Below are 72,089 nucleotides of genomic sequence, written 5' to 3' on the forward strand. Positions count from 1 at the left end.
AACCTTTTGAAAGTTATTAATACATGTCATTATTGCTTTCAAAATATACTCAAATTGTATTTTTATGCATTTATCACACATATTATTTTATATAATAATAATTAAATTCACTGTAAAATGTCATTTATATTTTATTAATAGCTAAATAATTTAAAATTTAGTTTGACATTCACGAAGTGTCAAACTCAAATGTAAATAATAACCTCTTTACTTTGCTTAACAAATTCAGATTAAACAAGCTGAAAATGCGAGCATTATCATAACGAAAAATTTGTTTATATACGTATTTAAATTCATAATATGGAAAATTGTTATTACGAAAAGTTGTTTAGAATTAAAAATTATGTTTTAATGTGCAAATATATTATTCTAATTTAAATGTTGTGAACTACACTGCGCGTCATAGAAAACGGGCACCCCAAAAAATGGGTCATTTTCATGTCTCATATCTCGTAAACCTGTGGTCTGCTTTAAGTAATTTTTTCAATATCTTATAGCTTTACTCTTTAACAATATCGCTGTAATAATGTTGTTGCTAAACAGGTAAATTTTCATTGTATACCGGGTGTACGAATCAAACTGTGTTTTTTCCTCAAAGTTTGAAACACCCTGTGGAATATTCTGGAATTATCAGTACAGGGTGTTTCTAAATGCGACAACCAGTGCGACAAACTTTAAGGGGTAAAATTCTGCATTAAAAAATAATGACAGTTTGCTCTACAATCGTATGCCCGCAAATGCTTCGTCGAGATACGGGATGTTGAATTTTTTTTTTAACAAACTGACGATTCATTTATTGCTTAAAAATTGGTTGAGATATGCAAATGAAATTTGGTGAGTTTCATGACGTAGTTATTGTACATTTTTTGACATACAATTAAAAATTTTATATTCACCATTGGCGTGCATACGGGTAATACGATCAGTCTTATAACCCGTATGCGCGCCAATGGTGAATATAAAATTCTTAATTGCATGTCAAAAATGCGCAATAACTATTTCTTAAAATTCACCAAATTTCATTTGCATATTTCAACCGGTTTCAATGCAAAAAAATAAATCGTCGGTTTGTAAGAGAAAATTCAACATCCTGTATCTTGGAAGCGAAGCATTTGCGGACATATATGTTTATAAAGCAAATGGTCATTATTTTTTCATGCAGAATTACCCCTTAAAGTTTGTGGCACTTATTTAGAAACACCCTGTACTGATGCAGAACATGGTTTGTTGTTAAAGTGCCTAACTTTTGTATTATCCAATATAAGCGAATGTATCAAAAAACAGAATGTTAAGAAACCCTAAGGCTATTCTAGCGTTTTAATTTCAGTATTTTATAAATGCTAGAATATGCCACAGGGTGTTGCAAACTTTGAGGAAAAAACAGTTTGATTCGTACACCCGGTATACAATCAAAATTTACGTGTTTAGCAACAATATTATTACAGCGACATTGATAAAGAATAAAGCTATAAGATGTTGAAAACTTACTTAAATCGGACGACAGGTTTAGGAGATACTGGACATCAAACATAACCCATTTTTGGGGTGCCCGTTTTCTATAACGCGCAGTATATAAAGATACTTTACTCGAAATTCATATTTTTTATATACCTCTTATAAAATTAATAAAATTTGATTCATGATGGTTGCATCATAAATCTTAGACCAAGAAGAGCTTTTTATGAAGAATAACTTTTCTGCGTCAAATTAAAAATACAAGAGTTATAATGAAAAAGATGTTGGTACCTATCCATAATTTGAGAAAATTCGTAAAATATATTTTTCCATTAGAAGGATGTAATTTTATATATCAGAACATAATTTTTTATTTCAAACAACATTTTATGTAAAAATTTTCAAATATTGTGAAATACATAATACATATATTGTAACATTTTTTTATATAATAGGATTAGTTAATAATTAATGTATCCGTTGGATTAAATTTTAAACCCACTAGTACTCATTACGGGTACGCCTATGGCCGTTTCAGTAAATAACTACCCTTGGCTAAATTTACTATCATAACGGTACTGGCAAATTCGTGTCGGTATGACAAACGCAAATAACTGAGTCTATTAATATAAACTGGACCATTTTTTTTATTGCAGCTCTGCCAAAGCACAATGTTTTGGAAATAAACCCAAAGTCCCTTATTTTATATGGTTCTCGCTATTGTTATCTGTTTCGTATAAAAACCTCCCAAGGAGTTCACTACTAAAATTTCGTTAGGTATTCCATCCTATTCAAAGCGGTATGGTATTACCAGGTTTTATGGTTACTTTCCGTTTCAGTGATGTTTCAAAGGAATCACTTTCCCTTCTGAAAACAACAGTTAGGTCTTTTGACTTCATTTTGTCGGTATCTGTATGATGTACCGTTAATTTACCTAAAAACGCAAGTAGGTCGGTTTCTTTTTGAGAAATGTAACTTTTTTTGAAAGGGGACAGACTCCCACCTTTTTTTAGAGAAAAAGCATCGCAAAGATTGCGAAGAGGACTTGGCGGCTGAATGGCTGGAAGTACAGACGTGTGTCTCTAGAGTACCGTATATCTTATCTACCATCTACCTTATCTACAATATATCATATCTGAGTGATATTCACTCTCTTATCGTATCTGTAATTGGATCTAACATCCGATTAGATTCAAATTACCAAATAACTTCAGTGCTTGCTTACTAGTTAAAGTAAATTCAGTGCAAATTAAGAGGCAGAGTAACTGTAAGTGTCTTAATTATACTACCTACAACTATTTCCAAAAATAGAGCAATTTATGGGCTATCTACCTCAAACATATCTTCATCTGTGGTTAAGGCTAACCTCCGATGAATCTCATCAGCGATTTCATCAATGGCATCTTTTATTCATTAATAAAACTTTTCATTATCAAAACTAAGTACAAACATTCACTAATTCATTAATAGCTGTGCGATTGGCTTTTTGTTTATAAAACCAAGTGCTTTTTGATTTTTGAACAGTAAACGTTTGTTAACTTTGTATGCTTTGCATTTAATTTTATTATATCTTTGTACTTTATATTTTCTATCAATCATTAAGTTTACCATATCAGTTATCTCGAGATAAGATCTAAACCAGTAAAGAGAGATTTCTCATTAGAGATGCTTGATTTGTTTTTTTAATTCATAACCAGGCTCTCTTTACTGTGTGTTTAAGAGGATCGGTACGTATTTTCGGCTGCAATGCTATTCAAATGGGGATTCATTTTTTTCGAATCCTGAGAAAACTAATAAGTATTTTTGAAAAATTTAAACGCAGAATGAAAGATTACGTTATTAGCGAGGGCCGAAAGTCCCTGAGAACTTCTATAATGTTTATTTTAATAAGTTACAGGGGTGAAAAAACTAAGAGAAAATTTAGGGTGATTTTTAATTTCAAATATCTCATTCAAAATAAACTTTTTATTTATTCTAAGGGACTTTCGGCCCTCGGTAATAATTTGGTCTTTCATTCTGCGTTTAAATTTTTCAAAAATATTTATTGGTTTTTTCAGGATTTGAAAAAAATGAACACAATGCCGTGGTAATATTTTCCAAATCTGTCTTTGTCTTACAACGCACTCAACCGAATATAATATTGTCAGCATATATTGTCAGTCAGACACTGACAATCAGTGACAATTTTAAATATTTGACATTGCATCGGGAATATTTTGAGAAATTGATTAAATATTATTGATATATAGTGTATTTGATAAATAATTGATTTAAGACGTGAACTTAATAAAAAGTTATTTATTGTGTATTATTTGTGGAAGATCCAAGCAGAGAATACATCAGATATATCCTGTGATCCAAGTATTTTGTTGTTAGAGATGTTCAAAATTGTAAGCGTTCCAAAATAACAACATATTATTAAAAAATCACTTTAACACTTTTCCTCTTTTCTCGATTGATTATTAGTTTTTGTTGTACAAATAAATTATTAAAATCACTGAAAACATAGTTAGTGAAAAAATTATCACATTTATTAACTGAATTAATAATTTGCAATTATAAAAATAACAGTTATCCAAGAACATTCAAAAGCCATCTCTTTAAATTAATTATGACATTTTCAAGTAGAATGACATTCTAGTAATGTTTACATATCCACACCCACGGTTCTTAGACTATACTATAGTATAGTCTAAGAACCGTGATCCACACCAGTGTGAATTTTACTACACGTAATTTGCCGTGTAAAGACAGCAAAAGTAGGGATACACGTAAAATATTTGCGAATTATGTACCCATAGCCTTAATTGTGCATGTTTTTGTTATAATACGATACTTTTATGTATTCTATAATAATTATTGTTTATTTCTAACTGTACACCACAACACATTAATTGTTGGTGCAGTTTTGATTGGTGTATATTGTTTTCTCTTTATTTCTTGTGTTTTTTTACTCACCCTTCTGGTGAGCCATGTGTTTAATATATTGTTTTTTTATTTATTTCACTAGTTTTATTTATCTACTTATAATAAATTCCCTGATAAGAAATTACCGCTAAATATTAACTAATTAACTGTCTATATATTTTCTTGTATTTGGTCTCAGAACCTCATTATCTTTCCTTACCTACCTGTTTTCGTTTCTAAGGTTTCCTAATTTTCCCCTTGCAACCCCAAAAAGTTAAGTGGCGCCCTGTATCTCTTCTCTTATCTTAGGTAATTTTACCCATCTATATTTTTATCTGTTTCTCTCTCTTCTCTAATCTACCTTCTCTTGTCTTATCTTTACCTATTTCTTCCATTGACTCCCTTCCACGTTTCAAAAGCTAGTTTCGAACCCACGACTCGCTTTCCACCTACCATCTGGCTGCCGTCGCAGTGTCTCCATTGGTGACCTTTCTAGCACCATCCAAAAAAGGTTTCCGAGGTTACAATATAATATAATACATAATATAAAGATACTTTTTAATGATGAACTGTAGTACTTATGGAATAGTCTTTTTATCTATTAAGGGGAGGCCGTACCTATACTTAGGTACTCCTACAAATCTTTTGAAAATTATTAATACATTAAATTATTGCTTTCAAAATATACTTAAATTGTATTTTTATACATTTATGACACATATTATTTTATATAATAATTAAATTCACTATAAAATGTCATTTACATTTCATTAATAGCTAAATAATTTGAAATTTAGTTTGACATTCACGAAGTGTCAAACTCAAATGTAAATAATAATCTATGCTTTGCTTAAGAGGATCGGTACGTATTTTCGGCTGCAATGCTATTCAAATGGCGATTCATTTTTTTCGAATCCTGAGAAAACTAATAAGTATTTTTGAAAAATTTAAACGCAGAATGAAAGATTACCTTATTAACGAGGGCCGAAAGTCCCTGAGAACTTCTATAATGTTTATTTTAATAAGTTTCAGGGGTGAAAAACTAAGAGAAAATTTAGTGTGATTTTTAATTTCAAATATATCATTCAAAATAAACTTTTTATTTATTCTAAGGGACTTTCGGCCCTCGGTAATAATTTAGTCTTTCATTCTGCGTTTAAATTTTTCAAAAATATTAATTGGTTTTTTCAGGATTCGAAAAAAATGAACACAATGCCGTGGTAATATTTTCCAAATCTATCTTTGTCTTACAACGCACTCAACCGAATATAATATTGTCAGCATATATTGTCAGTCAGACACTGACAATCAGTGACAATTTTAAATATTTGACATTGCATCGGGAATATGTTGAGTTATTGATTAAATATTATTGATATATAGTGTATTTGATAAATAATTGATTTAAGACGTAAACTTAATAAAAAGTTATTTATTGTGTATTATTTGTGGAAGATCCAAGCAGAAAATACATCAGGATTATATATTCTGTGATCCTAGTATTTTGTTGTTAAAGATGTTCAAAATTGTAAGCGTTCCATAACAATATATTATTAAAAAATCACTTGAACACTTTTCCTCTTTTCTTGATTGAGTATTAGTCTTTGTTGTACAAATAAATTATTACAATCACTGAATACATAGTTAGTGAAAAAATTATCACATTTATTAACTGAATTAATAATTTGCAATTATAAAAATAACAGTTATCCAAGAACATTCAAAACCCATCTCTTTAAATTAATGATGACATTTTCAAGTAGAATGACATTCTAGTAATGTTTACATATCCATACCAGTGTGAATTTTACTACACGTAATTTGACGTGTAAAGACAGAAAAAGTAGGGATACACGTAAAATATTTGCGAATTATGTACCCATAGCCTTAACAAATTCAGATTAAATAATTATTACTAGCCTACTCGTAACGTATTAGCTCGTTTAGCTTGTTGAAAAGTAGCCTACTTCCTATGATTTCAGCTGACTGACGTTTAGTGCATCGGTAGGAAATAAACGTATTGTGACGTCACATTTTAGACTTTGAGGTCGATTATCTCGATGACAGTTAGAGATATCGAAATGCCGTTTTCATATTTGGATTCAGAAGACAAAACTACATAGGAATCCATTGATACATCTGCTATAAGTATTGCAGGAGCGGCAACGTAATAACACACAGACTTTTGCGAATTTATAAACGAAAAGTTTTCGTTGATAAAAATCAGCAAGTAGGTACTTTCAGAATATTAACATGCCATCATTAGAGCTTCGTCTTATAGGTATAAACACCTCAATAAAAGAGTAATTGTTGGCCAACACATTATATTTAAAATTGATTCAGGGCTAAGCCTCTGGTCAAAGATTTTTTTCTTTATCATTTCAAAACTGTCAGTAACAGCTGTTCAATGTAATATAGTAGCCTTATTGTGAACTATTCACATTAATGTATATTATTCTAAGCGTTTTTTAACCCATGATCAGAGGCTAAGCCCTGAATCAATTTTAAATGGAATGTGTTGGTCCACAATTACTCTTGTATTGAGGTGTTTGTACGTATAATATAATATAAGACTACCATATTACATTGGTTTATGGATGGGCGAGTCTTTTCGTTAACTTTAAGATAGGGTTTGGCCCATTTTTCAATTTAGTCAGATTTAGAAAATCGAAATTTATTTATTTAGAGTATGGCTTCATAGAGGTTCATCACAGAATATATTTATACTTATGCATTATACAATGCATCACAAACATATGTCCAGTTTTTTCTTTATATTCAATTAACTCTTCGGTTACCATTACAAAGTCTATAGGGTCGTCTGTGTATGCTCTGCGTGGGCTGGGCAGTCCTGAACAATGACATGTGTCTGATCGTCTGTCTTGCAGCGCCGCAGTCACAAGAAGGCTAGGGAAGTTTACCCCATCTGTAGAGGGAATCTTCGACAGTTTTTTCGAATTCGATTAAGGACTGCCCAAATCTTACGGGGACGTTCAAATTCCCCAGGATTTTCTATGATGTCCGGTAGACTATGGTAATGCGAATCTCTCTTACTTTCCTAATCTTCTCTCCATCGGGTATTTAAGTCAAAGTTGGATTTCTGCAGCGCTTAAGCAGATTGTAGAGGGGGTAACCTGGATCGGAGACGGTTTCCAAGAATATCGGGGATGTCGTTGTGGACTAGAATCTAGTGATTGTTCATTATTTTGTTATATTCTTTAACCAATGCATGTTCGCGGCGTAGGTTGGGTGGTGCTGTATTCCTAAGGATAGGTAGCCATATTGTAAAGGTGGGCTTAATTGCGCCAAATCGAAAATCGAAACTCTCCTGTACATATTGTGTCGCATGGAGGGGGTTGTGCCCCACTGGCTTGATCTGCCGTTCTCTGGGATAACGAAAAAATCGTTTTTATCATTTAATCATTTATACAAAAATTCAAGTTCATAATAATTATTGATAGACTGGTTATGGTATACAAACCTGATAAACTGTTGAAATTAAATATAAATGTAATTATCATATACATAATGTATAACAATTTATAATTACTGATAGACTTTGGCGCATTTTCCTTCACCATTACATATTAATCCGTCTACACATTTTATTTTGAGTGGCTCGTGTGGTGCTAGATGACGTGGAGAACCATTATTCGTAGAATCCTCATTACTAATAGAATACGTTGCCCAACTGCAATTATCACCTTCATCTGTAACACAAAAAGATATTATCTTTTAAAAATGTTGCAAGTAAACATCCGAATTGTGACAAGTCCCTACTGGAATCAGACAGCCAGGGTGAAAGTTGGGCATTCGTCCACAGAGAGCATTAACATCAGAAAAGGTGTGCGACAGGGATATGTTCGCTTCGCTCTTCTTTTTAATATTCTTTTTTAATTAAAAAATTATATTTTATTTAATTTATATTAAATAAAAAAATAATTTTATTTAATAAAATATTTAATATTTTCAAAAATATTAAAATAGAATTATTTTTTCAATTTAGTTGTGGCTTATTTCTCATTTAAATAGTTAATCATAAAAATGTCACAAAATAGCTTCAGAAAAATATTATCTTTATATAAATGTGACTATTGATGCCGCCAATATTTAACATTGAAAAATATATGGTAAGTGACCATATACAACTAACCCGTAAAACGGAATATAGGATTTTTATATCATCGACCACATCCACGGCGCCTTTTATTACATCATAAAAGGATATTAATTTAGGTTTTAAGGGGAAAAATAAAATTAATTTTTATACACAGTTGGTGACGACGGTGGTCGCTTGATGAGAGAATCTCTCACATGAAGCGCAATGACTCAACAATATGGTGATACTAAGTAAACTGAGTCACTATTTGAGCGGACGAGTCTATTAGATTGTAGAGGGAGAATAGTTAGGAGACTAAAAGGAACTACAGCGCGTATAATTTCCCAGAAAAAATGTGTGCGCAATTTTCTGAAACCGTGAGAGAAAATCTCATATAGCGACCACTGCCGGGTTAAAATAACTCGTATAATATTAAAAAAATTTACAATTTAAGAAAGAAAACATTGAGGAGAATCCGAAAATATAAAAGTATATAGGGTGTTTCCAAAAAAAAAAACAAAAGTTTATGTCACCCTGTCAATACGGGTGGCCCTGTATATTTGACAATATTTTTATACTTCTTCTCGTATCTCTTACAACAACCGAGTAATTGAACTTTTTCACACTATTTCCCCATCCTGTATAAAAAATATTATAAGATACAAAATTATAAGTATGAGAAATATTAGGAAGAATAGTATATTAAGTATGGAGAACGGTAAGGGTTTTATACCGATCGAAGACAATTGTTGTCTGAGATCGGTTACCCTTAACGTTCGACATGCTTATAACGTTTTTTGCACGATTGATACCATTATAAATTATAAAATTAAACATTTTCGTCATATTGACTAGTTTCATTCATTTTATCAAGATAGATACTTTGGTTGTTAGGTAGTAACTAGGGTGCATAACAACAATGGAGAATTGAGTTTTTATTTAGTTGTCAATAATTTTAAGTACAATTTTGATTATTATAAATTAAAATATGAGCGAAAGTGAATTTGAAGAAATTGAACGGGCTTGGGAAGAAGGGTGTTCCGCAATTATTCCCGAAAAATCCAAAATCCGTTATTAAAATACCTACCAAAGTTTTAAAAAATGGTGCGAAGGCAAGAATTTAAGAATCGAAGAAAAGACTCTATTGGCATATTTCGTTCAAATACATATGCAGTTGAAAGCTCCTGGAAGCCTCTGGGCAGAATATTCAATGATTAAATCCACCGTTTTTCTTTATGATGGCATTGATATTTCCAAGTTTTCAACTTTGATCGCGTATTTGAAGAAAAAAATGTTGGCTATAGGCCTAAGAAAGCGAGCATTTTTACACGGGAGAAATTTGAAAAATTTCTGATGGAAGCACCGGATGAAGAATTTCTAGTTCACAGGGTAATATAAGCTAGTTTAGGTAAAAGAAATACTCTAATGAAGATTTTTTCATAATTTGTAGGTCGCAATGATATTGGGAATATCTGGTGCCTGTAGAAGGGAAGAATTATATAATATTACTATGAATGACATCCAACAAACCGATGGTTTAATGATTGTAAAAGTACCCAATACAAAAACGAACATCCAGCGTACTTTTACAGTCGTTAATAAACCAGACGATAAAATTCCATATTTAGAAATTCTGCAAAAGTATATAAAGCTTCGTCCATTACAAGTAAAATCAAATCATTTGTTCTTAAGATACGTCAAAGGAAAATGTTGTGCTCAAGTAATAGGGAAAGGGACAATCGGGGGCTGGCCTTCTCAAATTGCCAAATTCTTAAATTGGCCTAATCCCGAGAACTATACTGGCCATTCGTTCAGGAGGACATCAGCAACGCTTTTGGCTAATAAAGGTGTTGATGTCCTCGGATTAAAGCGTCATGGGGGTTGGCCTTCATCGACAGTGGCAGAAAGCTATGTAGAAGATTCTCTTCAAAATAAAATAGATTTTGCCGAAAAAATATTGTGCAATACTAGTAATACTACTAATGTATGCGATTCTGCAGGAGTTTCTGTTAGAAGTGAAACCACAGCCCAAACAAGTGGGATTTCATTAAAGAATTTAACAAATTATACCATAAGTTTCAATATTAATAAATAATTCGTTAGTTTTTTTTATTCTTTCAAAAAATAAATTAAAATAAGAGATTTTTTAACTCGACGGTAAGTGAATTACTTACCGTCGAGTTGGAGTACTTACCGTCGAGTTGGATTACTTACCGTCGAGTTGCTAGTAAATGTCACCTACTGACGTAAAATCTGTCACGGTAAACAGTCAGAAATGATCAATCGTGCAAAAAAATAATTTAATAAATACTTACATAATTTTTTATAGCAATCATCGCAACAGCGGCAGAAACTTCCTTTTTTAACCAGAATTTCAGAATCTTTACAAACGAGATTTTCTTCACACTTCCAATCGCAGCTACATATCCTACCATGTACTACCTGATAAACGACGAAAAAGACAATCGTGGCAAGTATTAAACGTTTCATGGTGACGATAGAATAAATTTAAAAGAAGATATATCTTATATAACTTCACAACGGTTTACTAATATATCCCGATTTTTTGTTTAAGTGCTGGTCTTTTTAAGTTTGATTTTTCCGAAACTAAAGACTTTCAGTCAAAATGCTCCGATATGCTGTGACTTCTAAGCACACAGTGATAATGAATAATTTTTATACTGCTTAATATAGGGAGATGATTAATAAATTTTTTATTATTTGGTAAAATTCAACAGAGCAATATAAAACCCTCGAACAAAATAATATGTTTAACGTAAGTTCTTTGTTAAAACAAAGAAAATTAATTTACGTGTAAAAATGAAGTTCTCCAAGACAATAGCAGAATGGGTAGTTAGTAGGTATTAATTTTATGACTTAATTAATTTCAATATATCTAATTATTTATTTATCCGAGAAGGGGGTGGACGAGATTCTAATGTTTTAAAATTTGTTTTGCGTAAAATACCGGGTGTCCACTTATATTTTCCCCCATTTTAACTGCCTATAACTTCTAAACGGCTCAAGATAGAAATATGCGGTTTTCACTAAAATGTTTTATTTTAGTAAAAGTTTTGTCTGAATGGATGGAATTTTTTATATCGCTTTTAAATACGAAATAAAAAATGGCGGATTTTTGAAAAAAAATTTTGTTGACTTTTTTTTTAATGGAACACCCAGTATATTCTTTTGTAAATTAAAAGAGAGGTCATTCATCTATCTAGCGATACAAAGTTTTTCAAAATCGGTTGTCAAATCACTGAGTAATTAATTTTTATAATGAGAGGTGCAACGTGGATATCACATATGTACCTAAATAACATAACTAAGCAAGTTATGTGATTTCCACATTGCATCTCTCATTTTAAAAATTAATTGCTCAGTCATTTGACAACCGATTTTAAAAAATTTTATATCGCTGGATAGATAAATGACCGTTTTTTCAAGTTTTTAGGCAAATGACCATTTTTTATCGCTTTTAAATAAAAAATGGCGTATTTTTGAAAAAAAATGTTGTTGAATTTTTTTATTAAAACACCCAGTATATTTTTTGTGTCTTGAAAAAAACGGTCATTTACCTATCCAGCGATATAAAAATTTTTATAATCGATTGCCAAATGACTGAGCAATTAATTTTTAAAATGAGAGATGCAATGTGGAAATCACATAACATAATATCATTTTGCTCAGTTATGTCATTTAGGTATGTGATATTCACGTTGCATCCCTCATTTTAAAAATTAATTACTCAGTGATTTGACAACCGATTTTGAAAAACTTTGTATCGCTGGATAGGTGAATGTTTATTTCAATTTACCAAAAAATATACTGGGTGTTCCATTAAAAAAAAGTCAACAAAGTTTTTTTTTTAAATCCGCCATTTTTTATTTTGTATTTGAAAGCGATATAAAAAATTCAATCCATTCAGACAAAACTTTTACTAAAATAAAACATTCCAGCGAAAACCGCATATTTCTATCTTGAACCGTTTAGAAGTTATAGGCAGTTAAATTGGGGGAAAATATAAGTGGACACCCGGTATTTTTATTACAAAGTATTTTGTGTTGCTCAGTTTCCTGGTACCCTGTCAAAATAGCCTCGTCGAAAAAGTTCCGACAAAATAGCCCCGACATAATATCCCGCACACAAAATATCTCCGCCAAATAAGCTCCGACACAATAGCCCCGACAAAATAGTCCCAACAAAAAAGCTCCCTTCAGAATTCATCATGAAATAATCCCTTAAAAATTCATTTTTTCGGAAATGGTAATTATCCTCTATTCAGATGTTTATCTTAACCACATTAAATAAAAATGGTCTTTTCAGTTCAGAGAACTCGAGTCTTCTGTTTCGATTATATGTACATATGTAATATGTATTCTGCTATTCGATTAAGTTCAATGTTCAAGCCAACTCCCGCCAGCCATCTGCCTCTTGGCAGTTTGAATATTTAATTTAGGTGAAAATCAATGTTTATTTGTGATATAAACATTTTTGTCTGATTTCTGACAGCAGTAAAATGTATTTTGAAAACTACCTTCTTCTTTTTTTAAATAATTTAAATTAAAAAAAAGTTTTTGGACAACAAATAATTATGTAAATGTTTATATTACTGAATAGAGAATTAAATAAACTTTCAAATGAGCTAGTACACGACCCCTATTCTCATTAAAAAAAATCATTGATTACGTCATCACGCCCAGATGGATGAAGTCACTAGTATGACATAATATGACATAAAATCAAAGGAATAAATTCGTTATTTCGTAAACCCGCGACGTTAAGGAAAAATCCTAAAACAGGTCGATTTTTATTTTTAAATTACGATATTTTGTTACATAATATGTACATAATAACATAATACATAATAATATGTATATATATTCTATTGTATATGTATTCTAATATGTATATATCTAATATGTATATATATTCTATGTATATATATTCTATTATGTAACAAAATATCGTAATTTAAAAATAAAAATCGACCTGTTTTAGGATTTTTCCTTAACGTCGTGGGTTTACGAAATAACGAATTTATTCTTTGATTTGCACCATACTGTACGTCTGAATTGCTGGTGCGTCTGAATTGCCGATATGAATAAATCAGATTAAATTAAATTATTAGAAGAATTTTTTTTACTAAACAACAACATTTTTGTTTACTTTTTTAATATTTTTTATTTTGACAACGACGTCCTAATTGGAAGTCGAAACGTTAATAAATTAATTTTTGGTTAAATTGTGGCTTATTTCCCAATCAGAATACTAATTTTAAATACATAGTACTCCGTTAAAAGGTAAAACTTTTTATTGGAGGTGTTTTCTCCAGGGGCTGTTTTAGCCAAGGCTGTTTTAGCCGGGGCTGTTTTGACCGGGGCTATTTTGTGTGCGATCTATTTTGTCGGGGCTATTTTGTTTGCGGGCTATTTTGTCGAGGTTATTTTGTGTCCGGGCTATTTTGACGGGGCTTTTTTGACGGGGCTGTTTTGACCGGGCCATTTTGACGGATCACGCAGTTTCCTGCATGTGTTATGGTCCACGCCCACTTAATCGAATCGGTCGGCAACGAAACGGATCGCTAGAGCCCGGAATTAAATGCCGGAGCTCACATTTATCGGCAAAATCACGCAAGCCCGTCACACAGTGGATCCAGATGCTAAAAACGTGGCCATAAATAAAAAGTCCCTATTTAGGGATTTTTATATTTACAGTTGTTTTCTCAGACTATCGCAGAGTCGTAATACGCAGGTAATAAGGATCAGACCGGATCTATTCGTACTACGGGACAAGTGACGACGTGACGACCATATGCGGCCATATTTTGGCCGGCAGTGAAAGTCAAATAGAACGCGTACCTATATTGAAAACGCTGTTAGACGTTTTGTGGTTTATTAATTTTATTGCTGTAAAGCAGATTCTTCTTTTTCAAGTATGTATTAATGTAAGGTAAAAGTTGACTAATGATTTAATAAAGGCATACGACTCTGTCAAAAGAGAAAAATTACGGAATTTATGGAAGAACTTGAAATACCTACGAATCTAAAGAAACTAGTGACAATGACATTGAAGCATACGACCTGCAACGTAAAAATAAAAGAGGAAACCTCAGAAGATTTTGCAGTCAGATCAGCACTTCGGCAAGGAGACCCGCTATTAACACTAATATTCAACATAATACTAGAGTAACTCATTAGGAATAACATCTTAAATAAAAAGGGGCACATATTGTACAAGATTCATCAATTAGTGAGATATGCAGATGATGTGGCAATTGTAGCGCCGAGTGAAAATATAGTGAAAGAGATAACAGAAAGATTAGTAAATGAAGCGTATAAGCTGGTTCTACAAATAAATCAAAAGAAAAGCAAGGTTATGAAAGTAGGAAGAGAAAGGCGAGATGGGACAAAGTTCAATGTAAGCACACAATTAGGGGAGTTCAAGTTTGGGGAAATAGACGAATTTGTGTATCTAGGAGCGTGGATAACAAACAAGTGTGAAGAAATGAAAGAAATTGATTCCAGATGCCTGATACAGGACTATAATATGACCAACAGCGACATATGGATGTGAGATATGGATACTCAACCAAACAACAAAAGAAACATTAAGAAGATGGGAAAGGAAAATACTCAGAAGAATATTAGAAGGAAAGAAAACAGAGGGTGGATATATAAGTTGGACAAATGAGGAAGTTTATTATATAAACAAAGAACCACAAATATATAGCGTAATAAAATCACGAAGGTTGCAGTGGCTGGGCCATACAGACAGAATTAACGATGACAGAGTGTTCAAGAAAATAACAAGGAGAGTAGGTATCAGATTCTAAAAGAAAGAGAGAGGAAGACCACAAAAGCGATGGAGAGAGGCGGTAGTAGAAGACCTAAAGGAAAAAGGAATAACAGACACCAACACCCTTCTACAAGCGACACTATATAGAGCGTGTCTGCTTAAGTTGGAGACATATGGGAAACTTTTTTGTTATTCATTTTACGAAAAAAAGTTATTCTTTATAAAAAGTTCTGCATGCTCTAAAACCTAAGATACAATCATCATATAACAATTTTTTTCAATATTATACGAGGTACGTCAAAAAATATGAACTTCGTTCAAGAGTAAAGTACCTTTAAATAAAATTAACATGAAGTAAAACTCCCTAGTGTAGTTGGTATATTTAATAAAAATTATAAAAAATTTTTAAAAATCCAAACGGATTACGTTCAAAACGTTTTCGGACTTATCAGTCCATCATCAGTGAACCTAAAAGTAAGTAATCTCACTTAGTAAAATTGAAAAAGGGTGAAATTATGAATGTTAAAAATTGAAAAGTGTGGTTACGATTACTTACTCTCTGTCCTTGCTAAATAGCCACAATGCCAAACACTGGTCAAGATGTATGTTCTAACTACATGGTGAAATTTGTTAAACAATTTGGCTTACATTGGATGCCAACGGATTAGTACTAGGTACATGATGCTCTACTCCATTAATTAAGAGATTTTTTATTATGAATAGGTCTACATTGAAGTACGTTTAGTCTGTCAATGATTTAGAAGGAAGTTGAAATACTTCAAATGTCAGTAACATTGACATCCAGGAAAGGGAATTTTTAAGGTATTAACCAAGGTCAAGATCCAATGTGGTTACGGAAATTTAAGTTTAAGGCTGTGTTGGAATTTTAATTTTTAATAATATTAGAATTTAAATTTACTATTTTTTAAAAAATTTTACAACCATTACTATAAACCTGACTATAAAATTAAATTTGATCGAAATTATTGTCATAATATGGTAATGAAAACAAAATGTAAGATTGAATTATCGGTTAATGAAAGTTAATATTTTTTTGGGTCTAAAATAGATTTGGGGGTGAAAGTTAAAACGTTGATGTGATACAAAAGTTGTTTAGTGTGTATAGAAATGTAAATTTATAAACTGTAATGTTGGTTGTATAAGTCTAGTATGATATTGATTCTGTATGAAATTAACTATTTAAAAAAACTTGGTGAGAATTGAGGTAACTGATATAAGATTGTTAGGTGAAAAATATAAATAATTGACGTAATGTGAAAATGTGTTAGTTATAGTCAAAAATATAGGAAATATTACAACATTATGCATAGAAAAGAAAATGGAATTATTTGATTGTTAAATTAAAACGAAGTTGATAAAATGTGTAAATGAACAAAAGATTCAAAAGAAGTGCGTCAACCGGATGCACAAGACACAAACTGTATTTGGAAAATAATTAAAGTAAAAAAGTAAAAAATAGTAAAATAATAATGAAGTTGTAAAGTTAGAGATTAGAGTGGCTAGAAAGTTAAATGCAACAGATTAAAATTTTGAATTTTTAAGAAAAAATTAAAACGAAAAATAAAAAGAAAAATAAAAATAAAAAGAAAAAAATAAAAAGGAAAGAGGACCTGTATGAAAAAGAAGAATTAAATGAATAGCGAAGTAAAACATTTTGGAAAAGACCAACGAACGAAGTAAAGACCCAAGCGGCGAATAGACAAATAGATAAGGTCAATGATTTGTGAAGGGAAAAGTAGGGTGAGAAAATGGCAAAGGGTGAATTAGTTGTGTTGATGTTACTGGGGGTTGTAGAGTAAATGATTAGTATGAAAGGAGATTTTGGAAATAGAAGGAAGTGAAGTATGAAAAAGAAGGTTAAGTTAAAGGTTTTATGGGTGAGGTCAGGAAAGTTGCTAAGTGTGAAGGATAAATTGAAAAAACAAAGAATTTAGGAAAAAAGTTGACGGTGAATGGGAGTAGAATTGCGATTAAGGGAGAGTTCATGGGGGATTAAGTTCATGTCTATTGACTTTAAGGTGATGTGAGAAGGAGGAAGTAGTATCTCTCTTACTATGTTCTAGGGATCTGGTGGCAAGAGATCTACAAGTTCTACCGATGTAGGTAGCATCACAATCTGAGCAAGAGAGTTTATATACACCACTACGGTTCATGTAGTTGATTGGATCCTAAGTATTGGTCAAACTCTTGTTAAGGGTGTTATTAACTTTAAAAGAAATTTTTATATTATCACAGAAGTTGGTAATAATGTATTTCACTCTTTCAGATAGATTAGGGTTATGGAAAGGCAATGAAGCATAAATCGGAGTTGTTGTAGATGAAGTAGAAGAAAAAGCTGACTGTTGGAGTAATCTGAGCTCTCTTTTATGTTGGAGTTTATTGATGATATCAGGGTCATAACCATTGTTTATAGCAATCTGTTTAATGATGTTTAATTCTTTGTTAAATTCTGTAGATGAAAGAGGAATAGAATTTAATCTGTGGATAAAACTACGGAATGAAGAAAGTTTGTGGGAAAGAGGATGATTAGATGATGAATGAATTACCTGATCTGTTTGAGTGGGTTTACGGTAGATCCCAAAGTTGAATTGGTCATCTAGTCTGGTGATGATGATCTAGTCTGTGTATACCCCATATATGAGAAAATTCGAATTTTTAAGTTATAGGCCTCATAATTACGATCAAATCTATTTCCTATGGGAAAAACGATTTTTCAAGCTCAATAAATCCTGTAATAGCTTCAGTTATCATACTTGACCTTAGATGCATCAGATGCTACTTGTCAATACGTTTCAAACTCATGTTTATTGATCAAAATCGGTTACGCCGTTTAGAAGTTATTAAGCTGCAAAAGTATGATCCAATTAACGATTATTCCCGAAATGGTTTATGCAGTTGTAGTGGTTACGACCGGCGGGTGTAATTTCCTCACCAAAATAATCTTTTACCTGCGTTTATAAGGGTATGTCATAATCCCACAGGTATTTTCCTCACCAAGACCAAAATGGTTATTTCAGTTATTTCAGGTAGATTTTACTAAAAGGCACTCAATTGAATTATTTATCTACTATTAAATTACAGTAGGTACCTCTAATTATTATAATAATTAATTAATTAATTATAGTATTTTATTTTTAGTCACAATTGGAATTTTGACAAAAATGGCATGTTTAATAGAAAGTGATCGCGGTAAACCTTACGGGGTATTGGTATTTGAAAATTTTATTTTTTATAAAGTGAAAGTTTTAAAAAGTGAAGAAGTGTTCTGGAGGATAAAACAAATTGTAGTGCGAAATTTTTTACTATTGGTGCAAATTTTACAATATCTAGAAGTAGCCGACAACATAATCATGAACCAGATTGTCAGAAGTTAGATCGAAAAATTGTTTCTAATTATTGTAAACGTAAAGCCGAAGAGAATTGAAAAACCAGCAAAAATTATACGCCAAGCACTCGTAGCTAATTTGTCTGAAACAATTACTACGATTGTTGTCAGTTACATAAGAAAAAATATATAATTATCGAAGAAAAATTATGCCTGGTCAACTTCCTTCCAATATTGATGAGGTTCAAGAATTTGTGACGGGGTGTGCTCAAAAAACAACCAAGAGGGAAAATTTTCTCTTTATAAACTGTGTCAAAATAGGATAATTTTATTTAGTTGTGAAACAAATATAAGACTTTTAGCCACATTGAATTTTATTATATGGATGGCACATTGCAATTATTCATTATTCATGGGCTAATTAATGGGCATTATATTTCTTTATTATACTGTTTACTGCCAAACAAAAAACAGAAATTTACAACAATATTTTTTATTCGTTAACCCGCGAGTAGTCGCGCGGTGAGATAGAATCTCAATTTTTATCCTTTTTCGCGATAACTTGATGAAAAATTTTGCAATTTTGAAAAAAATTCGTAAGTGCCTCGAGGAAGGGTGTAGTAATGCGTAGGAATTTTTTTCTTCTTCTTTCTGTGGAATTTATGGCTTTGGGGAGAGCCAATTAGCTTTAACCCGCGAGTAGTCGCGCCGTTAGATAGAATCTCACATTTCATCCTTTTTCGTAATACAGTAAAACCTGTCAGTAACGGCCACTAAAAATAAAAGAACTATTGGCCGATTTAGAAAGGTGGCCGCTATTGCCAGTTTTTGTAGTCTACATAATATAATTAGTTTGGGAAATTTTTAAACTGGCCATTAGGACAGGTGGCCGATGTTGGCAGGTAGCCGTTAACACAGGTTTTACTGTACAGTAAAATTTGTCAGTAACGGCCACTAAAAATGAAAGAAGGAAATTTTTAAACTGGCCGTTAGGACATGTGGCCGATGTTGGGATGTGGCCGTTAACACAGGTTTTTTTAATAAAATTGTTCGAAATATATATTTTCAATATAAAAAGTAGATAAAAATAGTACAAAATAAAAATTTGTTTTAAATTCGTATTTTGAGATAGAATCTCACACGCGACTATCGACGTTACAGAAGTGAGCGCGACTACTCCCGGGTTAAAATCAGAAATTTTTAAAGCTCTCAAATTTGATTTTAATGCTAGTAAAATTTTTGAAGATTTTGAAATGGAATGCAATCATTGAAATGTGTCCGAACACTGAAATACATGGTTGTAAATTTCACCTACACTAAGCTTGGTACCTATAGAAATGTCTTGGTCTCTTAATTTAATATCAGAATATAAAAATGAATCTGAAAGGGGCAAGTGGCTCAAACATACTTTTGGCCTTACATATAAAACCAGAAGACGTATCAGATTTTTTTTGTTTGATCTAATGTCATGCAAATCAGGAAATGAAATTTAAAATAGATATGTTGATTATTTAGTTGAAACTTATATAGACGAAAATGCCATATTCTCCCTATATTTGTGGACAGAGGCAAATTCTTCTGTTATTCGTATTACGAATGCTTGCGAATCTTTTCATTCACATTTTAATTTATCGTTTTGTAATACGCATCCATCCATATATATTTTCTTTGAAAAAAGTTAAAGAATTTCAGGTAGATACGTAGGTATGTTAAAATTTAAAGTTTGCATATTGCAAAACCTATCAAAGAATAAACAAGTTAAACTTGAATTGAAAAATGTAGTAAATTTATTAATAAGATATCAGTCTAATCAAATGACTAGAATGGATTTTGTAAAGTGTCTGTCTTATTATAATAAATATTAAATAATAATTTTTACGTCTTGCATATTATCTATATTATAAACTATTATTATAATGTAAGGAAATTAATGTCTTGTATTCGGATTTCGGATGCTTTCATAATTGAAATTCTTAAACTAAATCTATATTTTTATTTTATTACCTGAGTGAGTTGGTGAGGAAAATACCTACCGGATTAATAGGAACCTTTAAATTTGGTGAGGAAAATACCTGTCGGATTATATGTTTTTACTGGTTGGTGAGGAATTTACCTCCGCCCGTTACGACGCTAAATTTCATCTGGCAACGGGCAATCCAAATTCATTTACCAGCCATCCCAATATTTTTTTTCAATCTATTATCTATTTCTAATAGAAAAAAATAGAATGTACAATCGATGGACACTAGATCATTTCGGAGATAATGCGACAAAGCGACCATTTATAAAGCTTAACGTGTAATCGAGAAACATTGCATTCTTCAACTTCATACATGTAATTTATAAATAACTTTGAAAAACTCCTGATACAAGAATAAAAAACCGCTAAACGCCGTCAAAATGAGTGGCGCGTACAATATTTCAGCTACAAAAGATCTGATATCAATATTACGTGGCGCGAAAATGTATTTTAATTTTGATGCAAAACAAAATTTTAGTTTTATTTTAAAATATTTTTCCATAATATTTGCTAAATTTGAAGTAAACGCGCCACAAAAGAGTTTCAAATTTCAAAATGTATCAAAGTTACTCTTTTGTGGCGCGTTTACTTCAAATTTAGCAAATATTAAGGAAAAATCTTTTAAAATAAAACTAGAATTTTGTTTTGCATCAAAATGAAAATACATTTTTGCACCACGTCATATTCATATCAGATCTTTTGTAGCTGGAATATTGTATGCGCCACTCATTTTTACGGCGTTTAGCGGTTTTTTACTTTATCGTACTACATACGAAGTATGAGTATAATAGATAAAGTTATAGGATCGTGCAAAAAAAATTTTTTCAGATTTCACTTTTTTTCGACGTTTCGACGTGAATCCCCCTGAGTCTAAAAAGCAAATAAAAAAAACATGTCGGAAGTATGTACGTACGTACGTATATCGCCACCGCCCAGCAAAAACTACTGGACCGATTTCTATGAAATTCGGTATGAGTAAGTTTAAGAGAAATACGGAATTTGACATTTCCAAATCCAAAATGGCGGCCAGCATGGCTGACCGCCCACTCGACACATTTCCCTACCAATCTAAAAACATGTTTAAGATAAATTTAATTTGAAAAAATATTTATATAGCCCAAAGATGAGGATACAACAAGAATATTATCGTTTCTCAGAAAAAGTTATGGGTTGCCTATATTTAAGGGGTCAAAATTTGACATAACTTTGAACTAGATTTTCTCAAAATGGCTCCAAGGAATTTGTTTATTTTTTGATATATTTTTGATGTCCTATCGTTAAATTGAATAACATTAGTCAGATTTCTTAACTCCTCATAAGAGGGGAGTTATGAATTTTTTATAAAAAAATATTCGAGTGCCCGTAACTTCCTCTGTAATAGAAACTAAAATTTGAAATTTGGCAGACGTATATAGTACTTTATTATCTATTATCGCAATAAATTTTACCTACAATATGGCTTCCGGTTGAACCGGAAATGAAAAAAAAAAAATCTTGATCTTTTAGATACGCCCTGTATATTTTTACACATTTTGAAAGAATGCAAAATTAACTTTCCAATGACATAAAACTCGTTGCTGTAACTCAAAAACTCGAAAAGTTACAGAAAATAGAAATTTTGCTAGAATCTTAAGTGTGTCCTCTCTCACACGATCATAGCAGAGCATTATTATAGGGCAGTCAATGAGAGTATTTGGCTCCGAATTCCATCCTACTACATCGATGTACTTGTTATTTTCACAGTAAGTAGGGAATAGCTCAAGAAACAAAATCTACCCTATATACTATGGAGCTTTTATCTTGGGGCAATTCCCACCCCTTCAAGGGGGTAGAAAATTTGTTGGTCAAAATAAGCATGGAAGTGGCTAGAGAACCTATTTTTAAGTAAAAATTGATCTATACTTTTTTTTGAGAACTCAATACTTTTTGAGTTTGACGGTGACACCTTTTCGGACGGTTTTTTGTGAATACCTTAAAAACTATGCACCAAACTAAAAACACTATATAATTTTCTTTTTAGATTATAAATAACAAAGAGATTCGTTCCTTCGTAAATTTTCTATTTACATTTAATACAAAAAGAGATATGGTAGGTAAAAAGAGTTTGTTTTTTGGTGCATGCTCAAAGTGCTCATGCTTTTGTAGTGTTTGAAAAGGCCTTTAAAACGAGCACTGTTAAATGTCGGTTTCATTCAAACTAAGCGAGATATGGTGCAAAAAATTATATGACTAATGTACTTTAAGGAAAAATGAGAAGTACATACATTTAAACCCTCATCCACCAGAATTTAAATGCATTGTTTTTCTTTTGCAATACCTCTTAATATAGTGTTATTTCTACTTTCAAAAAGTTGGACGGGTTTAAAATGAAAGGTTTTTGAAAAAAATAAGAACAAATTATAGAGCGCATTTTTAAATTTTCTTAAAATTCTTCCTTTTGCTCCATGAAATTCGAAAATAAAATATCCACGAGAAGTGGTGGGAACCGCCCCCATGATAAAAGCGCCATAGTATATAGTATATAGGATAGACTTTAAATTGGGAGATTGGGCTACTCCCAAAATTTCATTAAAATCCATGCAGTAAAATGCAAATATTTTAAACTATTAATTTCTCAGAAATATGAACTAATTTGAAATGCAAGTATGACTAATATTCTATTGATTTATGCAATAATCTATAGTGTGTCCCCGAAATATGGCATCGAACATTTTCTCAAATGCAGGAATTAATGATGCGTAGAACCATAAAATATTTTCAGGTATACAAGGTGTTTCTAAAATATCAAAATATCGAGTAACTTTGTTATTTTTATAGAATGCCAGTATCTAGTACGATAACGATAATAGCAGTGGCGGCTCGTCTGAGGAGGCAAGGGATCGCGAAAACAACAAGCACTCTCACTATTATACAACGTGTAAATTCCATATAATCACTAATTATCCATACGTACGGAGCATTAGCATTAGAACGCATGATCACGTCTCAGTTTTATTACATATTATTGTAGGCAGGACCCTGGGTTATCCTGAGATACATGAACGGAGCACGGAGCCGAGAAGCCCAGCAGTCTCCGTTGCTAATGCTCCGTGCAGCGCAGCAGGCGTTTAAGAGACCCGGTCTCCTAACAGTGGCATCTACGAACGGTACCATCACACGCTGCCCGGAGATATACCAAGGGAGGCAGAGTAGCTTCTCGGCTCCGTTGCGTGGTTGCGTGCGTCTCGGGACAACGAATTTTAGGGTCCTGACTAAAAATAATGAAAAATGTGACTAAAAGTGCGAATTTTGTTATGAAATTTGGTATGTGGGGTTATAATAATATTTGGAACAACTTGCTCAAATAACTTTTTCCGATATCTCTAACTCAAAGCAAAATATCGGTAATTTATTGTGTTTTTGAATTCGCAGTAGGCCGCGTTTAGAATTAAAAAAATTCAGTTGAGTATCTTAAAAAATTTGAAGCCTCATTATGTATGGACTGCAAAACTTCAAATCTGTATTTATTTTGATATGCGAGGTATCTATTTACAAATAGATGGAATTGTTAACAAATAAACGACACAAACTTTGGTATTAAACTTTTACACTTTTACAAACTAGACTAACTATTTTTAAAATGATATGATATCATGAAATTATGAATTAGGATGATATTATGAAATGTAAATAAAAAATGGGGCCTTAAATTACATTTTTTGGCGCATTTTTTTTTTGCTAGTGCAAATTTGTCTAGATATTTTACAGTTAGGTATAGCCTCCCCTATTGTAAAAATCACGAGCCGCCACTGGATAATAGATCGGTACGATAAAGTTCTTGGGCGGCTCTTCCGTCCAGCGTTTTATTCTTGTAACAATAAGTACATAAAATTTGTTACTGAATAAACACTGTAAACATACTTGAAATAATCAAAATTAAAAAAAAAAGTACAGAATTCTACGCTTAATGTTTATTAGTCTGAAAATGCACAGTTGTTTAAATACAACAGTGTGAAATGACGTATATTATATAATTATGGCGATTGTTGCGTACGTATGGACGGTTGTACCTAAGTAACAGGTTCTAAATAAGGTATTTCAAAAAGGAAATGTATTGGTAATCAGCAATTTCAAAAGTCCCGTATAATATAAAATTTAAAAAAATATGCGGTTAAAAAAATTTTTCGAATTTCTTTTGACCATATTAGATTCGCCACTTTGTTTTTCAAAAAAATAATGTTAGGTTTGTAATCAGCGACAAAACTACCAAAGACAAAAAAAAATGCGCCATGTAGGATCTTTCGAATTTCTTTCCGCCATGTAGGATCCGCATTTTGTTTTTCAAAATAAAATAATGTCAGATTCGTAATCAGCAATGTCAAAAAACCTTATCATTACGTGCGAAAGTAATTTCGTAGTGTACGCTCTGAGCTTCGCTGGTGTCGCTCCTAGCGGATTACTAATGCAACTTTCACCGGTTATTTTTAAATTTATTATTTAATTGTTATCGCTTAACATTTACAACGCAAAAAATTAATTAAATTGTAATCGATTTTTTAAAGATTTTGCTAATCATTTTAACGTTCTATTAATAAAATATCAATTTCTTACTTCGGATACTTTCTCAATTATCGTGTAGATGGCGCTTAGATTAATTTATAATTACATATTACGAAGTATTAAAAAAACTTAAAGTCAGTATTTAAAACGTAAGTATATTTAAGGTAAAAATATACACGACAGCTTTGACCACCTAATATTATTTCCTATTAAGAGCAAACAGTAGCGATCAACAGGTAGCAACAAACCCGGTCCAAGATTGCGAAGGCTCTGCTAACTTTCAAAAGTGAGGCAACAGTGCGTCGGTAATTCGACACTGACAGTGACGTTTATACTATCAACAACAATAACTTTTATACACATAGCCGCGAAATGTTGCCAAGTCAGTGACGTTCGATTTCATGTTATAAAAAAATCATTTTTTAGTAGTTCCAATGTGACACAAAATCTAATCACGGGCTAAAAAAGTTTATTTGAAGAAAGTTTATTTTTTTGTCTTTCTTAATGGCGGTACAGGCTCCTTTTTGCAATATTTTATTTAGTTATAGAGTAATTTCCACATACTAACATATTTCTGAAATTGGGCTTTGTACCGCCATTCTTTATTATATTACGAATATGTGTGCCAAATATCTCGACATAATATTCAAAATTACAGCCGCAATCTTGAAACGCGTTTGTTTCTACCTGTTGATCGTTACTGTGTGCTCTTAATGTTTTTAATTTCAATGTTTTAAATTAATCACTTTGACATTTATGTCGAATTTCCAGTAAAAGTTTACAGACTTGTCACTACTGGCGCTCGCGAACTTTTAATTATCCCCTCTACCTACGAGATAAACAATATTATACGATTTTAATGGTTCATGACCACCGTTTCGGCATTTGGAACCACAGTGCGTCAGTGTATTTGTATATTTATATTATCTTTATATATTTTCCTTTGTCCATTTCCTTTATGTATATATTTTATGGAGGATGAATCTAAAAAGTATTATTAGTTTGTGGTTTCGAGAAATAGGGACAATAAAATAAAGGTCCAGCCGGTGACATAGTGACGATAGTGACAAATTCCCCCAGCGATATTCCAACAATAACAATACTTGGTTGTTTTATATCAAAAAGTATTCAAACAAAAAAAATTTTAGAACACTAGTCCCACCCATAAACCTCCAAAAAAATTAAAACGTGCTTTTTCGTTTTTGACAACATCTTGGGTTCACTGTCGAAACTTCTTTTTTCTTTTATTTTGTAGGTTCTTTTATTTCCTACAAAACAATTTATTTTTAATTTTTGGCGCGAAATTATTTTTCCTCAATTTTGAAAATTTTAAATTTCGTTTAAAAAAATAAGCCAAAATAAGTAGAAAACATAAATAAAACGCCGAAAAAAATATATTATTTGCTACATGCCAAACTATCTCAACGATTCTGTTTCAGACCTTTACAGGGTGGGATCATGGTCAAAGTAACATCATGTAATGGTCAAAATAACGAAAAATCCTTTCTCGATCCTTTAACTCTGTTTCAAATCAAGACCCAAATAAAATTGAAAAAAAATTATAGCCCTGAACATAACCTATCCAAAATTGAATGTATTTATGGTGATAATATATGGTTGAAACTACCCTGGTAATGGGGTTAATTAACTGGAAGACACCATGTACTCATAACTACTTTATTTCGGTGAAATAATAGCATAAAAATGAATTCAGTTGATATCTGATTAGAGTGATTAAATTATTCTGCCCCAACGGCAGCAAACCACCCCCAAACCTAACTAACTGACCCACCACTATTACCGCACTGGGTGCTGGGCGCACTTTAATAATATTTAAACAATCACACAGTCTTTAATGAGTGAACCTATGTGTCATAAAAAGAGTTCATGTATCCTGTTTTCTCAAAACTTAAAAAAAGTCTATTTGTTAGTTTTGTAAATACTCTCGCGTGTCACAAAAATATGCCTACCGGGCGCCTGTTGGAAACCTCTGGTCTACAGAGTTCTTAGGTCGACAAAATATTCCTCTAATAGGACATCGGGATAATCAAGAAGATCTGCTTCTGGACGAAGATGCTGAACCTAGCAATGAGGGAAATTGTTAAGGTTTAACAGCGCATCAGGAGATAAGACTCTTAAACACCTATCCACAGCATCTTCCTGAGCAACATACATTAGTAGTACCATTCAAAATAAATAAACACGTTGTGAATAAATAATTGAACAAATAATGAATCAGGTTTAACGTGCAAATTATTGTTCTGTCATATTTGACGAAACGACCGACGTATCCCACATGGAACAGCTTTCTCTAAAATTTGAGATACATACACAATAACGACATTCGTTGAAGACTTTGTTAAGTTCATTGAAAATCAAGAATAGGGGGAAAAAGAAGGCCTGACAGGAGAAGAATTTGAAAAAATATTATTAAACTTAATGAATGTCTTTATGGCCCTCAATAGTGTGTGAAAAGTACCTTGAAACTCACCATTGTAACCCTAATTTTTAAAAATTACCCCCAGATCCCCTGGTACTCCTTCCTAAAAAAAAGTTCATGGCCCCTCCCGAAAATCGGTCCTGGATCCGCCCTTGAGTGGGACCGACTATAGTAGCTCTGTGGAAATATATTGTTTGTAATATAAAATTGTGAAAACATTGAACTTCTGTTTCTAAGTGTTTATTATAAAATTTGTTGGGAACTAGAGAAATACCCGTAATTGTATATTGCTCATTGTATACAGATTATACTAAAAATGTAACAAAACCTTACTTTTCACAGATCGAAACAGTCGTCTTGGTTGATATATAAAAAATTCGTTCTTCGTGGTTGGAAGACGTAAGCAAACTGAATCGACTATAATGTGCGGAGAGCAATCGCATGTGCTGCAGGGTTCGTTACGAGCAAGACTCACGAACTTCGAGACGTGTCTTCGATCGACCCATGTGTGGACGGCATCTTAACCCTTAAACGCCCAACCTTTTTTAGGTTCCATGTATGTCCAAGGGTGGGTAAAAAATGTTCACCTCGAAAATAGCTAATATCTTTATTGAAAGTTGTTGCAAATGGATTAAACTTAAGAACCTTATGCTTAATAAACACACCATCTTCTAAAATATTAAAATAAACAATTTACAAACTTTACAACAAAATTACAATGTACCTACATCAAAATTAACATACCAGTAAAAACCAGTAATTCAGATTTGTCGATTTTCTCCACATTCTTCCTTTCAGCCACCTCATTGGCGGATAATTATGTCGATTATGTAATTATACGTAGATAATTATATGGATTATGTTCCTACCAACGAGAAATTATATGGAAACCTTTAGTAACAAGTTTTACCAAGGGTGTATTTTTGTGCCCACCCATATTTAACTCAAGATATTTTATTACTTTTGTTTTCAAAAATATCGGTAAAACCAAATTAACATTCGAAGGGCTGTCTTTTTAACAATAAAAATTTTTGAAAATTTTTTAAACACGTAATGTATATGTTACTAGGGAATACGCATTAGGTGGACATTTTTTACCCACCCTTGGGCGTTTAAGGGTTAATAATTAGATAAATCCCTCTGCACTCGACTTACCAAGGCAATAAACAAAAATTGCAAGATAAGCCTATTATAGTTATTGTATATAAACATTATAAAATGCTTATGGTAGGGGAGCCCAAGCGAGGATTTTTGCAGTTACTCGAGCGCGTCAGATTATCATATGGAGAGAAACCTGGTATCCTGTAGATGTACCTCTACCATATATTGGCTCTAAAAACAGGGGCGTTCGTTAAGGGGGGGCCGAAAAAAAAACTATCCTTAGAAAAGCTCGAAATCGCCAGATTAAGATAAGATAAGTTAAGTACATGCAAAACAGTGTATTTGTTAAAAATCTGACGATTTGGGCGGGCATAAGAAAATGGGTGAGTCACAAATTTTCACAAGGAAAAAAGCGAATATTTCACGAAATGAACAATAGATCTAAAAACTAAAAAACACATGCTTAATATTGGTCAAAAATCTATCGAATGATACCAAACAGGACTCTCCACGGAGAGGGTTGGGGGGTAAATTTTAAATTTTAAATACGAATCCCGCGATATTTTGCGAAATGAACATCAGATCGAAAAACTGAAAAACACACTTATTCAATATGTTTCAAAAATTTATCGAATGACAACAAACACAACCCCCTACGGAGGTGGGGTGGGAGGTTACTTTAAAATTTTAAATAGGAGCCCCCACTTTTTATTGCAGATTTGGATTCCTTACGTAAAAATAAGTAACTTTTATTTGAAACCTTTTTTTGAATTATGGATAAATGGCGCTATAATCGGAAAAAACGATTGTTGGAAATGGAAAATTAAATTAAAAATGGAAAGTCCCCACTAAAATGGAAAACTTTACTTACATTTTTTTGGTTTTAGAACCTACTCTTCACAACCCAATAGGTCCCCAAAGCGCTCGAATGACTGCAAATTTAGCATACTCTCCTCCCCTACTATTAAAGAAATATAAATGTAATCGTTGCATATACAAAAAATAAAATAATAAAAAATCATTTTTATCACTTTTATTCATCTACACAAAAATTTAAGTTCATAGTTAATGGATCGATGAAGAGACTTTGGTGGATTTTCCTTTGATACACTCTAATCCGTCTACACATTTTAGTGGTAATGGATAGCGTACACCCCAACAGTTCTCCGTGCAAGCGCAAATTTCGCCTTCATCTATAACAAAAAAAAAAAAAGAAGTTAGCTTTTAACCCGGAAGCAGTCGCGCTCATTTCTGTCACGTAAGCAGTTGCGCGTAGAGAAAAATCTCACAAGAAGAATTTAAAACACATTTCTATTTTACAACATTTTTATTTACTGTTTATGTTAAAAATATCTATTTCTAACAATTTTAAAGCTAATGACAAAAAAAATAAAAAAAAAACAAAAATTCCGACGCATTACTACAATCTTCCTCGAAGCACTTACAAGTGGAAAGTTATGTTGCAAAATTTTTCATCAAGCTATTACGGAAAAGGATAAAATGTTACATTTTTTCTAACGGCGCGACTGCTCCCGGCTTAAAACTTGCAACCAAACAAAAAAAAAATGGAAATAATGACACAGAAACAAGGACATATGGCCAAGTGGAAGAATCAATGACCGTCAATCTTCATCTTCAGCCTGTTTGCATCCACTCCCGGACAAAGGCCTTACCATGAGTTCTCTACACTTCTCTGTTTTGTGCAATTTGGTGTCAGTTTCTCACCACTTTTGTTTTGATGTTGTCTAGCCATCGTTTTTGTGGTCTTTCTCTACTACGACTGTGTTCGCAAGGTCTCCAATGTATAAATACAATGTTGTAATAAATAAAATTATACAATGTACCCCACCCTGTTTTGTATGAGCTTTATTTTTGCTAATCATGTTTTTTTCTATAAAATAATTACTTTTTGCATTATTTTCGAAAAACCTTGTAAAAACGTGTTTTTTTTGTTGAAAAATGAACATATTCACCCGCAAATAACTCGAAAATATTAACATAGTGGAAAAACGTAATGGAACAATAGTTGCTTAGAATTAGTAATTTTATCTATATCCGGACTTATTTTGAACGTATATTTTTTCACCCCTGAGAAGGGTGAAACTCACTCCCAACGTAAAGTCACACGTCGGCACAATATCACTTTTTTCTTTGGCATGTTAGCTTTGTGTATGCCAAATTTCATGTCAATCCAAGCGGTGCTTTAAAATTTAGAGCAGAAACCGTTAGAAAATGAATTATAAATGGATGGGAGAGCAAAAGGTAACAGATACAGATGAACGAGTTGTTCTTTCTTACCTCCAGAATATATCGGAACAGTACATGTATTTAATTATAATAATATACAGTAATTTTCACACTCATTTAAATGATTAAAATTTTAAAATATTTGAATAAAGCTTTTCAAATATTTGTTGGTTCGATACGAGTACCTGAAAGAGGAACATCGTTTTTGCTGTTCTCGTAAATTACCGTATTTATAAATAGTTTTTAAACTTGTTTTACGTTTATAAACTTGTTAGAGTGATAGAGTGTATCTACGTGTACTTTTGCAACTTTCACCACTATGGTGCATAATAAGTTGAATATTAAGATGCAACCTCCTGACTCTCAATAATTATGGCAAACCAAACTGAAAAAGCTGTCTTTGACTACGAGGACAGCTCAAAACCAACAATGTCAACAAACCAAACTGCAAACAACACCAACTCAACCACCAACAATAACTTATCGTACACTGATGCATTAAAAGCCGTCCCAAGGCAATCGTTTCCGAGAAAAAATCAGGCAGTAGTTCTTCATGCCGAGAACAGTTTAAAACTATATGACTACGTTCACGCAATTGGTAATATCATTGGAGCCAAGAATATTTGCTTCACATGTAGAATATCTAATAATGGGGTATGTATTTACTTATCTAACTCCGAACTAGTTAAAAATTGATAAATTCTCACCCATTAATTCAAATCAACACATTTTCTATCAACATTCGAAGGCTTATATCTCCAACCAAAAGAATTTTAATTTCGAATATTCCACCTGTTATTCCTCATGAAATTGCCGAAAACGCTATAAAAAGTCTTGGTTTACACCTAGCATCCCCCATATCGTTTCTCAAAGCAGATATCCCTGGAGATGAATACAGCCACGTATTAAGTTTCAGGCGCCAAATTTATATAAATTCCCCTTCTGAAAACTACGAACTACAGACATCATTACTTATTCCATACGATGGCACCGGACATAGAATATTCCTTTCTACAGATAGAATGGAATGTTTTCTCTGCAAGAAAACCGGACACGTTGCAAATAATTGCAATAATCCCCCATCTTCCAGTATTCCTACAGAGTCAGAGACCCTAGCCCCAACTTCTAACATTGAACCTAACACAAACACAAATGAAAGCGATCAGTCATCTCAATCATCTTCCATCATTACTACACAGACAGAGATCCAAGACCCACCCACTAACATTGAACCTAGCACGAGCATAAATAAAAGCGACCAGTCATCTCAAATTCCAGCAACAGGCCTAAAAAGACCTCTTCGGACTCACTTAATGACGAATCTAGTCTTCCTACATCTCCGATAGCTGACACCTCCGAAATGCAACCTCCTGATATCCCAAATGAATTAAAAAGTAATAAGAAATCCAAGAAGAAGAGGCGAAAAACGGATGATACTACTATCACCGATATTACTATACATGACATAACTGAACACTACAACAAAAATCCACAAAACATCCTCTCTCTAAACGAACTTTTTGCGTTTTTAGAAAATAGTAAAGGTAGCAATGACCTCTACCATGAAGCCCTAGAGTTTACAAACGACATCAACACACTTCTTACCAATTTACATTCTATGTATACACACCTTTCTGAAAGAACAATAAAAAATAGACTCACACGATTAATAAAAAAAATCATACAACAATGCAATGATAAATCTACAGAAAATAATAATACATCAACAATACCGTGCCTTTTACAAACAGATCATAGTGATGACGAGTCATTCTCCGATACTTCTCTTACCTCCCAACAGTCACAAAAATAAATAATATCTTTCACTTTACTTTATCCTTCACTCTAATCCAGTGGAACTGCGATGGATTTTATCCACGCTTAGAACACCTTCAACATCTCACCTCTGAATTCTCCCCAGAGTTTTTCTGTCTCCAAGAAAAAAACTTCACCCATTCTCATACACCTTTTCTAAAAAACTACATTGGCCACCATTTTATCAGAACTTCGCACCTACGAGCAAGTGGCGGGACATCAATCTTCGTCTCCTCTGATATATACCATCAACAATTCCATCTAGACACCGATCTCGAAGCTACAGCAATAACCGCTTCGTGTCCACAAAAAATCGTAATATGCAACTTATATATCCCTCCAAATTACAAACTATCTCCAACTGAAATCACAAATTTAATTAATCAGCTTCCAACTCCATTTATTCTAGTTGGTGACTTTAACTCCCATAGTCCTATGTGGGGCTTCCAAATATACATCTGCGCGTCACAAACTAATTGAAAAGGTAATAAATGATTTAAATATAAATGTTCTAAATACAGGTAGCAGCACATCATCTATTGATCTAAGTATTTGTGACCCTGGTTCTGCTCCTCTCCTCTCCTGGTACACACTGGACGACCTATACAATAGTAACCACTACCCAATCATCATCTCTAATAATATTTCTCAACCCATTCAAACTAAGATTAAATGGAAAATTTCAAAAGCGAACTGGAATATTTTTAGCGAAACTGTTAGGGAAAAAGCCGGTCAGATCTTGTTTGAATATGATCAATATGATCATACAATACAAATTTCACAAGAAAAAGAGCTGTTCCATGGTGCAATAATGCATGCCAAACTGCTGTAAGAGAATGTAAAAAAGCTTTAAATAAATATCGACGAACACGCAATGAAACAGATCTTATACATTTCAAAAAAATGAGAGCCTTATCGAAACGTACCCTCAAGGAAAGCAAGAAGGATTCTTGGAAAAAATACGTTAGCTCTATTAACTCTAACACAAACCCCTCTCAAGTGTGGAATAAAATCAGACAAATGAAAGGACACAACACATCATATAAAATTCCTGCAGTCATCCAAGAAAATAAAGTTATTACTGATGACCAGGAAATTTCAGAAATAATTGCGGAATATTTTAGCAACAAAACTAAAGGTAAAAATATATCCTTAGAACAACAAACATCCACAAAAACTTACGCAACAAATTCCAGTCATATAGAGTGTATAAATCTCCCATTTTCTTTGTCAGAACTCGAATTTGCCATTTCCACTTTAAAAAATTCGGCAGCAGGACCCGATATGATCCGCTCAATTTTCCTTAAAAATCTACATCCAAGTACACAATCGAAACTACTTGAGCTATATAACATTATATGGACAAGCCAAGAATTTCCTTCTCTTTGGCAACAATCGCTTGTTATTCCAATCAAAAAATCTGATTCACTGTATAACACAGTAAACTCTTTCAGCTTTCATACCAATCTCTTTGACATGCACACTGTGCAAACTCTTAGAAAAAATGCTTAATTTTCGACTTATCTGGTATCTTGAAAAGCAATGTTTTTTTGACAAAGCCCAATCAGGATTTAGGAAAAATCGCTGTACACTAGACAACCTAATTATCTTACAAAATGAAATTGCACATGCCTTCGCCAGCAACAGAGATTTAATTGCTGTATCTCTCGACATAGAGAGCGCATTTGATACAGTTCAGAAATCGGTAGTTCTGGAAACACTTCAAAAAATGAAATTAAATGGTAATGTATATTACTTTCTAGAGAACTTTTTGTCTAATAGAACCTTCAGAGTCTCTACCAACGGAAAATTCTCGGCAATACATCTTACTGAAAATGGTATACCACAAGGATCGGTTCTAAGTACTACTCTATTCTTGATGAGTATAAATAATATTGGCACACTGATTCGACCCCCAGTCAAATATACAATATACGCAGATGATCTAGTAATTTTCTCTCAAGGCAAAACCACATCATCCACTTGCGCTTTAATTCAAACTGCTTTAAATAATATCCACAGTTGGTCAAAAGGAACAGGATTTAAATTTTCATCAAAAAAATCTAAAATAGTTCATTTTAGTAAAAAACATAATTTCAACTTAATTAATTTAACCTTAAATGGCACCCCACTACAAGTAGTACATCAACAAAAAAATTTAGGTGTAATCTTTGATAAAAAGTTATCTTGGAGATATCATATTCAAGAATTAAAAGGTACCTGTTTTAAAAAAATAAATATCATAAAATCACTAACGCATCATCAGTGGGGAACAGATAAAGGTATGTTGCTGAGAATTTACCGATCTTTGATCCGTTCAGAAATGGACTATGGAAGTATATTATACATGTCAGCTCCCAATTCACAACTAAATTGCCTCAATATCATCCAAAACACCACTCTTCGAATATGTCTTGGTGCATTTAGATCTAGTCCCATTGAAAGAATTCAAATCGAAGCTAACGAACCACCTACTTATATTCGCCGTCAGAGACTTCTGTTCGAATAATTATTCGAACATAAAAAAATATTTTTATAATATTTTCAATTCTAGCTCCATTTTTTTGATTGCAACACTGTGAACAGTGCCAATATGTACAAAGGACAAGTTTAGTGTTAGTTTTTGATGTGTGCGTCTAAAAAGGCATGTGCCTTAAAATAACTTTCTATCCCGGTATCTCCCTCACCCTCCAAGTACCAAGAGGGTAACTCGCCCGTTAAAGAAAAGGGCAGTGTGGAATCAATCTAGCTCAGGGCAACATCTCGTCGCCCCACTCAAGTGTATCAGTACGAGATCTGGGCAACACACCGTTGCCAGACTCGACGCTAAAAAGTGAATCCGTCAAGGATAAAGTAAAGTGTGAATCGTGAAAACTTCTCTCTCGATCTGTTATACGTCCTCCAGGGACAACAGAGTTACGAGCAACGCAACAGTTCTCTATCTCTTGCACCTTTAAAGTGTCAGGTAGCATCACTCACCTGTTTCTCAAGCCCAAGTAAGACGCAACACTCTGTTGCCTTCAACCACACCATCGCCACATCGTCTCCAGACTGGATAGTGGAACTGGAACAAGTGACTTTGGACAGACAATATAGTGCGTACATGGACTGAAAGACTCATTGGTAGCTCGTAAGTACTTTTTGTAGTTTTGTAGTAGGTATTTTGTTTTCTCTGGATCAATGCTAGTGTTGCATCCACCCATTTATGTTTTATATATGTTTGTTCTCTTTCTCTCCTAGGTTTTCTTACTCTACTTTGTATATATTTCCTCTTAATAAAATGTTAGTACTCATGGTAAAAGCTCCTTTAAACCTTAGTGTTTAAAAATCCCTCTCTCACCCCCTTTATTACAGATACAGGTAGATAACCTCATACATTACATTTAGAACCAGCACCTCTTTAGTAGTACAGTCTCTCCCTCTTTGTTAGGACGATCTTTATGACGTCCTATTGTCATGTTGTGATAGGTATTTTCTCAACAACTTCTTTTGTCATACTTTGTCAAAGCATCAGCTAATCCAAATAAACCTGTCAACGGGTTAATCAACTCTATCAAACCAACAATAGTAAACAAACAAAGAACAGTAATACCAGCTACTCCAATCTCATATTCTAACATTCCACCATGGACAATAACATTGCCCACTATAAACACCAATATATCAACACATTATAACAAAAAAGAAACCCCTAGTTCCGCCCTAAAGTCATCCTTCCTCGAACTCATCCACACCAAACAGTATGACTCAATCATCTACATAGATGCTTCTAAACTCGAAGATCAAGTTGGTTCGTCTGTGACTACTACCAACTAAGTTATAGCTACCTACCGTCTTCTAAATTACTGTAGCATCTTCACAGCCGAACTATATGCTGTCATGAAAGCACTTAGTTGTCCAACCAACAAAAGCAAAAACCTTGCAACATGCACTGATTCGCTATCCTCCATACTATCCATCAAGGACTTTTACTCCCAAAACCCACTAATTCAAAATATCCACAATGCATGCCACCTATTGTTAGATAAGAACGTATCGGTTAGCATTATTTGGACCCCATCGCATGTGTGTATTAAAGGATACGAAAACGCCGATCAAGCGGCCAAAGAGGCATCCCGTTCTGACATTCCAATGGAGAGTATACAACTTGGTGTAGATTTACAACATACAGTAAACCAAATGTGCTTGAGAGTCTGGCAAAACCTCTGAAATAGAAAAAACTCAAAACTCCATAGTATTCAATCCAGAATACCTGCCTTAAAAATACCAGCACTTTGTAGAAGGGACAAAGCTGTCATGAGAAGTCTAAGAATTGGACATTGCCGTCTTACACATGGTTACCTGATGATCCAGGGAAATCCTCCTTGGTGCCATACCTGCAACACTTGTGTCACCGTCAAACACATACTAGTCGAGTGCCAGCTATACACGAACACCCGAAGACAACATAAACTGGATGAAGACCAAACCGCCACTATTAGTGATAATAGTAACTGTTACTTTAATAATGTGATAATGTTTCTCAAAGACTCTCGGTTATACTACGCCATATAAATGTTGTTTTTTATTATTTTGCTGATATTGTAATTTCTTAATTTTAAATTCTTTATTTTCTTAACTCTTGTAATTTAAACATACTCTAAACCTTACTTTTGTAACCGTGTCAATGGCCTGCGTTGCTGAGACACGTTAATTTAAATAAAAAAATATTTGTTAGTAATTATTTATTCACATTTTATTTATTTGAAGTGACAATGTATGTACTATTGTCAGGTCAGGTCAATATTTAAAACTGTTGATGTTGCTATGGTAACTTAAAATACGCGCGTTTTTGACACTTAAATTTAGACACAAAATAAATGGGGTATCAATAAGAAAGTATTATAAAGGTACAATATTACAAGTATGAGAGATACAAGGAACAAGATGATTTAATAATAGTCCAGCGAAATAAGGATTTTCTCAGGACACTCAAATATCCATTTTTGATTTTTTGCACCCCATTAAAAAGATAAACAGTTGAAATATTTTTTTTTTGAAAAAAAATTTGATTTTTAGAAATTTTTTAAAAAAGCCTCAAAATACCGAATTTTGAATGTTAAAAGTCAATTTGTTGCTTCGCGAATTTCAATAATGTGTTAATAACTTTTACTAGATTAAACTTAGAATTTTAGAGTTTCACCGAAAGTTGAATATTATGGTACCTCAAACCCTCAAAATTTGAGACCCATCCATTAATTAGTTTAAAAGTTATTCTATTTGTTTATCTCAGAGACCTTTGTTTTGCAATAATATAAGACAGCAAATGATGAATATGGGGCAATTCTGCGTATGCCAAATGAAAGTAGAAGAGTAATAGTCTCAAAATGTATTAAAAGAAGATAAAAGAAGAAATTAATATAGTTTAAAATCCTAATGCAAAATTTTTGAAATTTTGTAGTTTATAAACATTTAAAATAACTTCAAACATATTGTCCGCAGAAACAATCTTTTTATACTTTCGAAAAGCTAGTACTTTAACACGAATTTTCAAGTAAAAAAGTTAGCCATGTGTTTTTTTAATTCACAGTTAATTTGTTTATAATAACTTAGGAATCTCATTGATGCCATTTTAAGGAATGGGATTTGTGTTTTTGTTAAAAATTTTGCACAAACGTTGTACCTTCACAGCATCCTCTATGGATTTTCAAAAATATAGTTCAAACGGTTACTAGGGGGAACCTACAATTCCACCGAGTTAAAATACCAAAAAAGCAATTTCAAACTAATACAATTTTCTGTATCTCCGGATTAACTCAATAGATTTTGATCTGTATTCTTTTTAATTTGTATGTAATTTCTACGTATATTGCAAATATGCAATTTGTTATTAAATTTATTAATTAATAAACAGTCTAATTTGTTTAAACAATTTTTGAAAAATTTTTTTTTCAAAACTCTATTTTTTTAATCATACTATCATCAATGATCATAGAAAAAGTTAAAGTACTTACGCTTTAATAAATGAATTATTTTTATTAGATAATTATTTATTGAAGATAATTTATTTACTAAAGTATACCTTAACTTTTTCCATAATTAATAATGATAGTATTGTAGTAATGATATTAATTACTAAAAACATGGATTTTTGTGAAAAAAATTTTTCAAAAATTGTTTTAACGAATTCGGCTGTTTATTAATTAATAAATATCTATATAAATTGCATATTTGTAATGTGAAAAAAATTACATACAAATTAAAAAAAGATAGATTAAAATTTATTTAATAGATCCCGAGATATAGAAAATGACAATAGTTTTAAGTTGCTCCCAGCTCCCCCTTCACTTACCAGGACTAGTCACCATTTGAACAACATTTTTAAAAATTCGAGTAAAATACCATCTTTTCGAATATGTAATATTATTTTTTCTACGGACAATATTTTTAAAGTTACTCTAGATGTTTTTTAAACTACCAAATTAAAAACATTGGCATTACGATTTTTAACTATGTATATTAGATATTTTTTACCTTTTTTAATACATTTTGATAATATGACTTTTCTTCTCTCATTTGGCATACGCAGAATTGTCCTGTCTTCATTATTTTCTCTCTTATGTTATTGCAAAATAAAGGTTTCTGTGATAAACAAATAGAATAACTTTTAAACTAATTAATGGATTGGTCTCAAATTTTAAGGGTTTGTTAAGTACCCCAATACACAACTTTGGGTGAAACCCTAAAATTCTAAGGTAAATTGAGTAAAAGTTATTAACAAATAACGATTTTCACTTATTTTGCAGTTTGAGTAGCAACAAATTAAGTTTTTAACTTTCAATAATCGGCATTTTGAAGGTTTTTCAATGTTCTAAAAAATAAAATTTTGTAATTTTATGTCGACTATTTAGCTATAGGGTGAAACAAATCGAAAAAATCGCGATTTTTGCACTAAATTGTTAATAATTAAAAAACGGACGCGAACTCTAGGCAGGAAACAGGTAGGTTTTTTTCCTATAGGTCTACAATAACTAAAAAAGTATTCATCTACCTGAATAATTGAGTGTCCCGAACCTCGTCTATTTCTAGCTTATTTCCCTGGAGTATAAAAATAATACTTACATTTTTTTTTATAGCAGTCATCGCAACAGCGGCAGTAACTTCCATTTTTAACCAGAACTTCAGAATCTTTACAAACGAGATTTTCTGGACACTTCCATCCTTCGCATCTATAATATCATGTAGTCCTTAACTAAGGACTTTATGTCAAAATGCTAAGATATGCTGTGACTTTTAATAAGTACACAGTGATAATGAATAATGTTACACACTTTAATAATTTTTATAGTGCTGGGTATAGGAAGATAATTAATAATTTTTTTATTATTAGGTAAAATTAAAAAAAAAATGTAAAACCCCTGAGTAAATAAATATGTTTAACGTGACTTCATTTTTAAAAATAAGAAAATTAATTAAAAGATAAAAATGATGTTCTCCAAAACAATAGCAGAATGGGTAGTTAGTAGGTGTTAATTTTTGTCACTTAATTAATTTTGATATAATTATTTTGTTAGTCCGAGAGGGGTGGACGAGGTTCTAATTCTTTTAAATTTGTTTTGCGTAATACATACACTGCGCGTCAGAGAAAACGGGCCACTCACAAAATGGGTCATTTTTGATGTCTCGAATTTCCTAAACCCCTTGTCCGATTTAAGTGATTTTTGAAATATGGTATAGCCCCATTTTTTAACAATATCGCTGTAATAATATTGTTGCTAGACAGGTAAATTGTCAATTTATACCGGGTGTACCAATCAAAGTGTGTTTTTTCTTAAAGTTTACCACACCCTGTTGAATATTCGAACATTAAATACTGAAATGAAATCCCAACTATGGTCTCAGGCTTTCTTAACATTCTGTTTTTGTATTCATTCGCTTATGTTGGATAATAAATAAGTTAGGTACTTTAACAACCAGCCATGTTCTTCATGAATACAGGGTGTTTCTAAATAAGTGCGGCAAACTTTAAGAGGGGATCCTGCATAAAAAAATATTGACGGTTTGTCATTATTATTAACAATATATGATCAGTAATCTAATTTTAAATCATCGGTATATGAAACCGATTTTGAGTGCCATCAAAATCAAATACGTAGAGCAAAAACAGAATCGGCTCTTATATTGATCCCTGAGGGACACTACTGATGACTGCACGTGGAACACTGCAGTCATTTTCTATTTTGACCGAAGAAGTTCTTTCAAAGAGGAAGTTTTCTAACCATAATAACAACTCACCACGCACGACGTAATGTTCTAGTTTCAGCACTTATAGGCACCTTATCAAATGCACGGGAAAAATCTATATAAATAATATCAATCGACTCAATTGGTCCAAAGATAAAGTCCATCCATTAAGATAGTGAAGGTGGTTGCTAGTTACAGAACGGTTCGGCAGAAATCCGTTTAAAGAGACTGGAATAACATTATGCTCTAACAAAAGGGATACTATTTATTAGCTATTAATTATTAATTATTAAATGAAGTAAAAGTCAGACTTACTCTCAATCTTTATTATAACTTCCGATGACCGGTTTCGCTCTTTAAAATTTGTAGAGCATCTTCAGGTCAAAGGTAACAAGTTACAAAATGCTACAAATAAACAAAAACCAGAGTTAGGACATTGTCTGGTTGTAAAAGATGCTAAAGATCCATAAGATCAAGCCAATGTTGAATAACATACATAAAAGTAGCGGAATAGCATACCAATGCACATGCATGCAATCATGGGGGGGGGGGGGGGTGGTAAAACTTCCCCCAAGCGCACAAACATGTGCAGAAGTATGCTATATATAATCATGCAATTATAACGTGTCGTACTTACATTCGGATACAAGGTGCTACCAACTCAGTATTCATTATCATGATGTTTCTGTTATGTTAACGGGATATGGTGGAATAGACGGAGGATGCAGCAAAGGTAAACAAATTTATGGGATTTAGGAATTCTTGAGGGTGATGAGATAGTTGGTGTAAGTCAACCAACAAATCTGTGCCTGTTATAATGTTTGTGTAGATCAAATTAGTGAATGACATATATACAATTTTAATGTGTGTTGATTTTAAAGATTTATTTTAATTTTATTTATATTTATATATATATATATATATATATATATATATATATATATATATATATATATATATATATATATATATATATATATATATATATTAAAGAATTCTATTTATTAGTAGATGTAAGATTGACAATGTTTGGATCACAAATGTAGCGAGTATTTATTGTGTATGTCAGAACTGGATGTGCAGTTGCAAACTGAATATTTAAGGTCCGTACTTGATCTTTGACGAGTACTGCTCGTGTAGGATTATTGTTCGCATAAGAGTAGGTAGATCGAAAGCTTCAAATTGTAGTTAAAATGTTATATTAGCAGTCATATAATAAAAAGCAATAAAAGTTAAAATGTGAATGTGAATTAAAATGTGAATTAAAACAACAATGTAGGTAAATAAAACATTAAAAATTAAAGGGTGGAGAATTGGAATAGAAAGTAATTTTAAAAATAATAATTTGAGATTATTAATATGAATGTCCAAAATCATACACTCCTTAATTTTTTGATACTTTTAACTATTCAGACTATTTTACAAAACCGGCAAAATGTTCTTAAACTATCTATAATCAAGGAGACGGCCCTGACAGTGGCACGATTATACCACGTTTTAAACCACTCTGTTATTTTTCAACTTTTAAATGTAAAATACGGAACAAAAATTTGATATTCTAAAATACAGTCAAACCCTCTTTTTGGAATAGCCTTCGTGCCAAGCAAAAGTATTCCTATAACCAGGTTATTCTAATAACCGATCATTGGTGACTAGTAAAAACGTTTTGGGACATCAAATTTCTATTCCTTAAACCAGGATATTCCATTAACAGGTATTCTAATAAGCGGGTTCGACTGTTATATCAACAAATAATAGTGCAGTGTTGATGCCAATCGACTCAACCCGACGTGAGTACCAAAAAACCTTCATATAAGATATTAAAATAGTAAATATAACCTATATAATTCGAATCAAGTTCAACCTACTGGTTTTATCAACTGGTTTTTTGGAACCGTTCGGAACTGATCCACGCCGGTTTTTTGTCCGGTGACAGGACCGGACCTGCGGCAAAGCAGGAAACAAAATAAAAATGACTTCAATTAACAACATGACTACTTCTACTTCAAATACACCAAATACACCAAAAAACACTTATTCCAATGTAGTAAATACGTTCAAACACCCAACAGAAAACCAAGCAGTAGTACTCTCCAGTATAGAAGGCATCAAAATCCACCATTACATCGTAGCAATTGGATCACTGGTTGGTCCACGTAATGTCTTGTTTGCATCTAGAATTCCAAACAACAGAATATGTATCTACCTCTCTACCAAAAACATAGTCGATATGCTTCTTCATTCCCACAAATATATTAGTATAAATGAGTCAGAAATAGAGATAAGAAGACTAATCACACCAGCACAACGACTTGTAATTTCTAACGCATGTCCTTCAATTCCAAAAAATATCATTGAAACAGAATTACAAAAACTATAGGCATTGCTGCAGTTTCCAAGATGACTTTCCTAAGAGTGGGTATGACAGAAACCGAATATAGCCACGTCCTAAGCTTCAGAAGGCAAGTATTTATTTCTCCCTTGGATAACACCTCAATTCCTGACTCCTCCAATGTATTTCACAATAAAACTTATCGTTTATTCCTCTCTATTGATGGACTAAACTGTTCTAAGTGCAACACTATTGGACATAACGATACAGATTGTCCCATCACAACAACTGCTAACTCCTCAAACGTACCCTCAGAAACCTCTCCAAATACTACACCTGAAAGAGAGGATAGAGGTCCTGAAACACAACAAAACATGGAATTGAACTCCAGCATAACTGAAACTATAGAAAACATAAGTCTATCCTCCTCACCAAAAGAAACAACATCATCAAATCTAAATAATATTAATAATCCTGCCGAAACTGTAACTCTGCAACCTTCAGTTAATATTAACAAACAACCTACTCAAGTATCTACTCAAGTTAAAAGACTAATCTCATCCTCACCTGACATTGACCAAAATAACCCAGAAACAGACTCACAAATATTTGCTGCTCCTATCACACATAAACTAAAAAAAACCTAAAAAACAAACTAAAACCTCTGACGACGACATTATTTGTTCTCTAGAATTAATAAAAGACAAAATTGAAAACCGGTCACCCCATTCACATTAAATTTTAATGAAATATGCGACTTCCTAGTTAATACTCTTCATGATAAATATCCTGAAACAATCTCAAAGAACTACTCAAACGAACCTTCCGAATTAACAGATATCCTTAACTTTATTCATTGTTACTCTCACAACTCTAAATTAAAAAACAACATCACCAGATTAAAGAAAAAACTTAACCCCACTCACACATCTTCAACGGAAGAGACCGAAAAATCCGATGGATAAATCACTAATTCTTCAATGGAACCCAAATGGGTATTTTGCTCACCTCGAATCACTCAAACTATTAATTAAAAAATATTCTCCACTAATACGGTGTATACAGGAAACTCACTTCAAAGAGAATTCTGTAATAAACTTAAAACATTATACTCCCTTTCTAAAAAATAGAAGTACAGAACACGCCAGTGGGGGCGTGACTATCTTTGTCATAAATGATATTGAAGCTAAGCCTATTAATCTAAATACCAATCTCGAAGCTGTTGCAGTTCAGGTCATATACAAAATGAAAATAAACATCTGTAATATATATATTCCACACCCACATGAGAGACAAATACAAGAGGTAACTAATTTACTACATCAGATACAGCCTCCACTAATCTTATTAGGGGATACAAACTGCCATAACACCACTTGGGGAAGTTCAAAAACAGATAAATGTGGGAACTTATTACAAAACACAATCAATAATTCAAATCTAATACTTATGAATACTGGGGAACCCACCAGGTTTAATTCCTACAATGGGAATCTTTCATCTATTGATATTTCACTATGCAGTCCATCACTGGCAACTATATTACAATGGAAGACACTAAAATACTTATATGACAGTGATCACTTTCCAATCATAATTGACATCCTAAATGACAAACAAGAAACAACACATCCAATTTACCAGACGTGGAAAATAAAAACCGCTAATTGGGACCTTTTTCAGCAGTATATTGATGAAAAACTACACAAGTTCACATCATATAGAAATATTGACAAAAACATATCTACATTAAATAATATAATTATATCGGCAGCACATAAAGCTATCGGTAAAACAAAAACTTGTAATAGGACACCGGTCCCCTGGTGGAATGATCAGATTGCCAAATCATTATCTGCAAGCAAACACGCACTGAATATTCTTAAAAAACATAAAACAGATGCTAATCTCCTGGAATTTAAAAAACTTAGGGCAAAAACTCGATATTTAATTTAAAAAAGCAAAAGGGAGTCTTGGCATAATTATGTTGCCTCAATAAACCCCTCAACTCCTATCAAGACCATCTGGAAAAAGATCCGAAACCTTAAAGGATCAAACAACTACATCAATATTAATACTCTCTCTTACAATAATAATCTTATTACCGACAAAAAAGACATATCTAACGTATTAGCCGATGTGTATCAACTAAATTCTGGTGATAGCAATCTAAACTCAAATTTCATTAAATACAAAAATCATGAAGAATCCTTTAAAATTTCAATCCATGACAGCAAATCGCCCCTAAATGAAATCATAACTCAACAAGAATTTGATTATTCTCTAAATTGCCTTAAAAATACTACTTCTGGTCCAGATGATATTCCACCTATTTTCTTGAAAAATCTTCCAGAATCAGCTAAACTTATCTTCCTAGACCTATTTAACTCAATATTTTTCAATAATATATTTCCCAAGATATGGTGCCTTGCAATTATCATCCCAATTCTTAAACCCAACAAATCTAAAGACGATCCCCTGTCATATCGTCCAATCTCCTTGACATGTAGTATGTGTAAACTAATGGAAAAGATTATAAATAACAGACTAGTATGGCATCTAGAAAACTCAAAGTTATTATCCCCCTATCAAAGTGGTTTTCGTAAAGACAGATCCACTACCGATAACTTAGTGTCGCTTGAGTCTGAAATCCATGAAGCATTTTTACACAATCAAAAATTACTAGCTGTCTTTATTGATATCAATAAAGCATTCGACACTGCATGGAAATTTAACATCTTAAGAACACTACAAAAATTTGAAATTAATGGTCACACACTAGCTTTTATACAAAATTTTTTAACTCATAGACAGATTGAAGTAAGAGCTAACGGTTATAACTCTAGTCCACGATCTCTTGAAAATGGAATTCCGCAAGGCTCCATTTTAAGCCCAACATTGTTTCTGATTGCAATAAATCACATCCTGGAGGAGATGAGATTACCGATTAAAGCCAATTTATACGCAGATGACTTGATTATTTACTACAAAAGCAGAAGTGTAGAATGTGCGGCTGAAGTAATAGAGAAGTTTTTACACACGCTGGAAAAATGGTCACTTAACACTGGTTTTAAATTTTATCCTGAAAAAACACAGTACATAATATTCAGCAAACGCAAAAATATAAATAATACTCATCTAACTTTAAATGGACATACTCTAAAAGAAACAAATGAAATAAATTGCCTGGGGTTAACTCTAGATTGCACCCTAAACTGGAAAAGCCATATAAATAACTTGCAAAGACAATGTCAACCTAGAATTAATCTCCTGAAAATTCTTTCAAACCGTACGTGGGGAGCAGATACAAGAATCCTATTAAACTTATACCAATCACTTATACGTAGCAAATTAGACTACGGTTCAATATGTTACGATACCGCCAAAAAAAACTACAATAAAAAACTAAACTCAATTCAAACAACTTCACTAAGAATTGCTCTTGGCGCATTTAGAACTAGCCCAACCAATAGCCTTCAAGTATTAGCTAACGAATTACCTTTACACTTACGAAGGCAACAATTGTCACTAAATTATGCAGCTCGTGTATCATCAAATCATCAAAATCCTATGCATTCAAATATCTTAAAACCTAAATCTATCATTAATTACAGAAATAAACCTATAAATGCACTCCCTTTTTATGAAAGATTAAAATTCATTGGTTACGACTGCGAGCAGTTTAGTGCCATCATAAATCCAACCCAAAACTTCCCCTCTTGGTCAACCAGTCCACCAATTGTAAATACATCCCTTACTCGCTATCCCAAAACACCCACTAACCCAACAGTAATACATCAATCATACCATGAAATAATATCCCTATATCCAAATTCTGAACATATCTACACTGATGCATCAAAAACTCAATCAGGACTAGCAGCGGCTTACATACATGGAGCAGACCATTTTAAAATACGACTCCCTCTGAGTTGTAGCATATTTACTGGAGAAGCACTGGCTATTTTAGAGGCACTGAAAGTTTGCAGAAGAAAATCCGCACCTCATTACATTATAATATCTGACTCATTAAGTACACTAAAAGCTTTACAGCAATTGTATCCATCAAATGAAATTATAATGCTAATGAAAAATGAACTCATACTACTATCAACAAAAAACATAGGAATAACTTTTTTATGGGTGCCATCACACGTGGGAATCAAGGGAAACGAAGCAGTGGACCAACTCGCGAATAAAGCTGCACTAGATGAAAGCATCCCTGTGTCAAACATACTAACAAGAAAAGACAATAAAGCCTCCATCAAAAAACATATTACCAACTTATGGCAAAGTAACTGGAATTCCACATTCAACAAATTAAAACATGTTATAGAAACTGTCGGCACCACATTACCACTCCCACTCAAACGTTGTGAACAAGTAATAATAACTCGACTGCGATTAGGACATACTATACCAACCCATATTCACTTAATAAATAAAGAGGCCATCCGTTTTTGCCACAACTGCAAGAACCAAATCACTGTGAAACATATTCTGTTAGAATGCAAATCATACACCCAAGAAAGAAGAAAAAATAAACTCTCTACCAACATGAAGGATCTACTAAGCAACCAGTTCAACCAAGTGCTAAAATATTTGAAAGACATTAAATTTTACAGTGTCTAATGGAATAGACATATTATTTAAGTTATATACATTGTAAGAGATCGAATACTTGTAATTTGTGTTTGTACCTCCTGCTAATAACTCTTAGAAGTTGATGCAGGGTCATTTTTTGTTTAAATAAAAAAAAAATAATAAATAATAATTTTTATTATTTTTATTCATCTATACAGAAATTCAAGTTCATAGTTAATGGAGCTATGAAGAGACTTTGGTACATTTTCCTTCGACACATTCTAATCCGTCTACACATATTACTGGTAATGGATAGCGTACACCCCAACAGTTCTCCGTGCAAGCGCAAACTTCTCCTTCATCTATAACAAAAAAAAAGAAGTTAGCTTTTAAAAACGTGCAACCTAACAAAAAAATTGGAAATATTGGCACAGAAATAATCAGGACATAAAGCCAAGTGGAAGAATCAATAACCGTTAATCTCCTTCTCCAGCCTCTTTGCATCCACTCCTGGACAAAGGCCTCCCCATGAGTTCCTACTCTTCTCTTTTTTTGTGCTATTTGGTATCAGTTTCTTACCACTTTTGTTTTGATGTCGTCTAGCCATCGTTTTTTGGTCTTCTTCTACTACGACTGTATTCGCGTGGTTTCCAATGTATAAATACAATGTTGTAATAAATACAATTATACAATGTTTCTCGTACACCTGTCGTGGCTTTTCCGTCCCCCTGTTTTGTATGAGCTTTATTTTTGCTAAGAAAGTTTTTTTCTACAAAATAATTACTTTTTGCGTTACTTCCGAAAAACCGTCTAAAAACGTGTTTTTTTTTGTTGAAAAATAAACATATTTACTCGCAAATAACTCGAAAATATTAACTTAGTGGAAAAACGTAATGGAACAATAGTTACTTAGAATTAGTAATTCTATCTATCTCAGGAATTATTTTGAACGTATATTTTTCATCCCCGAGAAGGGTGAAACTCACTCCTAGGGTAAAATCACACGTCGGCACAATATCACTTTTTTTATTTGACTTGTTAGCTATGTGTAGCTAAATTTCATGTCAATACAAGTGGTTCTTTAAAATTTAGTGCAGAAACCGTGAGTAAATGAAATATAAATGGATGGAACAGCAAAACGTAACAGATACAGATGAACGAGTTATGCTTGCTTACCTCAAGAATATGTCGGAACAGTACAAGTATTTATAATAATATACAGTAATTTTCACATTCATTTAAAAGATTAAGATTTTAAAATATTTGAATAAATCAAAAATGAATGACCATTTTCAATTTTGTTGCAACACGAAACTACAGCCGTATCATTATTCCAGTTCAATCAGAGAGTGCAACAAGCACCTCTACCGGTTTCGAAACTTATTAGTTTCTCATCAGGAGGCACATATGCTGCTCTTTCTGACCCAACTAGGACAAACCCCGGCGTGCAGTCACAGATTGCAACGAACGAAATGGCAGGGATACTTGTTAACCGTGCTGTGCGTCATAGTAGCTTTCTATAACATTATATAGCATAGATCTGTTTGCGTTTGAAGTGATTATTTAGTGTCATTCTGAATTTGTAGCTCTAAAGTCTAATTGGGAATCTGGCTGTTTAAGTTTTAATTTTTATTGTGTTTTTGATAAACAGGTCAGATTTACATTTGTTTATTGTAATAACTGATTTAAAATATTAATATAGTCTCTATACTCAATAAATCTTATTTTTTTTAGACATTTTACTTCATTTAATATGGGTTGGTATTGTCCTTTTCATGATCATTTTTCAGTGCGTAACAAATGATAGGAAAAAGGGTATGTCCGTGATAATACACATTTATGACATTTATTCTAACATGACATTTTAGTTAAATCTGACAATTGTCACATTTTATTTTCAATTTGGAATAAAAACAAATCAAATGTGTTTCTTGCATTTATAAAATGGCATTTTCTTTGATTTGTATAGTCTTATAAATTATACAGATTATATTTGTAATATTATTATCTAATTAAAAAAAAATTATTTTTTTATTATGGCGCCATCTATCGACAACTAGAATAACTAGAATAAAAGTTATAAAAATGTCACCGACGAAATGTAATCACCGACGTGCCTTTCTTTCTGTCACATACAATTTAATGCGTTAGAAAGAAATCTAAAAACTGTGACGCACTGAAAGATGATCATGAGAAATACTGTATTTGTTAATTTGCTTATAACACCTTTTTTAATTTTATTTTTAAACTTCTATAATATATTGGTAGCTAATAACTTTTAAGGGGTGCTGTGAGCACCCCACGTGGCAGTTGACGTCTGGTTGATGTGTATTTTCGATATTGTGAAATATAAAGATAGTTTATTCTTGAGTTAAATTCATATTTTTTGACATACCTCGTATAAAATTAATAAAATGTGATACTTGATTATTGTATCTTAGATTATATACGATGCAGAGTATTTTATAAGGAATAACTTTTTCGTAGAACTGATAATAAAAAAGTTATCAATAGGTTCCCAGTTACGCAGACATATTGTAGAGCAAAAGCAAAAAAAAAATTTTTTTGTTGAACATTTATTATTGTTGAAGCTTATTTTTAAATGTATTTTAGGTAAGTTTTACAGAAAAAAGGTTTTGATCACTTTGTATAAACATTTTTTTAGCTGGTAATTTTCGGTTTTTGTATAACATTTTTGTTATCTTTCTTAATTTTCTCAAAAAGTAATAGTTTATTTCGTCTCTAAAGTAAAATAATTTATCTAGTGCATTTTAAAGACTACATCCAAAGCTTTAAAAAAGCACCTGTAAAATTGTAATAAATCTGTTCCAATTTGAGTAATTTTTTTTTTTCATTTTATTAAGTGCAAATTTACAATCTACTCCAATTACAACACAGAGTATTTAGCAAATAGTAGCAAAGTCTTGAATCCTGGCATGCTTTGGGCACCATCCATCGATGGTTCTCCAATACACCTAATCAGTTAGGTCCTCTGGCCATGTCCTTTTCAGTCTTCTTCCCACAAGTGGCGGCTGGTAGAGTTGTTGAATAGTTTGACTTTCATGGCGAAATTTCTTTCTTGGGCTTTGGTTGCCTGTAGTCTAATAACATCTTCGATGAATGGTATCCCAAGGTCATTATGGATAGTTATATTGGAGACGTACCATGGTGCATTCGCTATCATGCGCAGCGTCTTTGATTGAAAAGTTTGCAGTATTTTAGTATTGCTCGGTTTGCTGCAGCCCCATAACTCTATACCATAACTCCATATCGGCTTTAGTATAATTTTGTATAATAATACTTTGTTTTCTAATGATAACTGGGATCTTTTACCTAGCATCCAATACATTTGTCTGACTTTTAAATTTAGTTGAGCTTTCTTGGTTTTGATATGGTTCTTCCATGTCAGCTTTCGGTCCAAATGGAGTCCCAGGTACTTGACATCTGATTTTAAGGGGATAGGAATGTTGTTAATATGAACCTGTGGACAGTCGATCCTTCTTGTTGTGAACGTAATTTGTGAAGACTTTTCACCGTTTACTTTAATCTTCCATTTTGTTAACCATGTTTGAAGTGAACTTAAATAGTTTTGCAGTTTGTTAGAAGCTCTATCTGGGTTATCGTCTGATGTAAGGATTCCTGTATCGTCGGCAAATGTGGCCATAGTAATGTCATCATCAGCAGGTATATCAGCAGTGTAAAGGAGATAAAAGAAGGGACCGAGGACACTACCTTGAGGTACTCCGGATTGTATAGGATGATATTTGGAAAGTGAGGTATTTATTTTGATATGGAAAAATCGCTCGTTCAGATATGATTTTAATATCAGGTATATTTCATTAGGCATATTCTTTTTCACTTTATACAACAGGCCTTTATGCCACACCTTATCAAATGCTTTTTCTACATCAAGGAATACTGCCGCACACATTTTCTTTCCCTCTAAAGTTTTTTTTATATAAGTTACAATCCTATGGCACTGCTGTATTGTTGAGTAGTTCTGTCGAAAGCCAAATTGATGGTCAGGTATTATGTTATTTATGTTTATTCTCTCGAGGATTCGGACTAACAGAAGTCTTTCGAAAATTTTTGACATTATTGGTAGAAGGCTTATAGGACGATAGGAGGAGGGTTCTGTAGGCGGTTTGCCCGGTTTCGCAATCATAATTATTTGTGCGTATTTCCATTGAATAGGAAAGTGACACAGTCTTATCATGCTGTTATATTCAATAGTTAGCAGGACTATCGCTTTTCTAGGCAAATGCTCTAGTACATCACCATTAATTAAGTCATAACCTGGAGCCTTATGAAGGTTTATTTTATTTATCGCCTTCCAGATCACTGTTGGTGTACATGGTTTCAGTGGTAGTGATAATTGACAAGGAGCGTCGAGAAATGTGTATACTTCTTCATCTTCAGCATTGACTTCTGTATGTAGACTAAATACCTGGGCGAGGTGTTGTGCTAATGTGTTTGATTTTTCTTCATCAGTTTTTGCCCAGCTTAGATCAGATTTTCTAATTGGTGGAATAGATGTTATTGGTCTCTTGAATTTTTTGGTCGCTTGCCATAATGAATGGTCATTAGGTGTTAGGTTGGAGATGTAATATTTAAAAGTCTCATTACGAGCCTGGAATAAAGCTGTACGCAGTTGATGTGTTAACCGATTTAATTGTGTTTTATCCCGGGGATTCCTTGACCGCTACCACTTGGCTCTAGCTCTTCTTTTTTCATTTAAAATTTCTTTAATTTGTAAAGGAATGTTATGATCATGGGTGGTAATTTTTTTATCATCTGGAGTTGACTTCCATGCAGCATCTTGTATTACCTCTGTTAAAGGTTGCACTGCTTTTTCTATTTCATGGGATTCTTTAATTCGATGTTTTAAGTTTATATTTGTGTTAATAATAGCTTGAAATTGTTCCCAGTTGGTTCTTTTATTGCAGAGTTTTGCCACAGGTTCCTTCCAAATTACAGTTGTACTTAGTGTTATGATTATTGCGGTGTGATCTGAACTTAAATCAAGACTGGGTTCTATTTTGTAATGTATATTTGAGATAACTTTGATAACGGCAAAGTCTAGCAGGTCAGGAATCCTGTTTTGATCGGTCGGCCAATACGTTGGCTGACCTGTCGAAAGGAAGTTTAAATTATTTCTCTGCGAGCACGCCAATAAATGCACGCCGAGCACCCTTTGGTGTTATAAGCCTCGATCCCCATACGGTGTGTTTGGCGTTCCAGTCTCCAGCTGCTATAAATCGGGGTCCTAGTTCTTGAAAAAAGGTCTCGTATTCTGCAATTGATATGGAGTGTCTAGGAGGACAGTAAATTGCTGCAATGGCAAGTGGCCATGTAAATGTTTCTATTTTTAGTATGGTTCCTTGTATTTTAGGTGTGGCGTAATTTTGTAGGAAATAGTGTTTAATAGAAGATTTAATAATAATTGCTGTTCCTGCGTGAGCAGTTCCATCAGGATGATGAGTAAGGTACGTTGTGTATAAAGGGATTTTTACTACTGTTCTTTCGGTTGAGTGTGATTCTGAGATGAGAAGAACATCTAATTTATTTACTTTTAAAAATGCTGTGATTTCCTGTACATGGTTTGGTAGCCCGTTGGCGTTCCAGGCGGCTATTCTAATTGATGGAGCCATTAGTTCGTTATTTTACTAATGACTGTTGTTAGCATGTTCAGGATCATGCTATTTTGGTTCAGAAGTTGATTAAATAGATTTTTGAATTCAGTTAAGAAGCTTGACATCATGTGTGTTAAATCTTCACCATTATTTGGTCTGTTGATGTTTCCTGAGGTTACTTGAGCATAATTCATTCCATTTTGCGCATATTGTTGAGTCATTTGGTGCAGTGCTGGATTGGGATTTATGTATCCTTGTCTGTTTCTAGGTCCAGTTGTGTCGTTATTCCTGTTCTTTGCTTTTAATAAGTCTCGATAAACAGTGCAGCCTTTATAGTTCGCTGGGTGGTTGCCCTTGCAAAGAGTACATGTTGCAGGTGTGTCTTTCGGCTTTGTGCAACTTTTGGTGTCGTGTGATCCTCCACATTTAACACATTTATAAGGTTTATAACAGATTTTATTTGCTCTAAGGGTATAGAATTGTGTAAACCTCTTAGGACGACTCTATATGCTCTTTCTTGTTTACTATTGTACTTGTGTACTATTTTTTCTTCTCTCATGTAATTTATTATTTTTCTATAAGAATCAGGTGTTTTAGCATTTATTTTAACAACATTTTCAGGAAGAGTGTATATAAGAGAGTATAATATGTTTCATCTTCAGTAACTTGCGCTATAGAGTCAGTCATTGCTTTGTAGTCTATTACTCCGTAAACATAAATAGGGGGCGGCTTGGGATCTTTCGTTTGGGTATTTGGGTTGTCATCGTTTCTTTTACTGGTATGGATTTGGTTTGTATCTGCGTTTTCTTCTGAGAGAGTTTGAAACCTATTAGATGTGCTTACTGAAGCACCTTGCTCAGTAGTTTCTGCTATTTTTCTACGTTTTCTTTTTGATTTCGACTCTTTTAGTTGTTGCCACGGACAAGCATTTGCATCACTTTCCATGTTTTCATCGTCACTTGATGAGGACGGTAGGGAATAATCTATTCCTTCTTCGAAAGTTTTTGAGTGTATCTCTGGCTGCGGAGGAACTGAGTTTTGGCTCATTTGAGGTAAGGATAAATTTTGGAAATTAGATGGATGAGTGTACATATTTGGAAGAGGTGGGAATTGATTTTGATAATAGTGCATCATGTCTGCTGATACAGAGTTGTGTTGTTGCATATATTGATGATTTGGTTGCATTGGTATCATTGTATTTGAGGGTTGATTCATTTGTGCATTATATATATTGTTTACTGGACCGGATCCGTTCCCATTTCCAGCCAAAACATTTTTATAAATGGATGATTAATATTTCTTGTCTAGTGCAATTGAGTGGCACCCAAGAATAATAAAATAAAAACATTTGAAAATAAATTGCTGATAAAAAGTCTATATAGTCTTTGTGTAATTCTAATTCTAATTAATAGTCTATTTGGACACTTTGAATTTGGCAAACACTTACCCAGCTAGTGGATAGCGTAATGTTCTTGCTGGACCACTTTCACTATTTTTAAACGATGCTAATTCACTATTTTTGAGGTATTAGTACTCAACAAACAATGGCTGATGTTTACCATATAGTGGGTCAACTGCACTCAATTTGAGTAATACCGTCTTAAAATGGTGGTAGTTCTGTAAAACTACGAAGTTTTCAAATATTACATTATATGAGACGTTGCCGTCGCGTCGTATCATTTGAATTAAATTTTTGACATTTTTTTTTAATGAAAACATCGTTTAGCAAGATGTTTGAAAGGTAGATTGTGCAAATTTGAGAGTTTTATAAGAAAAATTGTATAAGTTACACATTTTTAAATAATTTTTAAACAAAATTCATGTAAGTCTCAATTTCCGCCCACACCGTACTTGGGCCCATATATTTTATTTCTTTATGTTATAACCATACGATAGCTCCATTGTTCTTATTTCATGTCTAATTTGTAAAATTTCATTTGGTCCATTAGTTAGAGAATTACATTAAAATAATTCAACCGTGCACTTCGCCGAACGCTAGTTTACAGTGCGCCAATAATTGTGAGAAGGGTGACTTTAGCGTTATAAATTAAAATTTATAGAAGCTACAGATTTAATTTTAGAAAAATCTCTAGATACGATTTTCTTTGTAAAATATTCTGAAGTTTTCAATGGTCAAGTCTGTTTCTTTCTAAAATTTATATTTTCTGAGTTATTTGAAAAAACATCTCATTTCGCAGTTCATTTGTTTAATAAAAAATGAAGCTCTCACTTCTCGAGTAGAACTTTTAGTCCAATCTATAGCCATTTTCTCGTGGAATTTTGAGACCCAAGGTAGATTTCCTTGAAAATTTGGATTTAGGTAGTAATTATAACCTCTGTCAAAATCTACCCTATGCTGAACAGCGCTTCTACCCTGGGGGTGATTAAAAATGGAAATCGATAGTGACCAATTCTGAGTAAGTTTTGTTCTATAAAATTGTTTTGCAAAATTGACACTTTCCAAATTATTTGTGATTGAAACTGTAACGTTACAAACGTCACATCTTTGCTATTTTATTTTTAAATAATTATTTTATTCTATTTTATTTAAGATTTCATTAATAATTATCTCCTGCATTCGTTTTAACTTATTTTCCGTTAAAAACCTGTTTGGCGCCCGTTCTATAGGCAACTCTCTTTACATTTTAGAATCTCATCTAACCTTGTGTTCTGTGTTCATTACTTCATACTTACTTAGTCGTTATTTCAAATTTCATGTTCTATGTTGTGTGTTTAGCTGATATGACAGTAACACTTCGTCTCTTAACAACAAGAGTGGTGGAAAATTAATTCCGCTATAAAAGCCAACTACAGCCTGATAATAGCCATTTATTTCCAGACTTTCACATCTCTTGGGGTAAGAATTCTAATTATTACAATCATTATATTCCTACATGTATCCCTAGTTTCTTATAATAGTTTTTTATAATTTTTTTACCCAACCTCCCATCTTCTGAAAGCATGTGTTGTGATATTTTAATTTTGAATATGTCATTTCATTTATTAACTTGCTTTTAGTAATCAAATTATTTAACTAGCCCCGGCAGTATTAATTTTATTTTATTCCTTTGCCAATTACTACTTTTTACGATTATTTGCCAAAGGCTCGTTTTTGGTTTTTACTGCTTGATGTTTGATATGTGTTTTATCTTATAGTTTTTGGATAAAATTTACCTTTCTCCTTTCGAGAGCATGGATCCCCATCGCCGGCGATGCACCAGAAGGCTGACAACTACAACCAAGATGCATCTTTAGATAGACAGCAGCAACCAACATCTAAGTACAACACAACTAAGACCGTAGCTGCGGAGACCTAGGGCCACAACATCTGCCCAGGTATACAACGATAGTAGTACCATTCGACATCAAAAAGTTACCATACAACCAGCGCCGGATAAAGGGGCGGGCGAGCCGGGTGACCGCCCGGGGCGCCGAACTTTGTGGGGCGCCAAATTTTGAGGGATGCTGATATAAAAATAAAATATTTTTTACATAATTTTTTTTTAATTTTGAGCATTATTCCTAAGACATGATAGAATAATAATTTTAATAATAAGACAACTATTGCTAGCTATAATCAGAATCAATAACTCAAAAAAGAGTAATAGACAAAAACAAAAATTTTCTACTCAATGTAATGCAACCTAAGAATTTTTATCGGCCATACAATATTATTGCAGACTAAAAACGTTTTTACGATCTAAAAAGTTTGTTCAGTTGTTAAAAGGACATTTTTGTCACGTACCTATTACTTATATCATGGTAACAATGTAATACATACATACTTAAAAAAATTGACAAAGATCAAATTTATGAATAGTTAGAGATATTATAATACTGGCGCTTGTATATTATGTCAGAGATGTTACATACGCCTCAATGGTTAAGGTTAAATAATTTTGTCTTTCTGTTCTATAAACTTCCGTTAACAAGACTGGCGAGTGCCCGTGGGTGTGTAATAATTAAAGTGAAATAAAACAAAGATTTGTTAGATATTGAGAATTTGTGGTATTGTGGTATTTTTTTTATGGCATTGACTTGGGTGTCATTTAGCCAGTCACAACTTTTTTTGTTTTCTGTTCATACATAAGGAAGGCAATGAGGTCCTTAGAGTTCCATAGCAAACTCTTCTACAGCTCTCTACTTAGTTCAAAAGCTGGCCGCTATGGACTGTCCAAGTTGCTAACCACATTTTCCATTATGTATCTTCTTCTTCTTCTTTTTTCATATGTACATAATATACCAAATTATCAGGATTAATAAGTTTAGAGGTTAATTTTAGTTTCACAGATAAATTTCATTAAACAATCATATATGTTCTTGCTGTTCAGAGACAATAGATAGGATACATTGAAAGGTGAAAAAACATTACATTTTATTAAATCTTGGATTAAATTATTAGTGCATGGAATATATTTTGCGCACTCAAAGAAAGTATGATTTAAGTCACCAACCTTCTGACATTCTGTACAAAGATTTGAATCAAAAACTTTAATTCTTGCTAGATGTAGAGGGAAACATGCATGTCCAAACTTCATTCTAATTAATGTTGTTATATATCTTCGAGGTACTACATAATTTTTAAACCAATATATATTTGGAACAGAAGGTTGAATCAGTGAATACTGAGATTTGGATTGTTTACAAAGATCTCGCCATGATTGACTCCACTGATTTTTAACTCGATGCTTAATAGTGTTAACTAAGTCAGATATGCAAAACTTACGATTATGTGAAGTACCATATTCAATAGCTTTTTTAGCCAAACTATCAACATATTCATTATGCGTTAGTCCTATATGAGCCTTAACCCATAAAAAGTTCACTCTTCTTTTATTTTTATGAATTTCAAAAAGGATTTTCTTAATTAGTAGGATATAAATATTTGAATTGTTATTGGGAAAATCTATAGTTTGAATAGCAAGAAGAACAGAGAGTGAATCAGAAATAATTGTTGCAGATATATCTTCTGATTCTTTAAAATATTGCAGGGCCTCATAAATTGCTATGGCTTCAGCACTGAAGATAGAAAAATCATGGCCTAACTTAAATATTTTTTCTGTTTTAGTAGCAGGTATGAAAAAGGCACATCCAGTGCCAACTAACGTCTTAGATGCATCTGTATATATATTTATAGAATCTGGCCAATTATCTAAGAATATTCTTAAGATGTTAGAGCTAATATTACTGTTTTCATGGTAACTTGGTTTTACTAATTTGACTGTATGTAAAAAAGAATGAAAATCTTCAAGTCCAAAACTACCAATCATGTTAAAATCACAGTCAAAATTTAACAGATCTCGAAAAGCCTCGCAAAGTGGAGGAGAGTCCTTTAGCTTCCAGTATTTATTAGTTAAATCCGCTACATTCAGCTTGTTAATATTTTGGTAAAGACCGATATTTAGGTAACGAATTTTCATTAAAAATTTCTGGCTGAGATATTTCCTTCTATAATTGAGTGGAATTTCTAAAGCTTCTACATGTAAAGCTTTATTTGGAGTTGATTTCATAGCTCCCAAACAGATACGGAGTCCTAAGTTCTGTACAACGTCTACTTTGTTTAAAATATGTTTAGAAGCTGAGCCATATAGAATACTACCATAATCAATTATAGATCTAATATATGATCGATAGAAAAGCAAGGAAGTTTCAACATCAGCTCCCCACCAAATCCTTGAAACTGATTTAAGAAAATTTAGACCCTTATTACATCGATTTATCATAAAGTCAATATGTAACTTCCAAGTCAATTTACGATCCAAAATCATTCCCAAATACTTAATGGAAGAAGAAAATGCGTAGTCGTAGCCATTAAGTTTTAAATTATCTATTTTTGGGATATTATGTCGAGTGAAAATACAGACAGTAGATTTATTTTGAGCTATTTCGAATCCGTTTTGATTGAACCATAAATTAACACAACATTGAATTCGTCCTAAGGTTTGAACCGAGTTATCATAAGTTTTGGCCTGTGAATACAGGAGAAAATCATCAGCATATTATTTGAAATTTAAAAATGTCAGTAGGGACTTTATGCAAATCCGCAGTATACATATTAAACAAAAGGGGACTCAATACTGATCCCTGTGGTAGTCCTAAATTATTATATCTAGGGCCTATCAGTTTATTATTATTAATTCTTAGATATATCTTTCTGCAGGAATAAAAATTATAAAGGGCTTCAGCCAACTGAATGTCAAGACTGACAATTTTTCCCTTAAAATGTCAAGACTGACATTGTCATATGCACTTTCAATGTCTAAGCATATAGTAGGTAAATAGGTGTTGTTGGAAAATGTGTTTTGAATATCTGTTACTAGTGTAGAAAGTGCGTCTAAAGTACCATATCCTTTTTTATAACCAAACTGAAAATCTGGAAGAAGTTTATTTTTTTCTACCCACCATTCCAACCTGTGTTTTATCATTCGTTCTAGAGTTTTCAACATACAGGACATAAGAGAAATCGGTCTATATGACTGAGCCAAATTTGAGTTTTTACCTGGCTTTAATATTGGTAAAATAATTACATCGTGAAATTGATCAATAACTGATTTATTGCTGATTACACAATTAAAAATATCTAACATTAGAAGTTTGGCAATTTTAGGGAGATGTTTAATCATTGGATATTTAATATTATCAAATCCTGGACTCGTGTTATTTCGATTTTTTAGAACATATTCTATTTCTGTAATATTAAAAGGTTCTAGTAAAAAATGGCTTTGCTTATCTGGAATATAATTATGAGTATTAGGTGGTTTAACAGATGGTGGAGCAATTTTATCAAAGATTTCATCCTCTAAGGTGTTATCCAAATTGTATGCATTTGGAATTGATTTTCTATTTAGTTTTCTGGCTTGCTTCCACAACGTTGTAGTTGGAGTATTTTTGTTTAGAGAAGACACAAAATCTTTCCAACTCTTTTTAGCTATCAATTTTAGATTCTTCTTAGTTTTAGCCATGCTAGCTTGACACTTTATATAATTATTAAAATTAGCATTTTTTTTATATTCTGTCAGTGCTTTTTGCCTTTCTTTAATAATTGTATCACATTCTGTATTCCACCAAGGTGGGGAACAACGAATTTTATTTTTAAAAGTTTTATATTGCGGGATTGAAATGTGCGCAGCATGATCTATTAGAAAGCTATATTTATCAGACGTACTGTCCATTTCGTAAACACTATTAAAAAAATTTTCAACTGATGTTGTGTATAGAGTCAAATTGGCTTTTCTAATGTTCCACTTACTTCTGGGTATAAACTCTTCAGTTGTAGTACTATCTAATATTTCCCTATTGATAATAAAATGATTAGAGCCTAGTGTGTCAGAATGTATGTACCAGTGGATTTTATTAGCTATGTCAGGAGTAACAAAAGTTACATCAATTGCTGAACTATTTTGATCTGGTCGAGTAAGAACAGTCGGCTCGCCATTATTTATTACGATAAGGTTGAGATCATCTGCAGTATTAATAAGCTGTGTTATAACTGTGTCATTGCAACTAGATCCCCAAATAGTATGGTGAGCATTAAAATCTCCTCCTATAATTGTTGAATTATTAACTTGCGAGAAGATGTTTGTCCAATCATTTACTGAACTTTTACTTTTAGGTGGTCTATATATAGATAAAATATTCAGATCCTTTGTTTTATATTTAATTGTTACACCACAAACTTCTATTTCCGTATTAAAATTAGAGTTTAAATTTAATTCACTAAAAGTAATTGAATTGTGGATGAGAATAGCTACACCACCGAAGCCATCATTTCTGTCTTTTCTAACCAAATTATAATTTTTAAAATAATAACTAATATCTTTTTTGAACCATGTTTCACTAATTAGGAGGATGTCTATACTTTTATTATTTAAATAATGCATTAAACTACCTTTGTTTGATATAGCAGATCTGGAATTCCACTGACTTATTTTTAAATTATGTTGTATTGACATTATGAATTAATTATGAACTGTTCTACTTCCTTAATAATTATTTTGTTGTCTAAGGTTTTTATGTCTTCTACTGTATGAATATTTTTTAAAAAGTTTATTATAAATGTTGCTACAGATTTAGCTAGTTCAGTTTTATTTTCGATATTATTATTCGGTGTATAAGAATTAGTTGGCAAAGGTTGAGACGGTCCAAACGTGAAGGGGAACATCGGTTTATGAGATGTTGATTCTAAAATAGGTGAATTTGCTTTTCTTTTCTTTCCTGAGTGTTCATTTGAATCATTTATATTAGAGTTTGATTGAGTCAAAAATTGAGATCTATTAATTTCTACAGTTGGCCGAGTCGGACCAAGATTTTTATTATTATTATTAATTGGTAGGGATGGAAATTCTTTTTCATTATTATTTAAACAAGAGAAAGAGTTGGGACTGATGAGTGCTGAAAAGGAGTTTTCACATATTAATCTAGCTTCCACAAAAGTAGTTTTTTGTTCTATCATAATATTCTTAATTTTCTTTTGTTTTTCATAAAATGGACATTTTTTGATATTGTCACATGTTCGTTATTTTTGCAATGTATACAAAACATACTTTTTTCGCAATGATGGTCTTTATTTTTAATTTCACCGCACTGTATACATAGTTCCTGTGTACTTCGGCATTGCCCTGAAACATGCCCAAATTTTAAACACTTATAACATTGAACAACTTGGCCAAAAAACTGTTCAACAGAAAAATATACTCTATTAAAGGCAACATAATTCGGTAAAATATTGCCCTCAAAAGTTATAATTATAGTTTTTTTGTCCACATATTCAATTTTATCTTCTTTTTGTACCCTACGCTTAGTTCTATATATACTCAAAACATTAGAAGGAGTTTCGATGTTATCCATGAGATATTTCACATCATATCTAGTGTCAACGTCTTTCACCACACCTTTTATTTCTAGTAAATGACTAGGAATATATGCTTTCAAATTTTGTTCTTTAAGTGAGCTGTTATTGACGAGGTTATTTGCCTCTAACCGAGAAGTAAGCAAAACTTTTACACGGTTCCTACTTATACTTTTAATTTCTCGAACATTCGTTAATTTTAATTTTTTAAAAATAAGGTGCCCAATCGTCATTGCATGTAATTTTCCCAAATTAAGATCATCACCAATCCTTTCAATGTAAACCCAAATATTATCAAGATTATACTTATCTGAAAGCAAATTGAATTGTTTAATGTTCGGTCTCGCATTTTGTCCATCATCTTGCATATTCAATTCCATTTTACTAATAATATTACCATTATCCACAGTCACTCGCGTCAAAAGAGACGTCCCTGACTCACTTTTATCCCCCATTTAGGGGGAAATAAGTTTTAAACCACTATATACTGAAATGTTTTTGTTTATAAACACTAAATTAATTATTAACCACTACTTTATCTTCCAAAAACCACCAAAACTTTTATCTTTTACAGGAGCAGATCAAAATATCAACATCAACTTTGACAGTTATTTTGACAATGTATTGTGGTATTAATTAGGTATTTTTTTTTATTTTTACGTTATATAAATTTCGGTAAGTGACTATCGACGTAAAAAAATATATAAAATTTACGGTAGGAAACCTAATATTAATTTACACATTGTCACGATTTAAACAGAATTTTGAACAATTGAAGAGAATTTTGAACATTTGAAGTGGTTTTTAAAAATTATTTTTCTCCTCCGTTTTAGTAAATAAATTTACCTATTCTTTTATTTAAAAGTGATTTATTTCTTCTTTTGACAATTTTTTCTGCCAATAAACTGGGTATGAACAAATTAGAAATGACAAGTTCTTTTTCATATGAATATATTATTATAGTTTATTTCGAATACTTTGTAAGGTTAAGATGTTTTATTTTTTGCATAAAAACGGCGCGTTGCATGAAAAAAGGAAAGATCAATTTTTGTATCACAAATTGAACGAAGAATTCCAAAATGATATTTTATTTGAAATATCTCAGTGGCTACTTTTTTTTCTTTAAAAATTTCAGAGCATTGCCCGTATTCGCGCCAAACGGTAGAAATAAAATTCTTAATTTTATGTCAAAAAATGCGCAATAATTATCTCTTAAAACCCGTCAAATTTCATGTGCATATCTCAACCGGTTTTAGAGCACCAAATAAATTGTCAGTTTGTAAGAAAAATTTCGGAAACGAAGCATTTGCGGACGTACGTTTATGGAAACTGTCATTATTTTTTCATGCAGCCCCCTTAAACTTTGTCGCACTTATTTAGAAATACTCTGCATATTACTAAATATTTAAGCAGTTTTCACTGCATTGCATTAAATGGACTGCATATTCTATTATCCATTTGGATAGCTACTTTTTTATTCTTGTATACTGCTCTTATTAATATTAGTGGAATTTCGATGTCTTCCATTGCTTTCCAAAGTTTGGTTCTGAGTATCGAATTGTAGTCCTACTCATTATATGAGATAAATAAAAAATTAATGAATGATTTTAATTGAATTTAGATTTAGATGATTGTAAGGCCCAGGATATGACAGTGGCTCTAACATGAATGGATAAAATAAAGGTGTACAAGCGCATGTTTGCAAAGACTCTATCGTTCTGCTTTTTTTATGCCATATGGATGCCACTCCCTCAATTTAGTCATTGGAGATGCAGATCTGGCGCACAATCAACATCTTTTTTGGTATTGTACAACATTATTAACATTTTTTTCTGCTCGTTGACAATGTGCATTTATCTTTATCTTTTATCTAGCACCTTCGTCATTTGAACTTCCTTATGCCATGTCATATATAAATATATGCAATAAATATATTTTCACATAGTTCTTTATAGTGAAATTTTGATCTTCTTGCATTTTCTTCTATTTTTTTTTATATTTGCCGAAAATTTGTAGTTATATTTTTGTATGAAAGGGCGTCAAATTTTATTTTGCCCGCAGCGCTCAAAACCCTAGAACCGGCCTTGCATACAACCAATACCAAATGCCATAAGTATAATCTAGAAATTGTTAGTTTTTGTCAAGAATTTGAATTTATTTGTTAATGCATTTAATAAGTCATATTTTTATTATATCTTTTTGAGCAATAAACATGATTGGTTAAAATATTGTTTTGTTTGGTTCCATTCTGAATTTTCATAGTTCATATTTAAGAAAAGGACAAGACGAACACACACCTTGAAAGATCTTGAGCTAGGGTGAGCGATAGCTATCTTAGTTGATTGGGATATTATTTTCGAATGCTATTTCGGTTAGCTGGGGTAGTTCCTCGTTTTTTCGCTTCACTGGCGCCCAACCTGGGGCTATCAGTCACTGTCATATCAGCAAAACACACAACACAGAACATGAAATTTGAAATAACGACTAAGTAAGTATGAAGAAATGAACATAGAACACAAGGTTAGATGAGATTTTAAAATGTGAAGAGAGTTGCCCATAGAACGGACGCCAAACAGGTTTTTAACGGAACAACAAGTTAAAACAAATACAGAAGATAATTATTACTGAAATCTTAAAAAAATAGAATAAAATAATTATATAAAAATAAAATAGCAAAGATGTGACATTTGTAACATTACACACTCCTTTCACCCATCAGAAAAATTTTGAACACGAGTGAGAAATTTTTCTCAAAGAAAACAGGAACGTTACAAAACTATGCATTTCTCACTGAAAAAACTTAAGTTTTATAACCGTTTTTGATAAATAACTTAAAAAAATTTAATTTTATAAGAAAAAATCATTAACAACAAAATTGAAGCTAATAATAAAAAAGAGATTCGCGGCTGAAAGACCTATTTGAACCCAATATCGACTGAGTTATTGCTCTTTAAAGGATGGTTACTTCCGGAGAACATCTAAATAGAGAAATTTAATCTCAAATAACTCGAATGTGGTGCAATTTTTTGGGAAAACTTGAGAGACATCTTTTAAAGTTCACTAAAAATCCTTTCAAATAAGCTCTGATAAAAGTTTTTTTCATAAGAACTAACTGACGAAAATAATCTCGCTCTCTGCTTTTTTCAGAGAGCGACTGTAAAAATTAAACCCTCGTCGCTAGAATCCTAATAAAAATAATTAGCTTCTCACTTTAAATTAAATTTATTTAGGTACAATTGATACGATATACGATCCTTGTAATTTGACCGGTTTGGAATGTTTAGTTAAAAAAAAATAGTTTATTAAATCGAAAACTGCACTTTTAAAATTAAAATAAAAGTGAATTTTTCTTAAAAAAAATCTAAAAGTACCTATTCATAATATGAAATTTTTTTTAAATATTAATTGTAGAACTTCTTTTACTGAAAATTGTGATTTTCTTGTTTTTGTATCATGAATACTTTTAGGTTTATTCAAGAAAAATGCATTTTTTTTAAATTGTCATAATAATGTCATTTTCGATTTAATCAACTATTTTTTCTAAGCTAAGCATTACAAACAAGTCAAATCACATGAATCGTATCAACTATACCTAAATAAAGTTAATTTCAAGTGGGAAGCTATTCATTTCTATTAGGATTGTAACGAAGAGGGTTTAATTTTACATTTCAAAAAGAAAATAGCAGAGAGAGACATAATTTTCGTCATAAGTCAGTCAGTTCTTATTCAAAAAATTTGTCAGAGGTTATTTGAAATATTTTTCTATGAACTTTATAATGTCTCTTAAGTTTTCCCAAAAAATTGCACCACGTTCGAATTATTTGAGATTGAAGGTTCTCCATTTCGAGGTTCTTCGAAAAAAAAAACACATCCTTTAAAGAGCAATAACTCAGTCATTATTGGGTTTACGTAGGTGTTTCAGACGCGAATCTCTTTGTGTTTTTATTAGCTACAATTTTGTTTTTAATGATTTTTTATCAAATTAAATTTTTTAAACTATTCATGAAAATGGAATCGAAGCTTATGATTATATATATTAATAATATAGGTATGCAAAGTCCGCAGATAGTGTGCTACTTTTTTTATAAACCAAATGGCGCCCGAAAATCGTGTTTTTGTTCAATTATTGCTCTATAACTCCGAAGATTTTAACTTTACAACAAATCAACTCAAACAAAAATTCACCGCAATTGAATTCTGCATAGAGATATCTTTTTTTTAGATCTGCTCCGACAAAAATTTTCCTCGGAAAATCCGGGTTTTCCCAACAAAATCCTTAATTTTCAAATAAAGTTTTAGATAAGTAATTATCTACCAATAATTAAATAATTTGGTGAATTAAAAGCCTTTTTGGTTTGAATTATAGTTCCAGAAGCTGGTGAAAATTAAACGAATATTTTAGCAACAATTCAATTGTTAATTAATAACTTACGGTCGCAATAATAACCAAAATAATTACGATACACTGACCAAACTTTGAAATCTTATAAAGATGAGATGAATATTTAACATTTTGTCGACAAAATATAAATTTTTTATTTTTTTGCATTATCTTTAAATGTTTAAAAAAATAGTTATAAACAAATTAACGTTTATCAGAAAGTTTTTATTATATTCTAATTTTAAAAATTAGTTAAAATGCGTATTTTAAATATCTTGAAAACGACTGTTTTAAAACTTTTTTACAACTATTTGCAAAAAAGTTATGAAACATCAAATTTAACATACGATTACTGCGTTGTTTATAATTTTTTTAATTCCTTCAAAGCGTAAAAATGAGTTTAAAGTACAAGCTAATTACTTACAAAAAATATCGATTATTAGTTTAATGGTTATATTTAAATTAAATATTATAAATATTTTTTTTTTGTAATTTACACGCGCGAAAGTAGACTAATACAGTACCGTAGCTATAGTATTTTCACTACAAAAGCGATATTACGTAGGTCAAAATTTTTGACGTAAGAGAACTGTCAAAACATTAGAATGTGACTTTTCATTATTGCCATGTTTATTAAATTATTATATATTATTATTATTATTATATATATATAGTATATATAGGACTTTTCGTCTATAAATTATTATTATATATATAGTATATATAGGACTTTTCGTTATTGCCATGTTTAATAAACATGGCAATAATGAAAAGTCACATTCTAATGTTTTGACAGTTCTCTTACGTCAAAAATTTTGACCTACGTAATATCGCTTTTGTAGTAAAAATACTATATGTATTATGTATTATATAGTATTTTTACTACAAAAGCGATATTACGTAGGTCAAAATTTTTGACGTAAGAGAACTGTAAAAACATTAGAATGTGACTTTTCATTATTGCCATGTTTATAATATACATGGCAATAATGAAAAGTCACATTCTAATGTTTTGACAGTTCTCTTAACTCAAAAATTTTGACCTACGTAATACCGCTATTGTAGTAAAAATACTATACCCGTCCACATACACAACTCGCGCGAGTTTAAAGCGTGTCAGTCGCTTCGAGTGAACATCTCCGGCTATGTATCAAGCCTACTTTCGCGCTAAAAATTACAAAAAAAAGTATTTTTAATCTTTGATTAAAATAGAACCATTGAACTAATATTTGATATTCTTTGTGAGTAATTAGATTGTACCACAGACTCACTTTTAAGCTTTGAAACAATTAAAATATATTATAAACAACGGAGCAATCGTATATTTACTTTTCTGTTTCATAACTTTTTTGCAAATGGTTGGAAAAATTTTCTGAAGCATTCATTTTCAAGACCTTTGAAATACGCATTTTAAGTATTTTTTAAAATTATAATATAATAAACAATTTCTCAGAAATGTTCATTTGTTTATAATTATTGTTTTTAAACATTTAAAGATTATGCAAAAAAATTAAAAATTTATATTTTGTCGACAAAATATTAAATAGGCATCACATCTTTATAATCTTTCTAAATTTGATCAATATCTCATGATTATTTTGGTTTTTATTGCGACTGTAAATTGTTAATTAACAATTGAATTGTTGCTAAAATATTCGTTTAATTTTCACCGGCTTCTGCAGTTATAATACATACCAAGAAAGCTTTTATTTCACCAAGTTATTTAATTATTGATAAATAATAACTACTTGCCAAAAAAATTTATTTGAAAATTCGAGATATTGTTGGGAAAACCCACATTTTCCGAGGAAAATTTTCGTCGGAGCAAATCGGCAAAAACATACCTATATGTAGAATTAAATTGGGGTGAATTTTTATTTGAGTGTTTTTGGTGTAAAGTTAAAATCTTCGGAGTTATAGACCAATAATTGAAAAAAAAACAAGATTTGGGGGCGCCATTTTGTTAATAAAAATAGTAGCACACTATCTGCGGTTTTTGCATACCTATATTATTAATATATAGGATCGTAAATAACCTTTCTTTGTACTTTACTAATTAGACCAGCGTATTATAACTATTTTTTTTTCAAAATTTAATAATTATGCAAAAAAACAAAAAATTTATATTTTGTCGTTAAAATAATAAATAAGCCTCTCATCTTTATAATCATTATAAGTTTGATCAATGTATCATGATTATTTTGGTTATTATTGCGATCGTAAATTGTTAATTAACAATTGAATTGTTGTTAAAATATTCGTTTAATTTTTACCCTCTTCTGGAATTACAATCTATACCAAGAAAGCTTTGATGTCACTAAGTTATTTAATTATTGATTAATAATTACTTACCTAAAACTCTATTTGAACATTAGAGTTTTTGTTGGGAAAACCCGCATTTTCCTAGGAAAATTCTCGTCGGAGCAAATCGGGAAAAACCTATCTCCATGCAGAATTTAATTGCGATGAATTTTCATTTGGGTGTTTTTGTTGTAATGTTAAAAGCTTTGGAGTTATAGAGCAATAATTGAAAAAAATACGATTTGTCGGCGCCATTTTGTTTATAAAAAAAGTAGCACACTATCTGCGGACTTTGCATACCTATATTATTAGTATATATAGGATCTTATAATTCGATTTCAGCAATAAAATTGCTGCTGGTAAATAACTTTTCCATGAATTTTGCTAATTAGCCCAGAGTATTATTATGGTTCAAGCGGGGATTTTTGCAGTTACTCGAGAGCATCAGATTATTCCAAGGGGAGAAACCCTGTACCATGAGAATAAACCTGTACCATATATTGGCTTTTAATGCAGGGGAGTTCGTTAGGGGGGGGGGGGGCGAAAAAAAACTATCCTTCGAAAAACTCAAAATCGTCAGTAAGATAAGGTAAGTTAAGTACATGCAAAACGATGTATATTTAAAAATCTGACGATTTGATCGGGGCGTAAGGAAATGGGTCGTCCCAAAGTTTCACAAGAGAAAAGCGAATACTTCGCGTAATTAATGACAGATCGAAAAACTAAAAAATACGTGCTCAATATTTTTTAAAAATGTATCGAATGATACCAAACACGACTTCCCACGGAGAGGGGTGGGGGGTAAATTTAAAATTTTAAATACGACTCCCGCGATATTTCGCGAAATGAACATCAGATCGAAAAACTGAAAAATACACATTGAAATATAGAAAAAATATTTTTGAAAAATCTAGCGAATGGCACCAAACACAACTACCTTGGAGGGTGGGGTGGGGGTTACTTTAAAATCTTAAATGGGAGCCCCCCTTTTTCTTGCAGATTTGGATTCCTTACGTAAAAAATAAGCAACTTTTATTCCAGACATTTTTCCGAATTATGGATAGATGGCGCTATAATCTAAAAAAAAAAACGATTGTTGGAAATGGTAAATTAAATTAAAAAAGGAAAGTCCCCACTAAAATGGAACTTTACTTAAGTTTTTTGGTTTAGGACCTACTCTTCACAACCCAATAGTCCCTATAACGCTCGAGTGACTGCATATTTAGCATACTTTGCTCATTAAAAATTTCTTAATGAAATTACAAAATTTCTGTCTTGTTTGGATTTTTTCTGAAGTGAAAATCTATATGCACTCCCCTAATGATTTAATAAATACTTACATATTTTTTATAGCAGTCATCGCAACAGCTGCAGTAACTTCCATTTTTAACCAGAACTTCAGAATCTTTACATACGAGATTACATACGAGAAGCTTACGTGTGTATTTCCTCCCACCAAAATTCACTATTATAGGTATAACTGTTCAAAAGATACGAGAGGGGTACCGACTCTTCACACTTCAATCCGTCGCATCTACATATTATAATACCATGTACTACCTGATAAATGACGAAAAAGACAATCGTGGAGAGCATTAAACTTTTCATGATAACGATAGAACAAATTAATTAGAAAATATTATATATCTTATATAACTTCACAACTCTTTACTAATGTATCTCGATTTTCTGTTTAAGTGCTAATATTGTTAAGTTCAATGTTTCCTTAACTAAGGACTTTCAGTCAAAATGCCGCGATATGCTGTGACTTCTAATAAGTACACAGTGATAATGAATAATGGTACACAATTGAATAATTTTTATAGTACTGGGTATAGGGAGATAGCTAATAATTTTTTTATTATTAAGTGAAATTAAAAAAAAACAATGTAAAAGGCCCGAACAAATATGTTTAACGTGACTTCATTTTTAAAACAAAGAAAATTAATTAAAAGATAAAAATGATGTTATAAAAAACAATAACAGAATGATTAGTTAGTAGGTATTAATTTTTGTCACTTAATTAATTTTGTTATAATTATTTTGTTACTCCGAGAGGGGGTGGACGAGGCTTTAATTCTTTTAAATTATTTGTTTTGCGTAATACATACACTGCTCGTCTGAGAAAATGGGCCACTCATAAAATGGGTCATTTTTGATGTCTCGAGTTCCCTAAACCTGCCGTCCGATATAAGTGATTTTTATTAAACACTTTTCTTTAGTTCAATCGTTTGGGTCAAATCTTTAGACGTTAATTTAACTCCCTTTTCTTCAATGCAAATGAAAATTTGCAGACATATGCAATGCATTCGCGGGAACAAGACACGAATAGTCAATAATTTTTTTTTATGTTTATGAATTGTTTAAATAAAAAAAACGATTTTAATTGAAAATGCTTAAATTCTCTTTTTTTTTGCAATGAAGAAACTTGAAACTTATACAGATTGTAGCTAATTATATGAACTGTACATAATTTTACTTTTCACGTTAATTATTTACGTTATGCTTCATAAATAAACAATAAAGTCTTAAATTTTTTGCCGATGCCGACTATTTCTCATGTTTGTACATCATATGTTTTATACATATATTTTAATAAACATGACGATATATTTTAATGTTTGAAAAGTGTATAACTAAAAGTAAAAAATAAAAAAAATGAAAAAAAAAATTTAAGAAACGCCTTTTTGTAGTTACCAATGACTAAAATTAAAAGTAGGGGAGAAGCTTGTACTTTGGGCCAGCTTGTACCATGGGCCACCTCATTTTTCTTTTATTTTGCGCGCGAACTGTCTGTGTTTCTTATCTCAAGTTCTTCTACAATCGTCGTCTTTCTGTGGTTAGTTGTTAAACGTGATTAGAAATCATTTGCGGCTATCGTAAAAATATAGTGTTTTATTTCGTAAAAACTATCTATTTATAGGTAAGGTATCTATTTATAGGTAAGTAAGGTATTATAGGTAATTTTTGTATTAAGAGATACCGTAAATTAAATCACAGGGTGTGTATGCCTATACTAA

General features: G+C 32.0%; 1 protein-coding gene and 1 long non-coding RNA gene across 2 annotated transcripts; both read right to left on the bottom strand.

Moving 5' to 3' along the window:
• Positions 1 to 7,768: 7,768 nt before the first annotated feature.
• On the bottom strand, positions 7,769 to 11,214 carry LOC114349524 (uncharacterized). Its single transcript, XM_050643283.1, has 2 exons — positions 10,777 to 11,214; positions 7,769 to 8,072 (listed from the first exon to the last, which is right to left on the bottom strand). The coding sequence occupies exons 1-2, from the start codon at positions 10,949 to 10,951 to the stop codon at positions 7,909 to 7,911; spliced, it is 339 nt and encodes a 112-aa protein (XP_050499240.1). The 5' UTR covers positions 10,952 to 11,214; the 3' UTR covers positions 7,769 to 7,908.
• Positions 11,215 to 29,723: 18,509 nt separating this feature from the next.
• LOC126879935 (uncharacterized) lies at positions 29,724 to 40,141 on the bottom strand. The gene is made up of 2 exons (XR_007696341.1): positions 39,869 to 40,141; positions 29,724 to 29,898 (listed from the first exon to the last, which is right to left on the bottom strand). It is a non-coding gene; the product is annotated as an uncharacterized LOC126879935 (long non-coding RNA).
• Positions 40,142 to 72,089: the final 31,948 nt, after the last annotated feature.

The sequence above is a fragment of the Diabrotica virgifera genome, chromosome 1, assembly GCF_917563875.1.
Source record: "Diabrotica virgifera virgifera chromosome 1, PGI_DIABVI_V3a".
In the NCBI taxonomy this organism is placed as follows: domain Eukaryota; kingdom Metazoa; phylum Arthropoda; class Insecta; order Coleoptera; family Chrysomelidae; genus Diabrotica; species Diabrotica virgifera.

Excerpts from the sequence above, each read along its gene's own strand:
- LOC114349524 (XM_050643283.1), bottom strand. The coding sequence starts at position 10,951 with ATGAAACGTTTAATACTTGCCACGATTGTCTTTTTCGTCGTTTATCAG. Across the intron at positions 8,073-10,776 it reads TGATTGCTATAAAAAATTAT|ATGAAGGTGATAATTGCAGT; the intron begins GTAAGTATTTAT and ends TTTGTGTTACAG.